The sequence below is a fragment of the Arvicanthis niloticus genome, chromosome 18, assembly GCF_011762505.2.
Source record: "Arvicanthis niloticus isolate mArvNil1 chromosome 18, mArvNil1.pat.X, whole genome shotgun sequence".
Lineage (NCBI taxonomy): Eukaryota > Metazoa > Chordata > Mammalia > Rodentia > Muridae > Arvicanthis > Arvicanthis niloticus.
The window spans coordinates 10110202-10182290 of NC_047675.1; the positions used below are offsets into that span (position 1 = coordinate 10110202).

Here is a 72089-nt window from a genome sequence, read left to right on the forward strand (position 1 = left end):
ACCGGCAATCCACTTGGTGGACTTAGAGTTGACTCTCACTGTGGATGCTGTGTTAAGTCTTCCCCCAGGAGCCTGCTAACCTACGGCATTGTGGCAGCCTGCCCAAGGCTTCAGAGAGCAAAGGAATTAGAGAAAGTGGATGCGTGTTAAAGGTCAAGCTAGTGCTTCATCTGAGACTTGTTTAGGTTTTGCTTGGCTGATACTATTATCTATTTTAAATATTTATTTAAAGAATGCCTTCTTTGTAAGGCTCAACCAGACCATTCTATGTCTAATCATGTCTTTTCCTGCACCAGGAACTCCTGGTCTTCAGTCTCCTACTCTCCTCTTTCATATGTCACTCATATGGGTCTGGCAAGCCCATACATTTAAAAATGCTATGTGGAATCTCTGGTCATCCTAGAATTGTGTCCTGACCCGGCTGTGTTCTAAGATGTCATCTTTTTATTTTTACCTATAACCATATTTGAAAGACAAATTTATTACCGTGGTGGGTAAGCAGGATCTTGGTTGAGAAATTTTATGCTGTGAAAAGTTTGTTTTCCCAAAACTGCTTTGGCATTGAGATAATTGTGTTCGTTAACCTCCAGGATGACTTAAATTGTAACTAGCAGATATGGCATTTAGAGAGAATGGGGAAGGGGATGTGGCATAATTAGATGAAGGACAAGGACTTGTAAACTGATCCTAAGGCAGTTGAGAGGGTGTGAGCATGGCACTGTAACCAATACGAGGGTGATTTATTAAATGCTCTCATCTAGCAGTAGCTCAGCTGAGGGTCAAGGTGGAATCGGATTTCAGGGCACAACTCTAGTGCTTGGATTAGATGTAAACACTACAGATTTATGCTTTGGTCTCTGAAAGTGTTAGTTTTTCTTGCCTCAGAGGTACTCCAGGAAGATGACCCTGTCTTGATTTAGCTTTGGAATTTGAAAGAGCTTTGACTGTAGGAGTCTGATACTCACAAATTTCTTGGAGTAAGGAGACTTTAAGCTGCAAACATATTAATCAAATTCCTAATATAACATGCTGATATAACATACTAAAAAACAAAAAAAGCCCCCAAAACCATACCGACTCCAGGCTATCAAAATTTCATCGTAGATGTAGAATAAAAAAAGGAGAATTCTGCTGCCAAAATACTAGAGGAGAAATAATGAGTTTCCAAGTTTACAGATGCCAAATTTGTAAAGACTATTGTGATCTTCCAAGAAGCTTTTGCTCTGCTTGGTGAGAAATACAAAATTGAACTCCTTACTCCAGGGAGGAGGGCATCCCAGCCACCCATGTCATGGACCTGGATGACTATAATCTAATATGTTCCTATGCAAAGCAGAGCAAAAACAGAGAGAAGGGGAGGGTTGGATAGAGAAATAAGACCTCTTTTGACTAAAGAGTATTCTGTTATAATCCACGTTTTAGAAGTGCAGGACAGAAAGAAACAGAGAAGAATTATTGGTCATTAATTAAGGTCACTCAACACAGAGGGAATGGAGTTCAGATGCAAACTCAGGGCTTCACAAACAAGGCCTACCACACCTATGCAGATGCAGTGAACAGCAGTGCTGCTCACAAACTCATTCTATTTGAAGTAGGCACATACATACGCTTGGAGACCAGTGTAGGTGGGTAAGTTTTTGCCTTAGTTCGTCCTGGAGAGTTTTCTGCTCAGACACGGCTCTATTTTATTTGTTTCACCACCAGAATACAGTGCTTAAGAAGCTTCTGAACACATCATTTTATTAAAAATAATAGGTGGTTATTGTAAAAGTAAAATGTAAAACGTGCTTGCTTTAAAAACAAACTTCTAAATGCATTTTGTAGTTACTATGTGTAAGTGCTTATATAACATCGGTAAACATAGATTGTCTTGTTGGATTTTTTGTTTGTTTGTCTTGATTCTGCTTTGTTTTGTTTTCTTTTTAAGCCAAGCAGAAATATTGTGATAACATACTACCATTTGAACAATTTCAGCTCATAGCCATGTTGGGGATAATTTCTAAGTTAATTTATTTATTTTAACTCATTTGTGAAATAATTGCATCAAATAATAAAACTAATTCAATAATTTTCCTTTCATAAAGTTTATTTTTAGTTATGTGTGGGTGTGTGTGGCTGTGTGAGTCCAATGACCTTTGAAGTCAGAAGAGGTTACTGAACCCTCTCCTCTGGAGATGGAGTAAGAGATTGTCAGCCACCCAACATGATGCTAGGAACCAAACTCTGGTCCTTGAGACAGCAAATGCACTTAACCACTGAGCCTAGTAAATGCTCTTAACCAAACCCCTGAGCCATCTCTCCATTCCCTAATCCAATCATTTGTGTTAATATATGCTAGAGAGTTTTTAACTTCTTATATATGCCTTCTTGCTCTATTGGTTTTCAAAACCTGTATTTTTATTGTTTTATTGTTTAAGATTACAATCTATAATGCCATTTCCCCTCCCTCTGAGCCCTCCTGTAGACTCCCCTTGCTCTTTGTCAAGTCCATAGTCCCTTTATATATTAATTGCTGTCATGTACATACATATATATTCCTAGATTCTAACCTGCTCAGTGTAAAATATTACTTGTATGAATGTTTTAAGGCTGACTCTGATACTGATAATAAATTGGTGTGCTCTTCCCCAAAGAAGACTCTTTTTTTTTTCACTCCCAGCATTCCTTAGTTGCCTGTGTTCTTTGTGTTGGGTTGAGGTCTTGTGGGCTTTCCTTGTCCACTTTGACATATCCATTGTTGTCTTTGTTCAGTTCATGTTTGGGCAGTCATTTTATTGATCCACTGTGGATGTAGTTGCTGGCATTACTAGGAATCACAGTATCACAGCAAGCATCCTGATCCTTTGAATCTTCCAGTCTTTCTTCTCTCTCTTCTACATTCCCTGAACCTTAGGTAAGGGACAGTTTTATAGACGTATCCATTAAAAATGGACTTGATGACTGCATTTTTATTAGTTGTGATTTTCTGTAATAGTCTTCATCTGTTGCAATATGAAGTTTCCTTGATGTAGGGTGAAAACTACACTTATTTGTGGGTATGAAGTCAACTGTTTATATTGTTCTTAGGGATTATACTGCCTTACTAAAGTGGTTGTGGTCAATTTTGTTCCAAACTCCTTGACTTTACTGGCACTAAGTTGTTATTTGCCTAGGCTCCCATTACCAGGCAGGATATTTCCTCTTATTGAACAGGTCTTACGTCCAATTACAGAGCCGTCTGTTACCTCCAACGTATGCACGCCACTACAGAATCCTTAGGATTAGGCCATGCTGGATGTCATTGTGGTTCATAGGCATCATAGCTATATAAAATGCTTGGTTGCTTTTCTCCTATGGAAAGGTGTCTGGTGCCTTCTTGTACATGACAGTTCTCAAGGAAGAGGCTTTCAGGTCAGGACCAGGTTGGAGCCTCTGGGCCATGTTTCTGAAAAGGATATTGTCTTCAGCAAACTACTATCTGTGTGTATGAGACTAGAACTCACAACGCCCTGCTTTGGATGCTCATGTATCCAACAGGAGCTGGTTTGCTCTGTGAAATGATAAAACCATTAATTTGATGCTACATATTTGCTTTTTTATTGTTATTTTTATGTTAGATACCTGTGATTGATTAGACATTACTTATGTCAATTAAATGACATGTTTTAAATTTTATTGTTAAGCTCACTGTCAAAATCATGTAATCAATATTTTATGTGAGTGCCCTGAACAGACTGAGTACTAGTGTTCCCTTCAGTTGTGCTCAGTGTAATGGGTTTCACTTTGATATACATTTTGCCACTTCCCCTACAATTGAGCTAATTTACTAAATACCTAAAATTACAGGCTTGTTTCTGCAATTTCTTACATTAACTATCCATCAGTTGGTCTATTTTTGTTTTTAACCATCTCTTTCATACAAAAGGACCCACTAAAGAACATTCAAAGTGGTGTTTCTGTTATCTCCATTTGAAAATAATTATTCTATTTTCCAAGCTTTAGCCTTTGCATTATCACTTTAAAAAAAATTTATTGGATATTTTATTTACATTTCAGATGCCATCCCCTTTCCCCATTTCCCCTTCCTAGAAAACCCCTATCCCATACCCCCTTCTCCTTTTTGCTTTTATACAATTTTTTTAATATCAACCAAAGGCTTTATAAGTTTGGTAATGCTCAATATCAATCAGAAGTGTAACCTAATACCCAATCTAGATATATCAACTATCTTTGACTGGCAGAGACATGTGAACATCTGCATCCATGTCTGGCTCCCCTCTCTCTTTCTCTCTCATCACCTAGCTCCTCCTCTCCTTCTCCTCCTCCTCTCCTTACTCCTCCTCTCTGTACTCCTCCCACCTTAGCTCCTCCTACATATCACCCTTCCTGTTAAAATAAAACTTTTCTCTCAAAATACAGTTAAAGCATAACTATACTAATTTATGTCAGTAAGGTGCAAGATAGACCTAATACCCAGTCCATCATTTTGTTGACTAAGCAGAACCTCTGTCATCTCTCCTAAATAAAAGACTTAGTTCTGAACCTGGCTTTTTTTTCTTGCCTTTAGAATGAATGTCAGCTGAAAACTATCCTCTCAAATGTTTTCTCTCAAAGTAAACAGCAAGGATTGGCTATGAGACTATAAGTTTTCAACCCCATCAGAAATCCAGAATGACTGAGTTAACTGAGATTATGTGAAGCACAAAGCATAGCTTCTAAAACATAGCCAATTTGTAGAGACCGCTGGACACCTGGACAGTCCCTATACTACAGAATGTTGGAGCATCTGATCTTCAGCCTTCTGGCCCAGGATCATCTGACAGACCTAGTGATGCAGAATTATTAAGGGCTGATTACTCTGTCTTGACAGATATAATCAGTCCACTATTCTGCAAGTGTGTCCTTTTCTGGATAGTATTTTGTCTGTAGATGTAAAGAGGCAATTCTTGCCGACTTGCTGTCTCACCACAATTGGAATAACTCCAAAGATGCTCAATTTCTTCTTGGAATCCAAGACAGAAAGCTGTCAGGAGCAGACAGGTCTCTAATCAAAATGAACATTAATACAGAAATGTTTGTAACATCAATTCTGTGGATTTCTGATGTTTTGAAAACCAACTATCCGTGTAAGGCTATCTCGGCTGTTGTCTGTTAACTCCTCTCAGCTATTTCTAAAGAAAATATAGAAAACTCCCTAACTATAAACTCAAAGCCATGAATTTGCTATAGGCCCTTAACTCACAGGCTAACCATCTCAAATAAGTTAAAAACGTTAAAGGACTGGGTCTAAGTCTTGTATTCCTAAATGTGCTATACAGGCACAATGCCTATGATAGTAACAATATTCATCTCACTTTTATAAGAAGCTTATACCAATGAAAACCTTAAATTTGAAATCAAAGTAAATTTTGTACCATTTAAGAAATTATAACTTCATCTTAATAACAATTATACATATTTCTACCAGTAAGTTATGGCTATGCAATAAATCCTAGCTAATCCTCTCTGTTCCACCGAAACTACTACTTTTCCCTAGAAAGACAGCCCAATATTAACTACCTCAGTCCCCAAGCCCAGGGAATAGGGGCGCCGACTCTTCATTAACTTCTTCAAGCTGATTATGAGTGTTGAGATATTAGAAGAGGGTTTGGGGGAAGAATAAATTGATAAGCCTCTGACACTGTGTCTTCACTGCATCTGGCTGGAATTCCAGGACATCAGAGGTTTGAGCAGGTGTGCTCAGTTTGCCTGATGAGTAGATACACCAAGGTGATGTATTCTGCAATGTACAATTCTCAAAACAAATTTTAGTATCAAGATAATTGTTTGTTTGAATTCTGGAATCTAGTCGTCTGGCTGCCTGCCTCTATCATATCTAATCCATATAATTCTGGGTGTTACTATGAAGGTATGCTCCCACCATCCTCCCATTTTCACTTCCCTGTTCTCAAATTTCTCAACACTAGGGAATCCAATCTTTAAGGCACCAAGGCCCTCCACTTCCACTGATGCCTAACCCCTTACCCACCTCTAATTACTTTGAGGGTGTGCTCCCACCATCCTCTCATTCCTGCCTGCCTGCTCTTGAAATTCCCCAACACTAGGGAATCCAAACTTTCAGGTACCAAAGCTGTCCACTTTCACTGATGCCTGGCAAGGCCACCCTCAACTACCTATACAGGTGGAGTCTTGAGTCCCTCCTTTTGTGTTCTCAGGCTGGAGATTTTAGAATGGCTACTCCAGCTTGTTTCTTAGGACCATTTGCTTGAAAATATTGTTTTCCAGCCTTTTACTCTAAGGTAGAGTCTGTCTTTGTACTGAGGTGGGTTTCCTGTATGCAGCAAAATTCTGGGTCCTGTTTATGTATCCAGTCCAGTAGCCTATGTCTTTTAATTTGGGAATTGAGTCCATTGATGTTAAGAGATATTAAGGAACAGTGACTGTTGTCTCCTGTTATTTTTGTTATTAGAGGTGAAGTTATCTTTGTGTGGCTATCTTCTTTTGGATTTGTTGGAAGAGGGTTACTTTCTTGCTCTTTCTAGGGTATAATTTCCCTCCTTGTATTGGAGCTTTCCTGCTATTATCCTTTGTAATGCTGGGTTTGTGAAAAGATATTGTGTAAATTTGGTTTTGTCGGGGAATATCTTGGTTTCTCCATCTATGGTAATTGAGAGTTTTGCTGGGTATAGTAGCCTGGGCTGGCATTTGTGTTCTCTTAGAGTCTGTATGACATCTGTCCAGCATCTTCTAGCTTTTATAGTATCTGGTGAGAAGTCTGGTGTAATTCTGATAGGTCTGCCTTTATATGTTACTTGGCCTTTTTCCCTTACTGCATTTAATATTCTTTTTTTGTTTTGTGCACTTGGTGTTTAGATTATTATGTGACAGGAGGTATTTCTTTTCTGGTCTAGTCTATTTGGTGTTCTATAGGCTTCTTGTATGTTTATGGGGATCTCGTTCTTTAGATTAAGGAAGTTTTCTTCTATAATTTTGTTGAAGATAATTATTGGCCCTTTAAGTTGGGAATTTTCACTCTCATCTATACCTATTATCCTTAGGTTTGCTCTTCTCATTGTATCCTGAATTTCCTGGATGTTTTGTGTTAAGAACTTTTTGCATTTTACATTTTCTTTGACAGTTGTGTCAATATTTTGTATATCTTCTGCACCTGAGATTCTCTCTTCTATCTCTTGTATTCTGTTGGTGATGCTTGTGTCAATGACACTTGATTTCTTTCCTAGGTTTTCTATCTCCAGGGTAGTCTCCCTTTGTGATTTCTTGATTGTTTCTACTTCCATTTTTATGTCCTGGATGGTTTTGTTCAATTCCTTCACCTGTTTGGTTGTGTTCTCCTGTAAGTCTTTAAGCGATTTTTGTGTTTCCACTTTAAGGGTTTCTACCTGTTTACCTGTGTTCTCCTCAAATTCTTTTGAGAGTGTTATTTATGTCCTTCTTGAAGTCCTCTATCATCATCATTAGAAGTGATTTTAAATCTGAATATTGCTTTCCTAGTGATATGGGAAACTCAGGACTTCCTTGTGTGGGAGAACTAGGTTCTAATGATGTCAAGTACCCTGGGTTACTGATGCTTATGTTCTTGTGCTTGTCTTTTGCCATCTGTATCTTCTTAGTGCTACCTGCCCTGTCCCTGACTGGAGCCTTTCTTTCCTATTTTCTTGGTTGTATCAGAATTTGTGGGGTGGGTGTTACTACTGGGGTAAGCACTGGGGCCCAAAATCTGCTCAGTGCTCAAGCTCAGACAGGATACTGCCTGTGTTACAGCACCTGGGATCCCCGCTTCCTCTGGGTTCTTAGAGATTGAGGCCAGAGCTGCCACCCAAGATATGCTCAGTGCTCTGGCCCAGACCAGAAGGAACCAGTGTTCCAGGCTGGGAGTTACTTCCTGGGTCCTTGTGGGTCCCAGTTACTTCCTGTTTAGGGCGGGCCTTGCTGTCTGCTTACCTAAGATACTGCCAGAGTTAGAGCGCCTGGGATCCCTGCTTCCTCTGGGTTCTTGGAGATTGGGGGCAGAGCTGCCACCCAAGATCTGCTCAGTGCTCTGGCCCAGACCGGAAGGAACCAGTGTTCCGGGCCAGGAGTTGCTTTATCACTTTTTTAATGTCACATTTCCTTAGTAATAAGTTTTGTTTCATAGTAGTCAAACTTGTCCATAGTTTTCTTTATGTCCTGAGTGTCTCGTCTTGTTTTAATTCTTGATGTAAATACATAAGAAAACTCAGCTTTTCAATTAAATCTTCAATTCATGTTTACTTTCCCATAGCATTTGCTCTGAAATAAGGATTGAATTGATTCTTCTAGATTTTTTAATAAATGAACAAGAGATGTCATATACTTAAACCATATACAGTCACTACTTCAGTCAACAGAGACATAAGATGAGGTTAAATATTAAACTTAAATAGAATGTTATAGATTATGATGCATGAACTTAAGAGTGTAGGTCCAATAGGCGTTACTAGGGAAACAAAGGTCACAAGAGTACATGAACAGTGAACATGCTGGAGAGCATTCAAATTTCACAGCCATTCAGTTCTAAGACAGAGCCTTTAAAATTCCTGGCTTCCTAGCACTCTGGGGAGATCTGCTGGTAAGATCTGACTTTTGTTATTCTGCTGGCTTCACATAACTCAGGAATCTCATCTAAGAGATTGAAAGGAAGGGAAACTTCACCAGGACAAATTCTGCTTTCACAAATGTCAATGTTGTAAAAGTCATTTTTGTTTTTATCTGATGCTGGAGGTGAGCTCTCAGAGACAAGATAGGTCCTACTGAGTTAATCTCACTTTGCTTCTAGTCTTAGCATGATTTTTCTTGCCGTAATTCATTGCCACTGGTGTATGAAGTAAGTTAACAAATGATTTTGGAAATTGGGGAAAGGTGGTATCTGCTTAGGGAAACTTGGACATATCTTATTCTGATGCCCCACCTAAAAATCCCTTTCCCTAAATGTGGGACTTTATAATTGTGGTACTATTCTTATTTTGGCACATGCATATTTAACTCTCAAATTGAATGTCATCTCCCCAAGGTTTATTCATATATAGTATATGTATATGTAATTTTCAAATGTGTCTGTATTTTTTCATCATAGAGAACAAAAGGTCATTAATACATGTGACCTTTTTCTCAACCCTGAAACTCTGTTTTAAGTTGCATGTTAGTATACTGCAGACACATGTGGAGATGCGTTTCTATTTGATGACTTCTTCCCATTTAAAAAAATGTTTTCTTATTTTTAAAATAACTATTAGATACATTTTTGTTTAAATCCACTCCTAACTAAAATCTATGACAAATTCAAAATCTAAAGCACAAGAAGTTGTTGAGTAGTCAGGCAATTTGGGAACAAAGGCAGAAAGTGGACCATTTCATTTAATGCAGAATCAGAAGGAAACATAACGGAGGTCCATCTTTCTCTGCTTCCTCATTTTTTAATAATTCAAATCCATTTAGGCATGCAAAGAGAATCAATAAATTAAAACGTTTCACTTTAATCTTAAAGATACATACTGCAACTGCAGGCAGCAAATATTCCAAATAGTTAACATTCTGAAAAGTTGAGAATTGTTTTTTTAACTTGTCTTTTTTTTTTTTTTTTTTGGAAGGTTGGTGGTTTTGTAAGGGGATGAAGAAAAATACAAAAATAATGAAAATTTAGTATATAAAGTACTCTAGTAGGAAGAGGAGGAATTTTCAGTGAGTAGAATCTTGTTGGGTATAGATCTTTGGTGCTTCCTGCCTGTGCCATCCTCCCTCTGGGGTCCAGACCCTTAAGAGCATTGTTTTAGACATAATCACATTCACAGTCACCAGCACCAGAGAACAGGCATGCATGAGCAGGGATGTCAATGCTGTTGTGTTACTGTGGGAGAGACAGAATGTTCTTGTTTCCTGTTGCATGGTGGTATACCTGTGGAACTTGTTCTGTTGAATATTTCAAAATAACTTAAATATGAGGTTTTGAATATTTTCCCCTCAAGTAAATGTTGCAAAGTTCAAAACTTTAATGCTTACACATTTATTCTATGAACTGTCATCAGGGAATAAAATAATTCGGGCAGGCTTCATTTTCACAGAAGTGCCTCGTGTTAAACAGTCTCTAGTGAAGCAAGTTTGACATTTCCCCTTCAAGCTGTGATTTCCTTTTGTGTTTCCTTTTAGTGAGTATTGATGTTTATGTTCAAGGCAAAACAGAAGAGCGAGTGGTTTATTTCCAGTAAGCCCTTGGTTTGTGGATCTCTGTCCGTAGGATGATCTACAGTGCATTGTGTTTTGATGGTACATCTTACAGTGTGATGATGAAATGAAGGCTGGAGCTTGATTATAGATCTGAAAGGACGTGGCACTCACAGGCAGAAAGGGGTGTAAATGTCTTCCTCGTGAAGACGCTGCTATTAGAAATTCAAACATATTTCTGTTTATGTTTATGGATACCAAATTGGTTTTTTTTAGTTTAAAATTTAATTATATTCAGTTATCATTATTATTATGCTGAAGATGGGTTCTTGGTGAGTTTTTTTTTCATATTTTTTATTGGATATTATTTTTACATTTCAGATTTTATCCCCTCACCTCATTCCCCTCACCACCCAGGAACCCCCTATTCCATCCCCCCTCCTGCCTCCACAAAGGTGTGCCCCCACCTACCCCCACTTCCCCCTCCCTACCCTCAAATTCCTCCCCACTCGGTGTTCAGCCTTCATGGGACCAAGGATCTCCTCTCCCACCCATGCCTGACAAGGCCATCCTCCCCTAAGTATACAGCTGAAGTCATGGGTCCCCCTCTTTGTGCTACCAGGCTGGTGATTTAAACCCTAAGGAGCTCTGGTTGGCTGGCACTGTTGCTCTCCTCTTGGGGACACCAACCCTTTCAGCTCCTTCAGTCCTCTAACTTCTTTATTGGGAACCCTTGATCAGATCAATGGGTAGCTGTGAGCATCCACCTCTGGATATGTCAGACTCTGGCAGACCTTCGAGGAGACAGCTGCATCAGGCTTCCTGCCATCCACATCAGTGTCTACCTTTGGTGACTGCACATGGGACAAATATCAAGGTAGAGTGGTCTCCCAATGGCCCCTCCTTGACTTTCTGTCCCACATTTTGTCACCATATTTGCTCTCTTGAGCATTCTATCACTCCTTCCAAGAAGGACCGAGGCATTCACACTTGGTCTTCCTTCTTCATGAGCCTCATGTGGTGAGTTGGTTGAATCTTGGCTATTTCAAGCTTTTGGGCTAATATCCGCTTATCAGTGAGTAAATACCATGTGTGTTCTTTTGTGATTGGGTTACCTCACTCAGGATGATATTTTCTAGTTCCATCCATTTACCTAAGAATTTCTCAAATTCATTATTTTTAATAGCTGAGTAGTACTCCATTGTGTAAATGTACCACATTTTTTAATCCATTCCTCTGTTGAAGGACATCTGGGTTCTTTCCAGCTTCTGGCTATTATAAATAAAGCTGCTATGAACATAGTGGAACATATGTCTTTGTTATATGTTGGAGCATCTTCTGGGTATATGCCCAGGAGTGGTATAGCTGGGTCCTCAGGTAGTGCTATGTCCAATTTTCTGAGGAACCTCCAGACTGATTTCTAGAGTGGTTGTACCAACTTGCAATCCCACCAACAATGGAGGAGTGTTCTTCTTTCTCCACATCCTAGCCAGCACCTACCATCACTTGAATTTTTTATCTTAGCCATTCTGACTGGTGTGAGATGCATACCAAATTGTTATATTATTCCATCTACACATTTTTTCCACTATGGAAAGCCAAGTTTGGTTTTACTAGACTGTCTTTGATTTTGTGTGTTTACTGTTTCTTGAATCTGTTGATTTTGCATGATTTCATTTTTAATCTACAAGCATAATTTTACTATTTCTTCCTTGTTTTGCCTCCTCTGTATTCCATGTTCTCTGGTAAGAATGAGAACAAACTTCAAGTTGTTTTGTTTTTATTTTAGATTATAACATATACTTTATTTATAAAATGGGGGAAAATTCTTAAATCTTGATAATATAGTCCGTTGACTGACATCATCTTTTAGGAAAGAAAGTACTAGAATCTTAAGACCCCAGACTGAAGATGGAGTGTGATGAGTAGGCACACTAAGTACATCTGGCACCCATGTGTCTATGCACACAAAGACTGTTGCTGATTCTTAGCTTAAATGTCCAGAGGTATAACTGCTTGATAAGGATACTGCCTTCGTCAACATGCACCATAAGCTAAGCCCACTCGTCCCAGACTGATCTGAGGAGTGACACCTGGTGCAGCCATGAGGGTTCTAATTATGGTGCAAATTACTTCAAAATTTTAGCTGGCAACTAGACTATGTGTAATAGAAATATTCAATCATACTTACTATATGATTAAGGATTTTCTACAGACAAAAATAGGGACACAACTAGACAAGTGTTCCAAAATATACTGATAAATCATTAAGGTGGGGAAGGGCAGACTGTAAGAAAAACTTCTTGAGAACAAGGGATTTTGATTGCTTTCTTCCAAAAGTATTGAGACATAATAAAGATTTTCCACTTATTAAGTTATTGCAGATTCTACAACATGTAGTACATTTCATTAGCAGTTTTAATTAACTGGGTTCATTTGAGCAAATATTCTTTCCTCTTATTTTTCCAAGGTACAGGTGCCTGGGACATCTCTATCCATTACAGTCCCTGGATATTGAGTAAACTCAGAAAACAAAGCCTTTCCCCCTAAGGGAATTTTGGTTTACCAATACTTATCAACAAAAAGCTACAATAGATTACAGAATATAATTGCAAACTTGATGAATCAGTGTTATAATCTATTATACAAACCTAACTATAAATTTTACTAGCTAAATTTATATATGTATGTAAGTATATCTGTTTGTATATTATAGGAACAGTAAGAAAACTGTTTTATAAAAGGCAGATACAGAGCCAGCAGAAGCGGTAAAGGCACATACCACCATTCCTGGCTACCTGGGTGTCAGTGTCCAGGAGTCACATGGCAGAAGGAGAGAATTGAGTCCCAGACATTGTTCTCTGACCTTCACATGTACACCATGGTATGGGCAGCCCCTGTCCCAATCAACAAATGCAAAGAAATATTTAAAAGGAAAAACATAAAATAACTTCAAAATATTCTTTGCATAATAAAATGCCCAATTTCTACACTTGTAAAACATACACTTTGTATCTTATGCCTTTCTTGGGTCTTTACATGCAGATTGGCTTAACTGTGCTTGATATCCATACTTATGTCCCTGGAACCTATGTTCAGGGTCACTGCAAACACATTTAGCGTGTATTACTTCCTCAGGCACTATTTCAAATATGTATAAGTCACTTAATACAATGCTTTAACTCTATTATGTGAGTTCAGGCACTATAGTATTTTAAAGTTATCCAGGAACCTTTCAATAGACATTTGACTGCTAGGCTCACACTTCGAAGCCAAGCAGAGTATATACCTGTAGCAGCCGTCTGCATAGTCCTTTGTTGAGATGAGTCATTTTGGCTAAGTTCCTCCTTCACCAGCTAATGTGAAGCAGGTTCCTGCTAAGAACCTGGCACATTTTAGGCACAATCACAACGTCAAAACAGTCCTGGCCCTGATTACCAGAAACCGTTAATTTATCACAACTCATTTCTTATTGCAAATTTTTGTTAGCCCTCCAAACAAATAAATAATACCTAGTTTCGTAGTTTAATCACTTCCCAGGGAGCTTCACCAAACCTGTATCTAATAACAGAGCTGTGCTGAACTGGTATCTCAACGTCCCTCCAACTTCCAGATGACTCTCCAGTTCTAGGGACAATTTATTCTAGCTATATGAAAGCCCAAAGCAAATGAAGGTTACTAATGATTATCATTCTTCAGTTTCAACTAAGCAAAACCCACTAAGACGGAGCCATTTCATGCCTCTGTGGAAGCTTTCATTTCAGAGGTGAAAGAGCCCAGAGCTGACATTCTGCTATTTGCAGTGCCTTTCCACTAGTGTCTGTACTTGGTTAGCTCTTTTCCTTAATCTTTTTATTATCTTAGTTACAACAAAGACACTGTGGCAAAACTTCAATGAAATTGCTGTATTTCTGAATGGGTGTGTACGTGTGTCTGCAATTTAAATTACACTAAGTAAATTCTTTTTTACTTGTTGAAGTCTTTCTGGAGAAGCTGGAAGCTCCTTTAATGATGTCCAGTGGAAAAGATCTCAAGGCATGCAGAGACAGGAAAGCACAGCACCCGCTGATTTGCAAACACGTTCTCGTTCTCATTGTTCTTGCTTGAATGACACTTAGGCTTCCAGAGCAAAGCCTTGGGATAGCCTCCTGCTATAAAGCCAGCTAGATGCTTCAGTGAGAAAAGTGCTGGCCCCAAGCCTAAGAGCTTGAATTTGATTCCTGAAACTACATTGTGGAAAGAGATGCACCCATATGCATGCAAGTGCACACACACACTCAAACACACACAGAGAGAAACACCCACACCCACATACATGCATTCACATTCACACAAACACCACATACAAATGCATGCAAGTAGACACAAACAATGCGTGCACATACACACATAAATAAACGTGATAAAAGGGTTTTGGCATTCCACTTCACATGCTACCCACGGACAGTAGAAGCGAAAGCCCTGAGCTTCAGTACCTTGCTGGCTTCACAGGACTGTACTACACAGCAATTAAATCTAACAGGCATGATTGATGTGCCATTTATTTACATGTCCTTAAGACTGCCATACTCCAAATTAGTTTCTCCTTGTATGTTGGTTCCTTTTTATTACTATAAGATGTCCATGCTGTTTATGAGCCTGTAAATTGTGACTCTATTTAGACTTCCAATTAAGGACCATTAAGGATTCATTTTTCCACTTCCCACTTTTTTCCATAACGTTTTTCCATTTTAGGTGTCTATGACTTACTCTTAATCAAATTTAACACAACGAAAGTTCATCAATGGCTTTCTTCTCATTTCATATTCCCCTCTTTATGCTGCTAAACTGTGGTGCCATTACAATTTGAAGAATAAGTAAAATATGAGAGAACCTTTTTAGAGAACCACGGGGGTGGGGAAATGTTGGGAGCCGACTTTAGCAGAAAGTGGCTAGATCAACTTTGCAGCCATCTGGAACCATATACCCTGACGAAAGATTTGGTTTTCAATAGCCTACAACAGCTGAAGCACACTCTGATATCCCACATATTTTGTGTTGCTGTTTACTGGCCCCAGCTGCAAGGTGCACGTGGTAGTCACGCCTGCAAGACATGCAGTTCACGTGCTGTCCACGTGCTATCTACGCCATACATGCTTATAAGGTGCACGTGCTATCCAAGCCTGCAAGGCATTGCAGTACACGTGCTGTCCACGCTATAGACGCCTGTAAGGCTTACGTCATATCAACACCTGCAAGGCACGTGGTATCCACGCGCCTACAAGGCACGTGGCAAAAGCCTATAAATAGCTCAGAATTCCCTTCAATAAACGAGACTTGATCAGAATCTCTGTCTTGTCTCCATTCTTCGAGTCTCTTCCTCTTTATCCTCTCTCTCTCTCTCTCTCTCTCTCTCTCTCTCTCTCTCTCTCTCTCTCGCTAGACCCTGACCCTCGGACCGGAACGGGCAGTACGGGCTGCAACAGTTTGGCGTCCAACATCGGGCTCCAGTAAGCCGCAACAGGGAAATCTCATAAACTTAAGAGCTTATAACATTTTACCAAGTGTCTCACTCTTCAATGGCAGAGGCCAGAGAACTCATAATTACCCTTTACTTCTTTAGAACTGAAGCCATATTCAGTAATGGCCAAAAATAGTAACTAATTATTAGTGAGTCACCTCTATAACCTGGTAGTTCAGTTATCTCCCAGTTTCTGGAAGGAGCTTGTTGCAGCCCAAGTCGTTGGTGTGAGAGCAGCAAGGTGGTCTCCTGTGCTGATGTTCACAAGGGAGTTTCATAAGCATTCACCTACCTGTTCCAGACAGTGCTGTGAAGTCCTTGGGTTAAGCAAGGTTACTACTATGAGAACAAACAGACCTTAAAATGTCTGAGTGACTTGCCAGAGGTCACATAATTCATAAACAGTGGTAAAACTTGACTCTACTGACAACAGTGTCCTCCACACAGCAAATGTGCTTCCTTTGGGGTATATTAACTGTTTCTATGTAAGTAATAAAATGGCTATGAGAACTCATTAATCTACTAATTACACTTGGATTTAGAAGCCTCTGACATTTGGGTTCAAATTATGACAAGTTCTGTGCAAATAAATTACAAGAAAAATTATACAGAAGGCAATGATTAGCAATAGTTAAGAAATAAATGCAGAAGTCAAGTGCACATTAATTTTATAGCAGGATGATAAAGCGTTATAGAGAACCTGTGTGCAACCTGCCTCCAAACTAAAAGGATGCACTGAGAAACTTAAACGGGGAGAAGAAAGGTGGATGTGGACTTACCGCACGTGTTTTAGGCAGATAGTACTTACTTACCTGTAATTTATTCATCAGATTTTGGAAGGCACCCTTTGCTCTTTAGAGATGGTAGATATTATGCCCTTGTTTCTTTCGAGTATTCACTGTCTCTCGTGTGAAAAGATCAGCAAAAGAGAGAAATGGACAATGGCATTTGTTTTCTAAAAAAAAAAAAATATCGTTTTTAAACAAAGCTATTAAGAAAGAAAGCCAGAAACGGCCCCAGGGATGAATCTCACTAGAGAGTACAATTTGGTACAGACTGCACCTGGTTATAAACAACCAAGGGAAGGCTGAGGACATGTATGGAAAAAAACCGAGAAGCGAGAGCAGAACATTCTGCCTCAGTGCCAGGTGAACATCCAGAGGTATCAGAAAGCAGAGAAGAGGTGCCTAGCCCCGCAGAGACTTGATGTGCCAGGGTGAGGGGATACTCAGGGAGGGGCTCGCTGACTCAGAGGAGAAGGGGAGGACAGACGGTGGGGGAAGTACCGTGGGAGGGGGAAGGGGTGACCAGGAGGGGGCAGTGAGCGGGATATAAAGTGAATAAGTAAAACGGACTTTAAAGACATCTTCAATAATTTCAACAACAGAGTTTCAATGTTCCCTGGAGTCAGGCAAGTCAGCAACATGCCAAAAACAGATCAACTTCTCCGAGATTTCCTCCTGGAAAACTGGGTGAAATTCTGCACAGTTGAAATGAACAGTGTAAGGATTGTGAGTTAACTTTCCAAACAGTAAGGAAAAGACGAGGGTGGGAGGTTTATTGACTGTGCTGCACAATAGCTGTGTGGAGTGAGCTCCTGAGCAGGAACCCCACCTGCTGATGGGAGGAGTCTTCTATTGTAGCTGAGGGGTGTGATTTAGTCCCATTGCAAGGGAGAGTCTATACCTGATGATTCCACCCGACTTCTTGGTGTCCATTTAAGTAGGAAACCTTACAGTTTGCTTGTCCCTCTCAGACTTGGCCATTTACAGCTCGGCATCATCAGGAATTAGACTCCAAATGTTTGTATAAGGCGTTTCAAGCCACGGGGTCAGGTCCAAGTTATCAGGATCAAATAGCTAAGGGGTAAGGAGTTTTGCTTCATTTTTTAGCCTTTATATCTCTATAGAAATGAAAAAAATGGTATCTTTGAGGATAGATATAAAAAATACATATATGAAATCCAAAATATTGATACAAGCTATTCTGAAAAATAAAACAAATCAAATGGAAGAGAAATCATATTCAATGCCAGTGTACAAAAGTATCTTTTCAGACAAAAACAATAAGACTCTTTAGGTGAAAAATAATAGGACATTTTGGCATGTAAATGCAATGATTGGTCTATTTTTCTTGAATATTGATTGTCAGCAGGGAATAGAACTCCATCCATAAAGATTTGACATAAAAAATTTGCAGAGACAGAAATGAAATCATTAAGGGTAATAACAGGAAACATTTCTAATATTAGTAACTCCAAAAATCTTACTGTCATGTACATATCATGAACAAAAAAGAAACAAAAGTTAAGCAAACTTTAGGGAACTCCTCCCCCCAGCAGAGACCTTACACCCTAAGCAGGTCAGCACAGCTGGACCTGCTTAAAACTGAAGGTTGAAACTGTGCAAATACAGATTTCATGTGCTTAGGAAATACTCATGCAAACACAAAATTAGTTGTCATTAAATTTTGATGTGTTTGAAAAAGTATGAAAATAGAGTTGATAAAGCAAGAGTAAAAAGTGGATGTGTGGATGTGTGTGTGGATGTGTGTGTTGTGTATGTGTAGTGTGTGTGAATGTATCTCTGTGTGTGTGAGTGTGTCTGTGTGAATGTGTATGGTGTTTCTGGGCATATGTATAAGAGAATTGTGTGGCAGGTGTGTGTGTGTGTGTGTGTGTGTGTGTGTGTGTGTGTGTGTGTACGAGAGAGAGAGAGAGAGAGAGAGAGAGAGAGAGAGAGAGAGAGAGAGGTGGGAATTGAGTATGTGTCCTGAGCCTCTAAGTTTGGAGTTGTCACACAGCAGCATATAACCAGTGCAATCCAGGATGGGCGGGAGGGTGGGAAAGCACAGCATTTTTTTAGACATAGTACTTGCAATAGTAACAACTGAGATTGGATAGAGGCAGTGACTGATGGGAAAATGGCTAACACTTTTCCAGAATAAAAGGAGTAGGTATATACTCAGCTTAAGGAAGCATGATCAACACTGAGACCAGCAAACACACATCCACAGGAGGTACATCTGGGGAAACCACAGAGCCTCAGGTACCTGGGGTTAAAGGCGGTCAAGGAACAGAGGCTGCCTTGAGAACATGATTTGCAGCCAACTTCTCTTCAGCAACAAAGGAAGCAGAGGAGACGAAGTCATATCTTCCAAAGTTGGGATGGGGAAGTGCTGACAACCTATAATTCTACATTCAGAGAAGCTACCAATCAGTATAAAGGAAGGTAGAAAAAGGGAAGAGTATGTTAGAAGTAAAGACAGAAAGTTTATCATTTATAAACCAAAGGATGCACTTCAGTCTCAGAGCCTTCACATAACTCCAAGGAACTGGAATCTTGACCAGTGCTGATCTGGGGACGGAGATGGTGGAAGGGACACAGTTGTAGTTCAGGGATGAACAGAGGAGGATGAGACAAAGGTTACACATCATTTGTGATAGCTCCCATACCACCATGGTTAGGGATGCCAGCCATGGAGACTGTGGTTACAGCCAGAGCACAGCTGGTGTGTAACTGGGTAGAACAGTTAGCTGGTCTCCTAAGTGGAAGGCTTGCTGAGTGTGGAAACCAAGAGGCTGCTGTTTTGAACTCATAGCAAGTCATGTCAGCAAGAACATTGTTCCTTCAGTCCAAGGGGCAGTGAAAGCAGGGAAAGATATTGTCAGATTTGGGGTGACTAGACCTTCTTCCTCCAGGTTTTACAGGATAACTCAAAATGATTTTTCCGTTACTAGAAGCCAGAATTGTCATAGATGCACAGGTTACAGGAAAAGGGGCAGAGGACAGGGCACAAAGGGATGGTCATAAACACTGACTTCCTTGCCATCCTATCGGGAGTGTTCAATGGTCCTACATATTCTGAGGAGGGTTTTAATGGAAGGTTTTGGGGGGAAGATGAGTGAAGAGCTTGGTTCATCTGCAGGAGTGGAGACAGACGTAAGCCACAAGGACTGTAAGTAAAACAGGAAAGCATATCATAGAACAGCAGCCCATACTGTGCGATTCTGAACTTGTATATCATTGGAAGTAGAACTGTCACTGTGATCTTTCTCAAGGCTCTGAGATTGACACCTCAGTCAATTGGCACACAGTTAAAGGGACTCATGAGTGCCCTTAGTCTTGCCCTCTGTTCTGTGACAGAAATCCTTGGGTGTCCAGCTTTTGTTGGTCCCCTGCATCCCGCGCATCAGAGATGTGTGACCCTCAGCACACAGCACAGATTCTGCAAGAAGAATGAGTTGCAGCAGGTTGAAGATGATGTTCTCACATGGTTAGTTGCTGCTTCGTGAGCCAACATTGTGGCCCCAGAGCAAAACGTAACTATCATCTCATTTTATTTCCTTTGGTGTAAATTTCTCCCTAATTCCTTCTCATAGCATTTATGTAAGTTTTCTAGGGAAGGAGTGGTTAATAAAAAGAGTTAATAATCTTTTTGTTTCTCTTAACATGCACAATGTCTTTCTAAATATATTTAATGACGTGTCTGCCTTCTTTAAGAATTCCAGTCATAACACTTAATCTTTTATGACCCCAAAAAGAAGCATCATACCTGTGAACAACCTTCATCTTGTGGGTGATTTCCCTGAAGCACCCCAGAGGCAGACAAAGGAAGGGACACAGAGAGACAAATGAGAAGGTACCATGACCACTTAGTGACTCATGACAGAAACAAAGTGTTTCTACATCTGTATGGCAAATATTAGTAAGTTTGACTTTTGCTGTTTAGAGAGACAGCTGCAAATAAGGCTTATACTACAGACTAAAGGTGACACCCCTCTTCATTTGTCAAGAACTTTTCCAATGGTAACAAAATAGCCTTAAGAAATAATGCAAGGAAAAATGGTTTGTTCTGGCTCACAACTTAAAGATACAGTCCATCACAGCAGGAAGACCCAAACATCATCAAGATGAGGTATCAGGAGGACTCACAGGCAGAGAGGCCCCTGTGAAGTAGGAGCTGACTTCCCATAGACAGTGCAAGACTCACACATTCTGGGCAAAGATTGTAATCACACATCGACACCTCCATATTAATGTAATTTAACTTATTTAATGAGTTCAGCATATATGTAGCTGGACCCAAGCTTTTGTCCCCAGAGTAAAGTCTTCACACTTAGAATCCTGCATCTGTGACCTCAGCATTCACAAGGGACTTCTCTTTTATTAACTGAGATATTCAATTAAAATTTTCTGATCTGTTAATATGTTTTATTCTATTGCCTTGGAATTTACTGAGTCAGTTTTGATACAATAGTTGTTTTCATTCTACAACTATTAGACACTGCCAGCAAGTATGTATCCTTGTCAGGGAAAGCTGTTAATTTAAGATTTCTACTGTTTCAATTAGATTTTTTGTCATCTTAATTCAAAGAATATAAGACACTTCGTTTTTACAGGGAATGCCATCGTGCTCAACAAACATTTGTTTTGTTTATAGTCACTGTGACTGAGATTTGCCTGTACCTTAGAATCTGAAAAGACTTTCTGGGGCTGGGAATTTGGCTCAATAATTAACGGCACCAGCAAACAAGCATGAGAACCCAGGTTCAAGCCCCCAGAGCCTGCCTAAAAAGCCATACAATAGCACCCATGTATAATCCCAGTAGCCCTAGTATGTCTATTGGAAGGTGGAAAAGGATAATCTCCAGAAGCTCATGCGCTAACAGCCTGATTTCCCCAATGGACAAACGAAAGAGACCCTGCTTATACAAGATAAAATGCAAGAACCAACATCAGAGGTTCTCTCTCTCTCTCTCTCTCTCTCTCTCTCTCTCTCTCTCTTCCTCTCTCTCTCACACACACACACACAGAGAGAGAGAGAGAGAGAGAGAGAGAGAGAGAGAGAGAGAGAGAGAGAGAAAGAGAGAGGTCATCCTGTTGTTCTTGCTGTACGTAAGAATTTGAAGATCATCCTGTGGTACACGAGACAGCCACTGACCATTCTCGCCCATTGATGTGGGCAGCCTCACATATTTTTCACATGATTTCATGATGAGAACACCTAGCATTCACCTTGTTAGCATTACTTAAGAATAAAGTATATTGTTATAAACTTGTGTACAACAGATTCCTACCACTTGTCAACCCCACTTCAATTTTGTTCCTTTAACACAAGTGCCCCCTTCCCAGCACCCCCAGACACTACTTTCCTATTTTACTTTCTAGTTCTATGATATCATTTTTTTTCTGGTAAATTCCACATATGAATAGGCTCATGTAGTGTTTTTCTTTTGTTCTTGAATAAATAAATATAACTCTGCCTTCTCAGATCAATGTTTCCCTTGGTTTCTTAAACTAGAAACTCTGTAAGTCTATCTTAATTACTAGGCAGATACTGAAATTTGGAAGCTCCAGATACACATGGGTGTAGCACTCAGAGTTCTAACTGGAGACCAAATGGAGGAAGCTATCAATCTGCCATTTAACTTGCTGTTATAAATACTTCCTGTAGCTGTCAATGAAACTAAGTTCCAAAAGATCGTGTCTCTCTACTGTGACTCTATCAGGAAGGGCCTCTTGAAATTGGTGACAGAAAGGAAATAAAAGGCTCCAACACTGGAAAGAAAAGGGAGAGAGAACTCAAGCCAAAGCAGCAATTTAAGTCTCAACAGGCCATTAAAGCACAGGTATTTATCACTACTGTAAGGGTTAGTGTGTTTCTATTGATTTCTGTTTTGTTTAGGTAAACTCCTGCATTGTGTGCTGGTAATATGCACTATCAGCCTGCCCAGTGACACACTCTGGCCCTCCCTTCTCCTCTGAGGCTGCTGACAACAAGTCCCTGAAGGCAAAGAGCTGAGTCAGGGAACAGGGTTCGGATGGCCCTGAGTGTGATGGATGCCCTCGGGAGACTACTGCAGTGAGACGAGTCTACTTTATTGTGTCAGGGGTAGGGTATTTTAGGGATTTTTTTTTTAGGGGTATAGGTAGAAATGTCTAATTGGTCATAGTATCAAGCGGATGCAAAGAGCTGATTGGTTATAATACAGCATTATTTATCAGATGGGGAGAAAGCCAGAGGGATATGTGTGCTGAGTTATGAGTCTTGCAGAGAGCTCTGTACAAGGTCACTTTTAAGACAAGGCCAACCAACTGTGTTCATGGACACTCTCCAGACAGTCAGGCAGAGACAGGGACGCTCCACTGACAAAGGGAGTCCTCCATTTTTTTTGCTGACCTCAGAAAGCATTCTGATCATAGGGCACTGTGACCTTAACAGCAGGATTCTCCAACAACAAACTATCAAAAATTCAAACTGTAAGGACATTTCTAGAGTTTAAACTCAGCATGTACCAGCTCTTCTCACTCAAAGTAGGTTTTGGGCAAATATTCATCATCAAGTTGAGTAAATAGACAAAATATAGTAATATTCCCGTAAGGCTTTATTTCATTAACTTGTGATGTGGTTTAAAAAGATGAGGTCTGTGATCAACATGTTTGAATTGTAAAACTCTGGCGTCCTTTGTATCTTTTGTCCTGTTCTCACGTATTCATAGAAAAGGAAGAAGAACAACTGAGCAAGGGATCCATAATCAAACAGGGAAATGGAATGTGGCTCGCTGAAGAAGAGGGGGAAGGTCACAGGTCTCAAAAAATGGAGGGCTCAGAAAATTTGGAGTTGGCCAGAAAAAAGACAGGAAGTGTCTAGTGAGTACAGAGAAAGAGAGCCACACAGCAATCTGGATCCATCTCAACAAAATGGATAACTCCACTTCAGCAAAGAGGGGGCATTGCTTCTCACTTTATAACATTGTATGACAGCTATGTAAGGGAAGGCTGCCTTCACGTAGCTCTGCAGAACTGATAAGTCACTGATTTCTTCATTATCATTACTATTAGTTCCCATGAAGTAACCTGACCTGAGAGAAATTCGTCATGGATGGAATAAAAGTAACTAATGTCCACCGCCAATGAGTATGACAGGCAATTTTAAAGCAAATAGTCAAAACTACAAGTTGAGATGTCTGTGGGCGTCTACTCGGGTGGCTGTAACAGTGTGTCCCAGACTGGGTGGCTTAAGCACTAGACATCTATCAGTTACAGTTCTTGAGCTGGGCGTGTAGGCTTCAGACAGTAGGATTGGTTTCCAGTGAGCTTCTGTTCCTAGCACAGAGACCACTACATGTTTGTTGTGCTCACACATGCTTTATCCCCTGTATCCTGTGATACAGAGAGGAGGGGAGAGGGAGGAAGGAAGGGTGAGACAGAGGAAGGGAGAGGAGGGAGGGAGGGAGAAATCTGCTGTCTCTCACTGTTCTGAGAACACTTTGGAAATCTTTATTTGACCTTAGTTAACTTTCTAAAGAATTTATGCTGTGCGACTTTTCAGGAGACATGCTCAAATGTCTGTTCATTCCAGATGAGGCACTGTTGAGAGATCAAAGAAGCAGTTACACCTGAGCACTGCTTAGTGACCCAGTGAAGTTATTGTGCTTGCTTACAAAAACATGGAAAGATGCCACTTATTGAGATAACACAGGTGATTCAAAGGCACAACACTGAAAACCCACTGAAACATGGCATGATACACAAGACTGTATCCTGGAGAACCCTTAACAACTTGCAAGTAGTTTAGTTTGTCTGTCTCTTTCAGAGACAGTTACTGCTCATTAACTTTGGGGATGGCCCTTACACATCTTTTTTTTACATTCCAGGCCTTCTTGAGTCCCATATGCTTTGTTACCAGGGTGATGGCAGTTGTCTAGAGGAGTTGAATGAACTGAATTCAGTTGAATAACAAAGAATTGAATGATCAGGAACAAGAGCAACAGAAGACCAAGCCACAAAGAAAAGAAATAATTTTATATATTTAATGGAAACTCACAGTCAGACCAAGCATCTGACTTATGAAGCAAGGGCATAACAGTCTGCAGAGTAGAGTTTCTGAAGTGCTAACATCTGAGTAAGGTTAACTAGCAGGCCAATCTTGTTGACTAGTCTCAACCAGACCTTCAGACTACCAATGGGTCAAGAAGTTGTGGTATGGGTCAGTCCCTTGCACTTCACAGCCTCCTAGCACAGGTGTGTTTGAGGCAATGTCAAATGCAAGTGACCTGTTCAAAGTGTCCCTGCCCCATCAGGTGCTTCATGCTATACATGTGAGAGGCTTCCAAACACCTGTGTGTTAGAGCAGCAGGAGGTGGGGAGGGCAAGAAAATGATGTTGGCAGGACTTTCTTGTGTCCTGAGCTGAGATCATCCCCAGAAGATGCAAATGTTCCACCTTATCAGTGGTTCTACCACAAACTCTTCTTGAACATCTAAATCTCCAATTACCAGATAGATTTCCCTCCTGTACCTGTCACTGCCTGTATTCTCAGGCATGATGAGAAACAAAAATCTCAATATTTATGTTAACCTAATGGAACAGATTTCCATTTTGTTTGTAAATATGCTGCCTACATTCTAAGGGTCAGCATGAGTGTTCTGGCACGTGGTGTATTCTTGCATGCAGTGTGTTCTTGCTCATGATTTGCTTTTATTTCGACTCTCCCCCAAGGATACCACAATTGTTGATGTCTTACATTTCCATGAGGCAGACACTCTCTTCCAAAGTCATTCATTCAGCTTCACATTTAGCGCTAGTGCTTTGGGGAATTTGGATTCATACAAACAGGTTTATTAACAGCACCTGGATTTTAGTAACATGGATATGGTTGAGCAGAGCAGAGACTCGCCATGACAACTGCTAACCAGGTAGGGTTAATATCCAGTGTGTTGTGAGTCCTTGTGTTTGCTCATTGTGCAGGTTGCAGGAAATGGGCTTTGTGTTATTATTATTTGTTTGCTTGTTGGGGGAGGGGAGATGGAGAGTGGGGATAACTTAATTAGACAAAAATGTGTTGTGGGAAAGACTGGATGGACCACAAACCCTGCATGGAAAAAAGGGGGAAAAAGGAGAGTAATGAGAGTGGATAATCATTGTTATAGTGTAACAACCAAAGTAAAAACTGTGGTTACATTATTTAAAGCTCCTGTTGATTTTTAACTAATATCTCATTTATTTAACCCTTTAAGATAATTTTTATTGGATATTTTATTTATTTACAGTACAGACATCATCCTCTTTCCCCATTTCCCCTCTCTAGAACCCCTTATCCTATACTCCCTCTTCCTTTATGCTTTTAAACCATTTTTATTACATGCATGTAATTAGGTCAGTTCTAGGTTGAGGGTCTAGCAATACAATAGATGCAAATAAGCAAGGAACAAGCAATACAATAAACACAAATAGTCAAAGAAAAAGCAAGGCATTAAACCCAGTTATGTGAACACTCCCATGACCACTGTTTCTAAAGGATTATCAGGATGACCAAAGTATCTGAGCCTACTTCCCTATCCTAGCCCAAGGTCATTCATTTTCACATCTGAAGCCTACTTCCTTGTTCTAGTCTAAAATTTAGAATCCTGTCTGAAATTACTTCTCTGTTCTGGCCTAATATTTAGATTCCTGACTGAGATTACTTCTTTATTGTAGCCTATGATTTAGACTCCTACCTGAAATTCTTTGTGCTAGTCTAATGTCAGATTTCTGCTTGAAGCCTACTTCCTTGTCCTTGGCCAATGTCAAATTCCTGTCAAGCAGCCCCTTTTCTTGTCCTTGGCCCATGTCAGCTTCTTGCCAAGCAGCCCCAAAGGCCCTCCACCTCACCACCTTTTTTATTTCGTTAACAAAACTGAGCATGTCTTAGGTCATTCTGACAAGAATGCCTTCCTTACCCATCACAGAATATGCATTGTCAAAGGCAATGCATTTATGTCTTAGGTTGGTAAGACTCTGTGTAGAATCTTACCCGTCCTTGGCTTGCCAGCCTGTTATTTTACTAACTTTGTCTAGGGGTCCATTTTCAGGTTTAAGCCATGTACTTTGGCTGACAACATGTTGATGTTGTTAAAGATAAGCTTTAACAAGATGGGCAGGAATACAAGTATTCCCAGGACAAGAAGGGCTAGACTAATCAAACTATATATGCTATTCCTGAGGTTTGTCCAAAATGGAAATACTAAGCTCAGGGCACAAATAATTTTATTAGCATTATCTGCAGCATCAAAGGTCAACAGAGCAGCATTCTTTAAATTTATAATCTCATTATGCAAAGTTAACACACCCAGAGAGGTGTTAGGATTATGCCAAATATCCTACAGGTGTCTTTAAACTTTTTTCTAATTATAATGACAATCATTGTTAATTTCAAAAGTAACACTACTCTAATAATATTTGTCATGATACTTGGGATGGCTCCTAACTCATGAACCCTGAACCTCCTTCAGATAATTTGAATGGGTTCCAGATACCTATATAAATCCTTTTGTATACTCAATACATTAGTAACATTTTTTTTTTTGCTAGATGGTTAACAAAAATGGTTGTCTTAACTCATTGTGTCAATGCTATTGCAGAAGCAGTGGTGCTAGCAATTAATGGAATTAAAGCTGTTATACCAGCAATAATCAAGCCTGCTACCCTCTTGTTCTGCTTAAAGCCCAACTCATTTATTCTAGCACTTTCAGGCTTTTTTCAAAGACTCAAGATTTTCTAATACTCAGGGCAGTAAGACAGAAGCTGGTTGATGGACCCCCATAACAGACATGCCAGGTTTCAACACACTAACATAATTGGAAATTATACACTCAGTGCAACTTACAATAAATGTTGTAAAAGAGACAAAACCAATTTTAGCTTGACAATTAAAAGAGTCTTAAAACATGCACTAACTCTTGTTTGGAATCCAGATCCAACATTATCTCTTGCTATCCTAACATCATAGCAAGCTACAGCTAGCTTCCAAATATGTTCCTGACAAAGTCCAGACCCAGTCTTCCAAAAGTAGACTGTTATTTCCCATATTGGATTGATTTCTAGACCAGTACATGAGTAGTAATACCTGGGCACCTTTAAGAAGAATACAAAAGACATAGTTTCTCTTTTTGATTCTCTATCACACAAGGTCTAAAAACTTGAGGCAAGGTAGCTTGTCCCATCTGGGATATAGTCAAGCAAAGGTGCGTCAGGAACATATGTCCAATACAGCTCCCCAGTATCCCATGTCAGGACACTCAGCAAGCTCACAGGTCAGTATCATTCTTTGTCTCAGCAACAGTCTCACCAATCTTTTTAAAGTTTCATTGGCCTCTTCCACAATGCCTTGTCCTTGAGGATTATACAAAATCCCCGTAATAAATTGTTGACAAAAAGTCTCAATTGCTCAACTACAATTTCCAGATCCATTATCTGTTTTTTTTAATTGGATATTTTATTTATTTACCTTTCAATGTTATCTCCTCTCCCATTGCCCCCAAAACTCCTTACCCCATTCCCCTTCCTCCTATTACTATGAGGGTCTGCTCCCACTATCCTCCCATTCCTGCCTCCCTGCTCTCAAAGTCCACAAAACTAGGGAATCCAAACTTTCAGGTACCAAGGCCATCCACTTCCACTTATGCCAGGCAAGGAAGGCCACCCTCAACTACCTATACAGGTGGAGCCATGAGTCCTTCCATTTGTGTTCTCAGGCTGGAGATTTTAGAGTGTCTATTCCAGCTTATTTCTAAGGACCATTTGCTTGAAAAACCGTTTTCCAGCCTTTTACTCTAAGGTAAAGTCTGTCTTTGTCACTGAGGTGGGTTTCCTGTATGCAGAAAAATGCTGGATCCTGTTTACATATCCAGTTCATTTGCCTATGTCTTTTAATTGGAGAATTGAGTTCATTGATGTTAAGAGATATTAAGGAACAGTGACTGTTGTCTCCTGTTATTTTTGTTATTAGAGGTGAAGTTATCTTTGTGTGGCTATCTTCTTTTGGATTTGTTGGAAGAGGGTTACTTTCTTGCTCTCTCTAGGGTATAATTGCCCTCCTTGTATTGGAGCTTTCCCACTATTATACTTTGTAGTGCTGGGCTTGTGGAAAGATATTGTCTAAATTTGGTTTTGTCGTGGAATATCTTGGTTTCTCCATCTATGGTAATTGAGAGTTTTGCTGGGTATAGTAGCCTGGGCTGGCATTTGTGTTCTCTTAGGGTCTGTATGATATTTGTCCAGGATCTTCTGGCTTTTAAAGTCTCTGGTCAGAAGTCTGGTGTAATTCTGATAGGTCTGCCTTTATATGTTACTTGGCCTTTCTCCTTCACTGCATTTAATATTTTTTCTTTGTTTTGTGCACTTGGTGTTTAGATTATTATGTGACAGGAGGTATTTCTTTTCTGGTCTAGTCTATTTGGTGTTCTATAGGCTTCTTGTATGTTTATGGGCATCTCATTCTTTAGGTTAGGGAAGTTTTCTTCTATAATTTTGTTGAAGATAATTATTGGCCCTTTAAGTTGGGAATCTTCACTCTTATCTAGACATATTATCCTTAGGTTTGGTCTTCTCATTGTGTCCTGAATTTCCTGGATGTTTTGTGTTAAGAATTTTTTTCATTTTGCATTTTCTTTGATAGTTGTGTCAATATTTTCTATATCTTCTGCACCTGAGATTCTCTCTTCTATCTCTTGTATTCTGTTGGTGATGTTTGCATCTATGACTCCTGATTTCTTTCCTAGGTTTTCTATCTCCAGGGTAGTCTCCCTTTGTGATTTCTTGATTGTCTCTACTTCCATTTTTATGTCCTGGATGGTTTTGTTCAATTCCTTCACCTGTTTGGTTGTGTTCTCTTGTAATTCTTTAAGGGATTTTTATGTTTCTACTTTAAGGGTTTCTACCTGTTTACCTGTGTTCTCCTCAAATTCTTTGAGAGTGTTATTTATGTCCTTCTTAAAGTCCTCTATCATCATCATTAGAAGTGATTTTAAATCTGAATCTTGCTTTTCTAGTAATATGGGGAATTTAGGACTTTCTTGTGTGGGAGAACTAGGTGCAAATGATGTTAAGTACCCTGGGTTGCTTGTGCTTATGTTCTTGCACTTGCCTTTTGCCATCTGAATCTCCTTAGTGCTACATGCCCTGTCTCTGACTGGAGCCTGTATTTCCTATTATCTTGGTTGTATCAGAACTGCGTGGGGTGGGTGTTACTACTGGGGTTAGAGCTGGAGCCCAAGATCTGCTCAGTGCTCAGGTACAGACAGGAAGGAACCAGTGCTCTGGGCCAGGAGTGGATTCCTGGGTCCTAGTGGGTCCCAGTTACTCCCTGTTTGGGGAGGGTGTTGCTGTCTCCTTACCTAAGATACTGCCCAGGTTAGAGCTCCTGGGAGACCTACTTCCTCTGAGTTTTGTGAGATTGGGTTCAGAATTGCTGCCTGGGTTCTGCTCTGTGCCCGGGTCCAGACGGGAAGGAAGATAAATTCTTTACCCAACTATAATAACAGGAAGCAAATATTCTGCTAATCACTTTACATGTAACTATCCTTTAATTCTTACAAATATTCCTAAAGTAAAAATGCAATCTGTTCTTTTCTTCTGCACTATCAACTTACTGTGCAAACGTTTTCTGGTATTTTTGGATAATTATCTGATATTGTTTGAATGAATGAAGACACTGATGCATGGAGAATTTGGTTTTACCCAAAAGCGTACATTGAATAGTTTGGTTGATAAGAATTCAAGGCCTGTTCCATCTTAATTAGTCTCAGAGACATAGGCATCTGGTTAATTAAAAAATAAGTAACAAGATGCCACACTTTACCTCCATCAACCACTACAGAACTTTACAAAACAAATTCCAGGGAACCACATTCTTTTTTAATTTAAATTTGTTATATTGTCCTTGAAGCAGTGTGTTTTTATTCAGTCATAATGGGAACACAGAAATCCTATATAGTAGTATTCACTATTTCAGAGACCCACAATACTTAAATTTGTTTTATATAAGGAATAAGTGTGCTCCAATAATTGTCTTCCTACAATAATATTATGATAAACTATTTCTTGTTCAACAACACTTTATGAAGAAAGTTTTCTCTTTTGAGAGAGATTATGATCACAACATTTCTTCCTCCCCTTTCCTTCCTCCAAACCCTCCCTCCTGTCCTCCCCATTCTCTTTGACAATCATTGGCCTCTTTTTTTTATTAATTGTTAGTATATGCATATATGTATATGTATATTCATATATATTCCTAAACATAATCTGCTCAGTCTGTATGTTAGCTGTATGTGTGTTTTCAGGGCTGATAGTTTGGCACTGGACAAATAACTGGTGTGCTCTTCTCTGAGGAAGACCACCTCTCACTCCCAGCTTTCCTCAATTGCCTACAGTTCTTTGTGTAGATTGAGGCATCATGAATTTCTCCCTGCCCACTTTGGCATGTCCCAGAAGAAGTCTGACTGTTCCTTATGTGAAAGTCTAACTCCATAGACCAAGACCAAATCCAGAGTTACTGGTACTGAAGTTAAAATAAAACTATATACAGAATGTTTGCTCACACCCCTGCCCAAAGTCATATGTTGCTCACATGCTGGCAATGTAGTGGCATCAGGTGTGCAGCCTTTGAGACTGTTGGCTTTATAAGAAAAATCTCAGGAAGCGCACAGTCTTTTCTACTGCATGAAGAGACAGGAAAAACACAGACATCTGTTAGTGTGTGCCCTTCAAAGAGGGAATTGGCAACACCACAGTCTTGAACTTTCCATCTGCAAAATTGAAAAGATCTTTGTAGGACAGCTGCTCCTAATGTTGGAGATTCTAATAATCTTACAACTGGCTTCCGGAGAGACTAACCTTTAGGGTAAGATTGAGCCACAAATGACAGCCTTATGAAGTAAAATATGAATAAATCTGTTCCTTCCCCCACCAAACATTAGAAGTGCAGAAAATTTACACTGGCACTAGGCAGATTGAGAAGGCTGTATATTAAAGAAATCATCTTGAGATGTAGCTCATACATCTACTTTGCACATTATTACACTTGGTTTTTATTTCTTTATCATCAGTATTTGCAAGAAACCAAAACTATAAATTTAGAGCTGTGCTGCTAATGGTGCCTTAAACACTTGAAAGAAAAAGCATGAAAATTACTACTAGACGAAGGATGAGCATCCAAAGCCTTGAGGAATTCCTGTAGATAATTTTCTTCAATGAGAGCGAGTAGTGTACAATTAACAGTAGCCAAACCATGCAAGGAAATGAACTGCCACAAGCAACAAGCACCATCAGCAGTGAGCAAAAGAATGGAAAGACCATAAATATTGCCATTATCAGACTTCTTAGCAAACACTGTATTGTGTTTGTAAATAAAAACAACAGAAGTCTGGAGGCCACATGTATCAGATAGGAAAGCATAAGAAGTGACACGGAAAATTTGGAAAAGAATTGGAGGAAACTGTAAAAACTGAAAGGGGAAAAAATGAGCCTGAAATTAAAATTCAGTGCCTAAGTGTGACAGTGAGCTGTATGAGGCAGAAAAGATAATGTTTAGTGAGCCAGGCTGTTGAGCAGAAAACACATTGAGAGTCATTAGAGGAGGGAGACAAGAAAAGAAAAAAGAAATGGAGCCTCAGGATCCTGAAAAATTTGACGAGTGCTGCAAGTTCATAAAGAAAAGAGCATTAGCATGGTGCTGTTAGAACAAGCAGTGTATGGCTGGGGAACAGGCAGGCCACCCTTCAGAGACATGGTCACCCTAGTGAAGCCTTCCATGGCCACCTTTGGTGAACAGAGGGCACACAAGACTTGCAAGGTTTTGACACATTTCATAAAAACCTGACAACATACCCCTTCCTGAATGTCCTTGTCATCAATTTTCTGATTGTATTTCTTGGGTCCTAAGTCAAATCTTTAGTTACACCCCACTTTTCAGAATCCAACTGCACTTAGTCATCTCTCAAACTGAATTCTTAGAGGCACCTATTCAAAAGTTCTTTCCATTGTAAAGATTTCTCTCCACCAGTGAGATCTCTTAGAAAAAGAGAATACATTGCACCTGTCTACTTTGGGGTTGTATTTTTAGATAATACAAAACAAAGTTTCTCCTTCTCAGTCTATGGACTGCAGGAGATTTCCCTATGATGCCATAGGTTCAGAAGATAATATGGAAAGAGTGTAGGTGCTATGGGCATTGTTGTCCTTTCCAATGTTTGGGGGTCAGGTATACCTGTCTATTGTAACTCATAATTATGGTTAAACATTCAGCTACCAGGGCAGTCATTATCCCAAATCTATATCTTAAGAGTACTTACTTATAGAAAAAATACCAGTGTTCTTGCTAAATTCTGGTGGCTTTGTACCATAACTCACTTCTGTCAAAAAGTCTATCTTTTAGATCTGCCAGGTCTGCAAGCATAGAAGACTACCATTAAGAGTGTCAGGAGTTGACCCTCTCATATGGGATGGGTCTCAAGTTGGGGCAGCCATTTTTGGCTGTTCCCTCAGCCTCTGCTCCTTTATCTCTGTCACATCTTGTAGGAAGACAAATTTGGCGTTAAAGGTTTTGTGGGTGGATTGATGTCCCCTTCCTTACTGTGGAAGTCCTGTCTCACTACAGGTGATGGCTACTTCACTGTTTATATCCCCCCTCTGGTAAGAATCTCAGCTAGAGTCACCCTCATAGACTCCTGGAGACTCCCCTGTTCCAGGCCTCTGGCTAGTCACCACAGATGGCCCCCACTGATTTCCATTCTCACTGGAAACCCTGCCCCCACAACTGGTCATTGTCTTCATTCCCCTTCTTGCCTGCTCTACTACCCAGGTCCCTCTCTCCATCTAATTCTTTAGTTTACCTTCTGAGTGAGATTTTTGCATCCTCCCTTGAGACTTTATTACCCAATTTCTTTGATTCTGTGGGATGTGGCATGGTTATCCTGCATTGTATGGTTAATGTCCACGTATAAGTGACGATACATACTGCATGTCTTTCTGTTTGTGGGTTACCTCACTCAGGATGATATTCCCAAGTTCCATCCATTTACCTACAAAATTCATGATGTCCACCATGTCGTATAAACTAAATGACCTAGCCGATGGTCTGTATAGTGCATTTATTGCAGGCCTATATCTGGTTTTGTTTCCTCTTAAAGATTGACAGCCTTTCAGGATGCTTGTAAAAAGCCTTCCACACTTTAATGAGGAATATATTGCCTCCAAAAGCAAAATAGATTAACAGGCCTCATATCTTGTTGGTGGAGAGGCCAGAAGCAACAACTTATTTTTCATCCCCTCTTCACTAAGAAGGGATATTTTGAATTGCTCCCAATTACTGGATGTTACTAAGATAGTAGATTTCTTTCCTTGCTTATGTCATTCAAAAATCTTATGAGTCAGTCTAAAGGTTTTGGTATTTCTGGTTCCGTAGGTTGCCATCAAGTTGATGGACAAATGTAGTATCTTGTGAGATGGAAAGATGATCATATCTATGTCGGACTAAATGATGTCCTAGGACTTATTAGTTAATATTTCCCTAATACAAAAATGAATTGATGGGCCTTTCTGATTAAAGAAAACTGCTCTTGTGGGTTCCACTTAAAAGAGGTAAATAATATAAATATATAGTATAAATACAATATACATGGAGGAAATAATTTTTATGTTAGTAGTCGTTTACTAGGCGGTGTCAGTTTTCTCATGATGAAGTTGGACCTGAAGTAGCATCTGTTATTGAAGTAAAATCATGGTTATATTTATGCTGTCATCCTCTCTGCTTTGTGAGGGCAAAAGGTAATTTGAATGTTGGGGTGGGAATCAATAGCCCTATTCCTTCGGATCAGAATTTCTGTAGTCTCTCTAGGAATGAAGAATTGCTTTTCGTCTACCATCTTTTTCTATTGTGGCAGATATGGTGGCCTCTATTTTACATCCCCTACTGTGACTGAGAATAACTCCTCCCCTCTTGGGTCATGGAAGTAATGTAAGAATTCTATTAGTCTCTGAGTACACCTGTTATGTATTTAGGAAAAGGTTGTACAAAGGCAATAATGAAACCTATCATTGTAAATTAAAAAAAATGTAAACTTTAAAAAATAATAAAAATTAATAATAAAAACATTGTTTACATCTTAAAAGATATATGTAAATGATGAGATCACACAATCATTTTTATATTTAAAAGTCCATACACCATTAAGAGAAACCAATTAACCAAGTGTGAACAGACTCTAGAGAATTGCCACATATATTTATATATGCATACCTTCATGCATATATATTAAATGTCTCAGTTCTTAAACATAGAAACAACTAAAATCTAAAATATAAAATAGATAATAGTGACCTAGACTATAGGAAATTTAATCCAAAGTTCTCAAAGGGGAATACCCATATGCTCTACAAAGTACCAAAGTTATTGAATTTGTTTATATTGAGAAAACATAAGTTTAAAGCACTGTAATTTACATAGATCTGCTAAATTAGCAAAAACAAAAAGAAAAAGATTACCATCACAGACATAAAGGCAGAGAGATGACGTCATCACAGAATGGTCGCGACCCATCTCATGAGCTCATCTTTGCTACCTTCAAATGAATGCTCTGGGAACAGTTGCTATGTCTGTGTCTCATTTGCTTTTCTAGAAGGCAGGAGTGCCTAGCTTAATTATATTTTAAAGTTATATTAATGTTCTTAGACTTTGACTTGTCTCTGATAAGTACTATTAACGAGCTTTTACATAACTTTATTTTTATAAAATAAACTATGATAAAACAGAAAGCTTAATACGTGGCCTGTATGTGTACAGATTGAAAAACTCTTTTTGAGAACAATCTTTATGATGAAAGATGTGTAGCCACAGTGATGCATAAATCCAGCTTCTAGGTTTGTAGCCTAGAGTATATACAGCACACACATTTATGTTTATAGAACCATTGCTTACTATTATAGAAGTATTAACAGTCAACAACAAAAGAATGGGTAAATAAATTGTAAGCAACACATGTAATAAAAACCCCATGCAGAATGAACAGACGTAAACTACGACAGTAAAGTTCAGCTCTACCCAAGAACATAGATAAATCTCAAAAAACATTATGTTCACTTAGAGACAGACACAAGGGAACACAGAGTACAAGTCTATTTCAATAAAATAGGATTCTATTTTTAAAATAGAACTTTTTAAGAAGCACTCAGGCTGCAGTACATTTGTAGCATTTAGTAACAATACAATTATCATATAAGAAAGGATACTGAGTAAAAATGTAAGGAGCGGGAATAAATTTAGGAGGGTAGGATTAGACTATGGGGTATTCAATGCATATACACATTCCTCTGAAGATAGTTATTTCATCACATACTGCAGCAAAGACGCAGATACATGTTTCATAGCATCCAAGTCCCAGTCCCAGTTTGCACATCTAGGATTGAAATTACTAGGTGACAGAGGTAAACAGCGATATATATATATATATATATATATATATATATATATATATATATATATATATATATGGTTTTCACACACCACTTCTTTAGTATTTATGTTCCATCCTATAGTGTAAACCTAGAATGGAGTGTGAGTAGTTGAAGGACCAAGTGCAAAATAATATAACAAAATTGAATAGTAAAGAAGAAGGATGAACATGAAGATGAAGATAGAAAGTGTGGGGGGGGTTACAACATGTCTTCCTGAGAAGACATATATTCACGGCTCTGTTTTCATAAAGAGAAAAAAGAGGGAGAATAAAGGAGGGACGGGGAATCAATTGAGCATGATTTTCTGAAAAGTGAGTGGACTGAGGAATCAGCTGTCCATGAGAGCCCATCCCCCCTGTACATCTCAGAAGCAGACACTGGTTGCCTTTGCCCCGGGCTGATCTTTTTCAGGATCACTTGAATGAGAATCGGCCCAAGTGAGAGATAGTGGCCCACTATGTAATGAAGGACAGGGTTGCTTTACTGCTCAGTGTATGAATCTAGTATCTCCCCCTATGGAAAACACCAGGCATCCCTCCTTCCTGTTGTAAAAGATTCCCATCCATACATTCTGGGTTTCTCTCTTTTTGAAAAATAATATTTTTTTCTTTGAAAAATATTAGACATTTAGAAAATGTATTTTAATTAAATATAATTACATCATACCCATTGCCTTCCATTTTCTCCCTCGAAGTTCTCCCATGTCCCCTACCTTGCTCTCTTTCCACTCATGACTCTTTTTTTCCATTGGTGTGTGTGTGTGTGTGTGTGTGTGTGTGTGTGTGTGTGACTATATTTGTGCAACATTCTCAGTTCAATTAGTGTTACCTTTTACTTTTATGCAAATGATCTCATGAGATAACCTATGAGGGAGGTTATCTCTGGGGAAGACTGTTTCTCCTGCACTCAGCATTCCTTAGCTGACTTTGTCCTTAGTTGTTCTTTGACTAGGGACAGGGCCAAGTGGGATTTGTTCATTCCCAACAATATATTCTGGAATTGTCTGTCCCTTTAGCATTACTCTGTAGAGACTAAAATCAGAATCTGAAAGAGTTGATGGGACTTTGAATGGCAAATGCTTCTCCTTTGCGTCTGATCCAAGTGCCTGTGCCATCTACCAGTTTGTGTAAAAGGATCACAGATCAGAGTATGGAGCCCAAACCTGAGCTTTGAGGATATCTACTCTTAGAGGAGGCATGCTACCACAATAAGGACTATGATTTTTTTTGTTGCCTATAGGCAGTATATTGTTTTATACAGATTGTATACTATTTAATCCTGATAAATTCCACTGGAATTCATAGGTCCAGATGAGCAACATGAAAGCAACTTGACCATGATTCAACATCTGTAAGTGTGGGAGACCTGGCTCCCTTTTGGAGAGTCCCATACTACAACTTCTGTGTGCTTGGTCAGAACTCCTCAAATAGTATTTATAGACTAAGGAGTCTTTATAAAGGATATAAAACAAGTGTCAAAAACTGAACAAAATTATATTCATGGTAACAAATGTGCACACATACACAACTAAGACTGCATAATAATACAAATGGCGAAATTTGAGATTATTTTTCATAGTCTTTTAGTCAAAAAAGAAGATGATTAATAACAAATAGTTTAAGGAAATAGCCTTTCTTGACAACATAATTGGGTGTCTATTATTTTTTTTAATTATAGAATCCATATCTCAGGAGCCATAGTTCATCTTCTAAGTGCCATTATCTCTTAAATGATGTCATAATCCCATTCATATCTGCTGAGTGATATAATCACTAATTTGGGGTGTGGGTATGCCTGAGTTTGTGGAGTACAGGCACAATTATGGTGGGTTGATTTTGGAAGAGCAACAGGGTATTCGTTTGTTATCTCTCTCCTGGTTGACTTTAAGATGTTTACTTTCTCAACAGCTGGAGAACCTGGTGGATGTTGGAGACTGAATGAATATTGTAATGTGAACAAATAGTTGTGTTAATGAATGCATTGATGAGCTTTGAGATTCTTTGATGACCTATAGACTTGGTGGTACATGGGGGTCACCATCAATCTCTCTTTCATGGAAAGAGACATAGTTGGGTTAGTGCACCACAGAACCACCATAATCCTTAAAGAAAAATAAGTTGGCTTCATCATGTGAAACAGAATTTAAAATCAATTGATTTATTCTTTACATAACCAACTTTTCAGTGACATATGGAGGTTCACAACTATCAAAAGTCAGAAGAAATACAGCTTGTGAAAGGAATTTCAGCATTCAGGAATGCTTGTTATTCTTCACAGCCTTTTCAAGACAACTCTGTGGGGTTTAAGTCTTTCAACTCTAGCCCATATGTCTCTCTTTGTGTCTCTCTCTTCACAAACATGCCTTTCCAATTTAGAATGGTATTATTCCTCTCATCCATGCATACAGGTCTCTCTCTTTCTACATTCCATGATTTTAAACTAAATTTCTTTCATGTAACTTTAGCAATTCTGTGTTCAAGATAACTATTTGGAATTTGGAGATGGAATTAGGAGCAGGTTATACTCCATTGAGCCAATGAGATGTGAGGGAAAAAAAAAGCATTTACTATCATTCCCATTTCCCATAATTCTCAATTTCTCCCCTTCCCATTTATACAATTTATTATCACACCAATTTTTTTCTTCAAGAATGATTGCATCTTGTTTTTATCAAAACCACCCTTCTCCAACTCCTCCCTGGTCCTACCCCCATATACTCTCTTCTTAGTCACTGCTCTATTGCTGTGAAGAGACACCATAACCATGGCAACTCTTATGAAAGAAAGCATTTAATGTAGTACTTACTCTTTCAGAGGCTTAGGTCATTATTATCATGGTGAGAAACATGGCAGCACACATGGCAGTAAAGCAATTAGATAGATAGATAGATAGATAGATAGATAGATGATAGATAGATAGATAGATAGATAGATAGATAGATAGATAGATAGATAGATAGAGACAGAGATATGGAGAGACTGAGAGACACAGAGAGTCACAAAGAGAGAGACAGAGACAGACAGACAGGCAGGCAGGCAAACAGACAGACAGACACACAGACACACAGACACACAGACACACAGACACACAGACACAGAGAAGATTGGTCCTGAAATTGTCTTTTGAAACCTCAAAACCCAACCCCAGTGTCATGCTTGACTAACAAGACCACACCTCTGAATCCTTCTCAAATAGTCCTAGTCCTTGGTTACTAAGCATTCAAATGTATGAGCTTATAGGAACCATTCCTATTCAAACCATCATACTCTCCCAACTCTATCACACACACAAACACACCTACTGAGTCCAATGAGTGTTGTTCATAAATATGTGAGCATAGAGCTGACCACATTACCCTGGGATCCCTATCAGAGGCCTCACCCCTAAAGAAAGCTGTTTTGCTCCCCTTGTACAACTATTTACTACTAGATTGCACATAGCTTCCAAACTTGTAGTGGGCCTTGTGACAGGAGTAGGCCTTGTGACCTCATCCATACTACACTGTTAACTAGATTGCCTGTCTCAAAGATCTATAGGAAAAAATACCTAATATATTATTAAACAAAGAGGGACTTTGGTGATCAAAATTCAATACCGAGTATTTTATAATTTTTTTCAGCACATACAGAAGGAACTAATCTATATTGCTCTCATTCATATGCAGGGATACAATGGTCCTTGATGAGCTGTAATGAATCTGTTCATTTAACTATATTACCATAACATATATTGATAGACCAGATTTCTTAGAAATTGTGTGACTGTGATACTTTAAACATGAACTGTATGAAATCCTAGAAAGAAATGTGCTAACATTAATTTCGTTTGGGCAGAAAGACATCCAAGATGATTGAGTGGGGACTTCACTTCAAATGACTGAGGTTGTGGAAACAATAGCTTCCCAGCACCTATCATGTGTGAGGCAATGTCCTACAGAGTTAATTCTCATAAAGAGCATGTTCACTGTCTTGTGGCTGTAGCTTCTATGGAGAAACAAAAAAAATCAGTTCACTTCACTGGGAAATAAATGATCCAAATTAAAAGCTCCTATAGGTTTCAAACAGCAGAAGCATCTAATTTTTAAAGGCCTCTGAGGAGACATTTCTCTTTCTGAATGGACAGGAAGTGTGAGTAATTATTAAAATCATAAACTAGTTATAATTGGGAAGATAGTTAAATCGATTAAATCTGTGTGGCTGAGCCCAATGCAGATATACAATGAAAGTAAGGCAGTTGTGAGCCAGTCTGTAGATGACAGGACAGATGGGACTAACCAGGAATGGTCTTCTGGGTCTTTCTTCTTATGGCTTCTCTTCACTTAGTTCACAGTTTCTCTTCATTTGCTTCATTTCCTTTTCTTACCAAAATTGATTATCCAAGTTCTCATAGTCCCAATTATACATATGGGTATGTTTTACTTGCCTGAATTACTGCCTTGCTTTTCAACCCAGATTTATTTAATAATAACTTTAGTGGGTAATATTTGACCCGACACTTGCCTATTGCTGCTTAAACATCCCTGTGAGTTGAGTTTTGACCCCTTCAAGCAAAAACATTGAGTTGAAACTCTAATTCTCAGTACCTCAGAATAGGGCACTATTTGTGAAGACAATCACATTAATATAATCAGTTGAAATGAGTCTTGCTGAGTAATGTAGACATATTGTTATTGTGCCCTGTGTAAATATTATCCTTGTATTATTCAAATGCTGAGTTCTGTGTCCCCATATCTGGTTGTAATCCTTATTATGACAATTTCCTGCCTTAATGTTGTGTAAACATTGCTCATCAATTTTTCCTTGATTGGTCAATAAAGCTAGCTGATCAACCAATGACTGAGCAGAGGAGAGAATAAGGCTGAACTTTCAGCCAGCCACAGGAGGGGGAAGGAGAGAGAAGTGGAGATTAGCCATGGGAAGTGAGTCCAAGAGACACCACAGAGAAAACACTTAACCAGATAAATAATAAAATACATGTATCTCATGGATTTGGGCTGGGAGGTAGCCAGGTTAGAATAGAGGATTAGAATAGAGTAGTAACTGCCCAATTATTGTGCCCTTAAAACTTGTTAAATGAATATAATAATCCGGTTTCAATTATTTATGAGCTAGCTGGGTAAGAGGAGAACTGTAACACACTTAGTAAAAAGCCACTAACAGAATAATGCTTCCTTCCTTCTATGTGATATTCAAGCTAAATATTCAAATAAATATTCAAATAAATATTCAAGCTAAATGCTATGAGAGAAGACAGACTCACACAAAAGGAAGATGACATGAGGATACACCAAATGCATGTGGAGATGAGGCAGAGATTGGTGTGATGCAGCTACAAACCAAGGAATGTAAAAGGTTCCTGGCCAATCACAGAAAGCTGCCAACAAAGCATGAACAAGATCCTCCTTCACAACCTCCATCGGAGTCTCAGATTCTCACTCATTGCTTCCAGAACTGTAAGGCAATAAATTTCTGCTATTATTATTCAACTAATTTATTACATTTTCTTATGACAGCCCTAGAAAATATAGACCTGGATTTTAGATTTTTTTTATTTTACTCTGTATTTTCTTAAAACTACAATGATGTGGAACCAGCATTCTTGATGCATAAATGTTAGTGACCCAACCTTGCAGTAACTGGACTAAGTCAGCCCTTTCTCATTAAGCTACATCTCAATTGCATTATTACACAAATATTCAGGTAATGGGAAGCCAAAAGTTGTTTGAATAGCTAATGTTTTTAGAACAAAAATAAAATGTTTACAGCTTATAAACTAGTAAGCTAAGGGTAATAAACAAAAACATATATCACTAATTTTATTCAAACTATACAGCAGCTTCACGTGAATGCTTGTAGTATGTATGTATGTATGTATGTATGTATGTATGTATGAATGTTACATGTATGTACATATGTGTATCATAGTTTGGCTTTATATTCATATGTGTGGAGTCACCTTTACCAGCAGAGAGTCTAGCACAAAAGCAGTGCTGTTTGAAGTTTGGGGATTCTAAACTTGAGGTATGGCTCAATGGGTAAAAGTACTTTGTAGACAATCATGAGGACTTGATTTTGAATTCCCACAATTCATGTAAAGCTGGGCATAATAATGAGTGTGGGTAACCCCAGCGCTTTTATGGGAGATAGAAAATGAAGACAGGAGAATCTTAAAAACTTGTGAGCCAACAACTGTGGAATACACAGTGTCAAAATAAGAAGACAGCCTGTCTCAGAGTGGAAGGTGAGATCCAATACCTGAAGTTGCCCTCTGGCCTCTGCATGCAGAGCATGGCAAATGCTCATGTGCTCACAAACACACACACACACACATGCACACACACATACATTCACACACACATACATGCACACATACATGCACACACATACATGCACACACATACATGCACACACATGTACACACATACAGAAAAATAGGAGAGTTTTTCTTTTCCTATTTATGTCTAGAAATATCTGCTGAATTGCATGTCCATCTTATCCCATGCCCATCTTGTCCAACTGTTTTGTAATAAATCATCTTTTTTTTTTCAAATGATCAAAGGCTTTCTACATCCTGAATAACAAAGCCATTGCCCATAGCACTTAACAAACCTTCTCAGTTACTTTCTTGTGGTTACCCATGTATTATTATATAATTCATAACCAGAGACTGATTAATCCTTCTCTGGGCTTTGAAGCTACACTGTGTTGAGGATGTTAAATTTAACCTCCAATGCCAAACCTAAGGTTAATCTTTGCTCTAAGCTAATCCAAAAGCATTGAAAGGTTGTATTTTGGAGACTGGAAAAAATAAGTCCAAGTTAAAAGTATGATTTACAACTGCATGACAAGAGTTCTGTTGCTCACAGCAACCTATAAATGTTTCAAATAATATCTTACAAAGGAATCACCAAGACAAGGGAGGTGTAGAATCAACTTATGTCCCTAACATGGGAAGATTACCACAGCCTAACTGACTCATTCAACTACATCTAAATGAGCATGGTGAGATTATTTGACATAGGCGTTACTTAATTTACAGAGTAATGGTGAACTAAAGTCATGATAACCCTTCCAGCCCCCTTACCAAGATCTTGCTTTTTATGGTTCTAAATGCACAGCAGAATTGATAGAAACCTGTGTTAATGGTCTTACTCAGTGATAAAGTAGTAAAAGTAGCTACCAGCTAAGCAGACAGAGGCCAGACAAAACCAGTTAGTGGAAACTGAATGTTTACACATCATTGAGCCTGCCCTTATTGGAGTGTCCTCTGAGGTGAGCAAACACTGTCCAACCCTAAGGAAAATAGCTTGTTGCTGTAGTCTGCCATACTGATGGTTTGCTGCAAGGTGGAACCAATCTGTGTAGGATTCTGAGGATCCCTCCATGTCATCTTGTGGAGAATGCAAATCTTGATTGCTGGTTGTTCTGGACACTAAATAACACTGAGTCATTCTGCATGTTGCCCTGCACAATCAATGGCTTAACCCCATTTTGTGGATGAAGAAATACGGTAATACCAAATTATTTATGAAAATTAGAAGTTAAAACAGGGGTCAACTGACCTTGTAGCCTCTGATATTCACTGAAAGGAAGCAACAATTTGCTTTGGAGTTCAGTCTAACAAGCTGGACAGCTTCAATAGTTTTCTGACCCAATCTGGATCCTACCTACTGTGCAAAGTTGATGTTCAGGACAGATCACGTTAGATTCATTATCATTATAAAATACATATATTGGGAGAGAAAATTAGCAGACATTACAATATTATGGAATGCAATGGTAATTATTGATCTCATTAAGATGAACTTCTATTGTTTCATTATTTGACTATCCATAGATATTCAGTAGAACCTGTAACTGTTATTCCATAAGCATGAGTTTTAGTTACATAATTAGAAATATTATATGTATTACAGGAATGAATCCATTTACTTCCTAAATCTTGGACATCGAAGAACAGCAGTGCAATATATTGAGGGTTTTAGGACAACAGGAAATTCTTCCCATTTTATTCAATAGTAATTTTTAAGTAAGAATATTTTCTGGAAATCTCAGTAGCAGTGTCTATGAGCTAACTCCTAACAGGTGTATGGTTTTGCAATAGTTACTTTAAGTCTCAGTAGACATCATTTGCTGCAAAAAAACTGGTCAAAATGCAGAACACACAACTATGTACTGCCCAGCCCATCAGAATCTCTATAATGTAACCTCCACACCCAAGACTCAGGGAACAAGGACTAGCAGGAATGTCAGAGCAAAAGAACCAGGACATCTGCTTCAATGCAGTGTCTTTCAAACTTGACATGGGTGCTATACCCAAGAAAGCTTAGGGATATGGTGGCCAAAACATGATGTTGCATAATGATCACACAAGTAGATATGCCAACATAGATAAGGATGGATTTCACAAGGCCCCACTCCTACATGCAGAGCTGTAGGCAATCAGTGGCTAGGGCAAGAGAGAATCCGTTTTGAGTGGCAAATCCTCCTGAGAGGTTAGTCAGTCTCAAGTAGTCAGCCCTACACATATGAGCACACGAAATATGAGCAACACAGAATGGGATTCGGTAGGTTGTATCAATAATTAAAGAAGAAAAGGTCTTAAGTTTGAGAGGGAGTGGCAGCGACACAGTAAGGAGGCGGGCATGGAAGAGTGCAAACTATGTAAATAAAGTGCTCATGGATGGAAGTCTCAAAAATAGAAAGAAATTTAAGAATTCTTCTATAAATAATATAAAATATCACTCCAAGTAAGATAATTCAAGTACAACTACATATGCTTTGGGTATAGCAACATCTGTGGCCCTTATTTTATTGATGAACTAAAGCAAAATTTGTTAGATGGTGCAGTCACTTAACACAACATACCTAGCCAATGTAACTTAAATATGAAGAATTCACAATCAGTAACTAATGGTGGCGTTCATGTCTCTGGTTATTACTCATTTGACCAAGAGGTAAAAAAAAAAAAGTTACTAAAGTTACAAACAAGCAGTCAGCTATGAAATGGTGGATAAGAGAATTCACACAGGTCTGTGAGGTAAATATTGATGAAAATAAGCTGGACCAGGATCTACCAAAGCAACACCATATTCAGATGCCAAGAACGCCTATGTAGCACCAGACACTGCTGATCCAGGCAACCTACTCAGTAAAACTGATGGTAGCCATGCCCTACAAACACATGGCTCTTGTAGAGGATCCAAAACAAATGTGGAAATTAAGATTCACCAAGAGCCAGCTGCCACAGAAACTGGATGGGTTTCACACAAACCAGTTAGACATGTTATGAAACTGTATTTACCAACCCCCAAGGAAAAAGTTCACAGTCAATAGTAGAGGGAGACAAAAGTTCCTTTGTGTGAATCTACACACACACACACACACACACACACACACACACACACATATACCTTACCTCTAGCTCTTATACTAACTTGGAGTGTGACCCTTGGGCTTTCACTTTTGAACACAGACTGTAGTTAACACGGCCACTTCTTACCAGTAACTTGGTATTTTGCTTTCTGCTTGAGAAAATTGTTTTAATATCTAGGTGTCTAGGTTTAAAACTGGTCAATGGCCCAATCTTATTAATCAGAATTTAATCTCCATTTATAGACCATTAATAATATATATGATGATGAAGAGATTTAAAACACCCAATGCAATCGATAACTTAAACTTAACAAATCTTTTTGTTTAAAAAACAATGTTGCTTGTTACTAGATGTGAGCCTTTCTCTCTGACCTCCTCCAGAGTGTCTTTTGATATTTTCCTGATATGAGATTCTTTGCCCTGTACTTTTGTAATCACAGTCAGGGAAAGGTTTCATTTAAAAAGTCCTTTTTACTGAGTGTTTGTTTAATTGACTGAAAGAATCTCTTCCTTTTTAATACTGTTCTTGGATACCAAAGAACAATGAGTTGGTTTCAGGAGAATACAGTAGACACTACTAAATAATAGAACCAGCTCATTTTAATTATCTTGATAAGAAGCATGATAATTTCTAAAATGTTTCATGTCTTCCAAGCTTTAATAAGTGAAGATGTGAGACCCACTGTATAGCAAGGAGCGTGCACCAGAAACACATAGTTGCTACAGAGGAAGAGACAAAGACTCATGGCACATTGTACAGCATCCATGTTAAGTGCAGAGGGGGCTTAGGATCAGATCACACTCACACCCTGACGCCTCTCCTATGTCTCCTGTGCCACATGGGCTTCTGTCTGGGAGACTGAGGTGTGAAACAATTGAGGGACCCGATGATCTGCTGATGCCGGAGGTCAGTGCTCCAGGTGCCCCCAGGAGAGTGCTCCAGGTTCCCTGTGCACATTTCATTCTGTAAGTCCACCAAGAATGCAGTTTCCAGTGAAAGACAGAAATAGACAGTGGTTTTCCTTCTTCCTAGAATCTAGTCTCAATTAGAAAATACACTGGAGGGAGTCTGTCACAGAAGAGGTATTCATGAGTTAGGAGAAAATTCTGAGGATTCGATTTTCTAAAAATGTGCCAGTTTCTCAAATCATCCATTGATGATTTCCATTATTTTATATTTTTGTTTCACCGCATTTCTACTTTTGATAAAATATTATGCTATCTACTTTTTTTTCATAAAATATAAACCACAAATAAATATTTGAGAAGATAAGCGTATTCAGATTTTAGCACTACAAATGTACCAATATGTCACATAATACCTTATAATTACATATATTTCATGTTTATCAAATTAAAATAGAAAACACATGGCTTGTTTTCATGAATATACTAAACAAAGATAGAAATATGCAATCTCTACACATAAAACACATTATCACTTGTCAGATATTATAGAATCATAAAAATAAATATAGCACTTGATATCCAAACTATTACACTTTAATGCCATGGTACTTAGGTTCATGCAATAAATGCAAATGGGAAGTTGAAGCTACTTGCAGAGAATCCACATGGTTTGTGAACATACATTTGATTGACCCTGCATCTGCACTCACTCATAACCCTGGACTGGAGATGGAACAGATCCTGCCTTCTGCTTGCCCAGTTTAACCAGCAAGTGAAAGAAAGTTTATGTCTCACATATAGAATGCCAACTTCTCTGCTTTTAGTGACTACACACGTGTAGAAATTTACCGGCTAATATGTTAAACATCTGAATCCTTCCCCACCTCTTTGGCTTATGCATTTTATCTGCTTCTTAACACTGACTGTTTTGGGACTCACTTTGCAGACCAGACCAAGCTTAAATAAGCCAAGCTAAGAGCTGGAGACAATTCTATTAGGTCTTGTAGTTAGTAAACAAAAGTCCTGGGATTTGAACTCAAGTTATCTTTTGTATTTAAACACATCCTTGTACAGCAGCTATCACATATACCACCTTAAAGAGTGAATGTGAATTCTACCAAGACAAGTGACAAAAATTGACACAAGCAAGGATCTATGAAAAGCCCTGCAACTTACCATAATGCACAAAACTTTGGTGAATTGTCATGCACTTTTGAATTCACTGCAAAGTGAAGTCTGGCTCTGGAAATGCAAGGCCAGTTTTCCCCATCTTAGATCCAAGCATTTTTCTCTAAAAGTGTCCTCCAAGATTCCTTATCCAGGGATGATCTGGACTCATAACTCTGTTAAAGGGATGGGAAAGAACAGAACACAGCCCAAGAGTTAAAACACATGCTCTAGAAATAAGCAAGGAAATACGACAACAGAGGCCACCACTGCTTATCCTGTGAGGCCAAAATGTCTGCAGTGGGAACAGGAAGTTTGTCTGTGAAGAGAATGTGCAATGGGGAACTCAAGTGGACTGCCTCCCCTTCCCCAGTCATCTGCTGCTTTGATGGTATATTTGTTTGATCTTGCATCCAAGCTGTTACAGTCATATCTAATGAATGCCATGGGCACATGGTTGATGTTTTGGTATCTACCTGATGCTTCTATCTACTGACTATTTTTTTTAACTTTTGTTTGCTGTGCACTTATTAAATTAACTCATTCAAAATTAATTAAAAGGATGGCTCTCAAATATCGTCCCCTGCACTGTAGAACACACTAGCAATACATCTGAATTCTCGAAGTCTTTGCTGAGCTTGGAAGAAGACAAAAGAAGTGCTCGATTATTCACACACACATACACACATGTACAAATGCACACATGCACACATGTACACATGAACACATGTACACATATACACATGCATGCAGCACTGTTCACCTGCTTAGATATGGGGCTACCACTATCCGGTTCTGATGCATGCTTGTCAGCTACCTTGGCATCAGAGCTATATCTTCTGGCCCTAAAATGGAATTCAATTACTGCAATGTAAACAGATGAAACTGCATTACATCCTTCCTTTTCACAATGATACAATGACTCCATTTCATCTGAGCCTCAAACATTTCCAATGTACTGAAAAGAAATTCCCTGCAGACCCTTTTCCCATAACATTTTAAATTCTACACATTATTTAGAAACAGCCAAGGGACATTCACCTCCCCCTGGTCACTGGAAAATTTTAAAATTATTGTTAGAGCACTGCTAAACTCTGCTAAATCCAGCAGTGTTACAATAAGTTTGTTTAAAACTATATTGTAGGTAAAAGCTTACAAGGTGCAGGCATATACAGAGTCCTAAGCCTTCCTGTCTTTCCAGATTATTTGGAAAAGGATAACTTCTTTTTTGGTTCTCTCTTTTCAAAGCCTGCTTTTCTTGACATTCTAGTCTTTCCCAGCAATATTCAACTTGTCTTATTCATTCTCAAAAGCTTCCTTCCCTGCCTTGTGGCTCTGTGGCCAGCTTAAATGGTGTGGCTGTTTCCCCTATCTCCTCTGGGTTGATGCTAAAACTTAAAGCAGCTTTCCTGCCTTGGGATTTTTCCTCTTCTAAGCTCTAATAAAGTGGCCTGTGTGGCTTCAGATAAAATAAAAATAATAAAATAAAATTATGTTGTAAGTGCTTCTTCTGCTGGTTCATTTCCCTATAAATAAGAAAAGACGCTGGATGGGGCAATTTGGTTTCCTAGTTATCAGCTATTTGACTCCCTTGATGCTTTGAAGAAAATGATTATCAGTTTAACAGCCAAGTAGACCACCCTCATAGCCAGCTACAGCCATGCTGAACTCTGCACTAAGACTTTAAGAAAACCATGGAAAGATTTCAGCCAATTATGTTGGCTCCTGAAGGCACAGCCCTTGAGAGGATTAAGCAAAACAGTTTGTTTTCAGTTATCACAAATATCAATGAACTGTCGATGACTCTGTAGTTACATCTACCTTGGGAGCAGTTGCCCTGGCAGAAGAACTATTGGAAACCCTGCTAAGAGGCAACTCTGTCATTCATCCAACACACAAGCCTGGATAACTGTGATTGATGCTAAGGCTTTGATTGGTTCAAATAAGTGACTGTGAATTGTTCAAAAATCGGGCTTAACCTTTATGAGCAGGCTCCCTCAGGCTTACTCACTGAGTTAGGAGATGGTCTCCTGTGCCGCCTCTTCTACTGTTACAGCATCAAACTCAAACTACCATTTAGCTTGAATCAAATTTTCTTGCCTAATTTGGTAGATTTGAATGAATGGAAAGCACAAACACAGAACGGAAGAGCTCAGTGGTGTTAGCAGACATGACCATTCTGACAGAAGCAGCATCAGTGGATTCTGGGCAGCTAAAGAGATGTTAGGAGCCTTGGAGGTGGTACCAGTGGCTCAAACTGGCTTCTAATCACCAGAATGTTTCCTTGCCTACTCAAGGTTTCTCTCCTTTTTGAAGTTTCATTTTGGTGTATGAGTGTGTGTGTGTGTGTGTGTGTGTGTGTGTGTGTGTATGTTATAGTGTATATGTACATGTGTGGAAGTAAGACAACATTTAGGAATATGATTTCTCCATCTACTGTAAGTTCTGGGTGTTGAACTATGCCATCCTACCATTCCATGCTCATCATTTGTATAAAGCAGAGGAACCCTTAGCCAGCTCATTGATGGCAACTTGACTTTCATACCTTTATTGAAAGGCTTTTCTGATAGTTTGATAAGTCACCATGACCATTGTTTTCCTCCTGGTTAAAAGCAGTACGTTCAGATTACTGCAGCTACAATGAGTAAAATATCTTTTCTGTAAATACATGGAGCCACTCTTAAAAGATCTAAGGCCATGGCCCTCTCATTCTTGGGTTGTCAGAACATTGCTGCATATAGCCACCACCACTTCCTCAGGGACCAAAGAACCAGCATCCCTTTGCTCAAAGGCCTAACTTACAACCAGGAACAGCCTCCGGCACTGGGGAGAAAAAAAGGCCATTAGGTGGCTCTAGTCACTGACTAGATACTTAATCATTTTAAGCAAGGACCATAAAAATAGGCAGAGAATGATGGAGATATTGCACCTCTCTTCAGCCAGCATGCTGCCAAAAACATTGTTATCAAAATAAATCATTGAAATATCATTCTATCTTAAATTATTTCTGCCTGGGCTCTCATCTATTTTCAAAGACTCATAGGACACTGCTTTAATTTATGTTTTCAAAAGAACATGGCCATATCATACAAATGTGATATTACTGGAAGATTGTATTTTAAGCAATATAGAAGCCAACGTCTGAAGTGCAGACAAATAATCAAGGCACAAGTCATTTCTCCTTCAGGTCCTTACACCTTCAATTTGTCACTCCCACCAGTTAAGAACATTTTTTTTCTATAGACAGTGGTCTCAAACCTGAGTCCCAGGCCCCGAAGGGAATGCAGAGATACACGAGCTGCTGTCACACACAAAGGAGGGCAGGCTTGCCTGACTGATGGAACCACAGATCAATTTGCTTCCGGTGGATTGCGTTTCACTTGAACCATCAATTTCTGTAGTTGAACGTCACAGGGCACTGAGTTATGCACGCTCACAGATGTTTCAGCCCTCCCTTACACCCCAAAAACACAGCAGGGACATCATTCACCTCACCTTAATGGAATAAAGCCAAGGTTAGGATGTACCAAATAATGGAGCCAAATGGAAGAACGTGAATTCAGACTTATACCTTCTAATACCCTGTAGAAAAATGTTGCCAGAAAGTGGTCCTCATTGTCTCATCACATGGAAGAAAAGATGAAAAAGATGATTCTTCAGTCAGCTGAGGTTTTACAACTGCTACCATATAAATCTGGGACGCCCTCCAAAGGCCTGTATGACAGGAATTTGGTCTCTAGACTAGCAGCAGTACGAGGAAGCGAAGAGGCTGGCCTAGTGCATAGGTTTCAGATCACTGTAATGGATGGATGGCGACCTTGAAGGAAATTCTGAGAGTACCAACTTTTCCTCTCTTTCTTCATCATTTCCCAAACAGGTGGCGACTCTTGCATCTCCACATATTTTTGCCTTAATGTAAAACTGCATTGTAGTAATTCATCAGTGACAACGTTGAATCGCAGGTGGAGAGGGTGAACATCACTTCCGGCGTATTCAGATCACTTCCGGCGTATCCAGTCCATGCAAAGCTCTCTTCACAATATCCAGAGACCTTCTTTCCCCCTCTCGTCAGGAAAACATCTCAGGTTCCTGACTAATTTTTACAGAAAGGACTAACGATGCTACTAACCACTTGAGCTGCTGCATTTCTTCACATACAATATAAACTTTGCATGGAAATAAGAGAGATATCTGTAGGACCATGAAAGGCAACCTGGTTTCCGGTCGAACACAGGCTGGAAATTGCCAGAGACCCCAGGTGATCCTAAGGAATGCCATGTATTTTGCCATGCTCCCAGACTCCAGGCTCCCGACACGAGGCCACAGCCCTCCATAGATTTGGACCTTTCAGTCACATAGGGAAAACAACTCCCAGCCCCTGTACAGGTAGAGGGTGTGACTACAGGCCATGGAGGCTCAAGACAGATCTCCATATTAATGAGGTACCTAAAGGCCAGAGGGGCATACCAATTAAACATTTCTTCCCAGACCCTCCTCCCTGCAAGAGATATTTAACCTCATGCCCACCCTGAGGAAACAGGAGTACAGTTTTCATCTATCTTCAGCCATGACAATAAAGATCTTATAACCGTGGACTCTTTCTCTTCTTCAGGATCCGCAGTAGGGAACAGTGGAGCAGGCCTTAGCCTACAGAGCCGCTGTCTAATCTCCTGTAGACCTCTCCATTCCCAACCACGGAGACCACCAACCCAAGCAAGCAAGCCAAGCCAGCCATGACCAAGCCAAGCGACCAAAACTCTCATTCCCGCGGTAACCAGCTGGAACACTTTCTCCCTTTCTCTCCCCATCAGCCATGGGCCAATCCAGCCCGTAGGCCCCCACTTCATTCTTGGCTTTGTCCTGCCTCCCCCCCCCAACAATGCCTTAGAGCCCAAGGACCTGAGAACCAGCCAGTCCCCAGCTGCCTTTTGGCCCGGGGACCACCAAGCCAAGAGCTCCGGCTTCCCTCGGGACCTCAGACTGAGCACCCCCACCCAGGAGCAGGGTCCCCCAGCTTCACATAGCCTGACACCCGCCCTAGTCCTGTGGTGAGACAGACGCAGGACCCACAGACCATCAACCCAACAACTTAACCCAGCAGATATCCTTGCATCTGAATTTCTCTAACACTGTTTGCTTAATGCAGTAGCAGCACTCATGACAACGGATTATTTCTTGTGCACTTGAAATTACTGCATTCCACTGACCCTCACAGGTTATTACTACACTTCATTAACTATGTTCATAAGTACAAATCAGACCCAGAGTATAAAGGTAAATATGAGTGATAATTTTGATTTTTCACTGTATGTTACTTTATCATTTAATATATACCACAGCCATGAAACAATAAATCTAACTATGTATTCTCTGGAACTTTCTGGCCCCAATGATTATGTATCTAAAACATGATTTCTTCTAGATTTATCTGCTCATGTATGTTCTACATAACACCACTCAATGGTCAAATAGGAGAAGATGTGTTGAGCCAAGAAAACTATCCTTCATTTGACATTTTCAAGTCTAGTCGCCTGAGTACATCACCAAAATACATCCCAAAGGAGAGAAGACACTAGTGAGAAGAATCCCTTGTGTTGCAGAAATCCCTTGTAAGCTGGAAAACACTTTGATGATTTGAGTATGAGAATCAGCAGAGAGCCTGCAAAAGGAATAGGATGAATACCCTGGTGCCATACACAGAACATAAATGCAGAGGCAAGGGATGTCTGTCGCCCTCCCTGCTGCTCTTGAGAGCTGGAAGCTTGGTGTGGGGTATATAAAGGGGGTAAACAACCCTAGGCATATGAATCAGACTTATGAGTAGGTACTCTAAGCAAGATCTACTCACATCTAAAACATCAGGGTAGTCCAGTACCATTGATCCCAAGAAAAGAATTTTCTGTACCACAAATTCTGGAATGACCCATTGTCCCAAGCCTAGAACTTTTTAGATACATAGTTGATGCTTGGCCAAAGATAAAAAGGGTGCTATGAGCTTCTGGAAGAAGAAAATGTCCATAGAACTTTGATCTGGCTTTGGGTAACAATTCTCAACAGCATCACCATTGCAATTACCCCAGTATCATACAAAAATTAAGAAAATGAATGTTTATGGAAGACACTTTGATAGGAAAGAATGCTCTGAAATGTGATTCTCCAGGTCCTAGGTCTAAGGGAAGTAATACCATGCAATTTGTTATTATTTCCAGACCAGCTTAAAAAAGCATTGCTTGCGTGGGAACTATGATGTTTTGTTATGACATATCATAGTCTTTACACACAAACTCATCTGTTTTGCTGGAGAGATCCAATACAGAGTCCCATAATCTCTATGATCCTACTTCCTTCTGTTCATCAACTCACAATTCTGGCTAAACAAGTTTTGGCCCTATCTTACATACTTGCATATTCATTTCTGCCTACCTGTTGTATCTTCAGTCATATCTGCGCCACTACTTTTCTTACTGTAACTCTGTGAATTTTGTACAGATCTTTAGAATGAGGCTCATCCTACATCTTCCTATATAAACATAAGAAAATACGTGTGTATGTGCCGCTTCTTTGAGCCTTAAGGACTTTGAATAATACATTCTGATTAATATTAGAAAACCATGTGACACCAAACCCAAAAGTGAGCCTGATTAATTTTTAGAATACATTATTTCTCTCATAGGATCTAGAGTAAAAGTAAGTAATTAAGAACATGGCAAGAGAGTACCCTATAAGGACACAACAGAATTTAGAGTGATGATGAACATGGCAAAGAGGACATCTTTGTACCTTTTCAAAGGTACATTTCATACAAAAGGCCCTTTGTTTCTCTCTGCAGAGGTCAGAAGCTCCATGCAATGAAACCTTTTAACTATGATTTCCTGGAGATGTCTGGTGTCAGAAAGCTCTTTTAACCAAAGAAAACAGGGTCAGATCTTTATTAAGTGTGTAAAAGGAAATGAATTGTAGACCAATGGGTTAATGATGGCCAAGCTGGATGTAAATACCACTTCTCCATCCATCCTTACTAAAGTCGCTGCATCTTCAGTCAAAGGCCAAAAGAGAAAATACATACTTTTATTTATAATTGATGATATCTTCATTTTGAGTGAAATTTTGAAACATTTAAAATATGAGAATAAGACAAGGGGAGTACATTTACCTCCCAGCCAAGCTGCTATTATTAACTCATGGTGGTTACTGCCTACCTTTCCACCTAAAACATTTTGAAGCAAGTTCCTGACACCATGTAATTTCATGTAAATGTTCCACTATGTATCTCTGAATAAAAACCTCTCCTTACAAAAACCCATAATATTTTATTAGGCAAATATGTATTACTCCTGTCAAATATTTAATCAACATTCACAGTTGAAGAAATTGTGTTATGTAAATTTTAACACTGTGTATTTAACGAAGAACTAGAAAAAAATACATGCATTGCACTGATTATTCTACCACATATGTCACTACAGAGGCTCTTTACTCTCTTAGATAAGGGTTTCTTTTCTCTTGGAATAAGGTCTATGTAAAACTGGGCATGTGGTGTGTATCTGTAATCTCAGCATTTGAGAGGTAGACCAGAAAGATCAATCAGAGGTTCAAGGTCATCCACAGCAAATACTGAGTTTGAGGACAGATTAGGTTATGAGTGTCTGTCTTCAAAGGAAAAATCTTACATGTCACACAAAGCTATACCATTTAACTTGTTCTAGCTTCTCTAGCCTATGTAGTTTAACAGATGTAAGTGCGTGAACTTTCAGGTATTTTTTGACAATATTATTTCATATTTGTTCCATCACACTTCCAACAGTAGCTGCCTAGCGACTCGTTGGTTCTCTCTGTAATCTTTGCCCCAGGAATCATCATGAGTTATATCAATTTATTGTTTAGGCTTAAAAATTCTTGTTTTCTAATTGGATTCTCCTCCACTTATTAAGTGGAATATTTATTAAGTAAAACTTTCCCCTCATCTACTATATCAAACTAATAAATGCAATAAAAAGAATAATACTATGTAATAATAAAGTATTATTTTTTTCTTTTTCTAGATGAGACATGAGTTAGAAACTACAATATAAATGTTATTCATGTGTAGTGCTTCAGAGTTTTCTTTGTTTATAGATATTAGTAGCAACAGGGCTAGGAGAGACAGATATATGTATGTAATACAAATAAATGTATAGCCATTTTATACTATAAATGCATGATTTTATATTTTTGTAACATGTGAGATCTTAATCTTATATTGTCAATGTATGATTTTACATTTTATAAAATTTGAGCTCTTAAATAGTCTTATTTGTTTAAGAAAGTATATCCAACTTAAAGAAACAGAAGTCTGCCATTCAAATTCCAGAATGCAGTTTTTGTACATCACTAATCTTGTATGCCTGTCATTTTTCTTCCAAGTCAAACACCTGAAGTCTGAGTTTGGTCAAGGTTTCTTGACCTGATATGTCACTCAGACACTTTGGTAACAGCAATACCAACACTATCACCAAAAAATGTGATCCCTGAAAGCATAGTTGTGATCGAAAACCTTATGTCTTATGGTTACAGGAGTAACTCCTGCCTGAGTAGTGGTTGTGTTGCCTGAATTCACATTTTTTTTATCTGTCTTACTTTGCTTTGTAACTTTTAAGGATTGCTTTTGAAATGTTAATTATCAAGATGTAATTATAATTACAGTTTCGAAAGACCAGTTGAAAAGAGTGTTCAGAAAACATATCACTTCTGTCTTAACTGTCTGATCTACTTCTCTTATAAGATGTTTTTAATGGCGTATGTTGCCATCCTAATGATAACCTATAAGAAAACAGACCTTCAACCATCCTGCTCTTTTCACTGTATGCTGGAGCCCCTAACTATAAATTAACATTCCCAACTCCATTGTCTTGGTCTCTCTTATTTCCCAAACAACCGCTGCTGGAAAGCACCACACTTGCTAAAATGAAATCCAGATGTAGAGCTTTGATGGGGTCACCAATGAAGAAACCAGGACATTAATCTCAGCCACTTGGCGACATCGTGTTTAGAGCCAACTTACTCCACTCTAGAAAAACAATACTCATCCTGCCTGAGATAGACAGCTGCATTAGTTTCAGTTTTATCAATGTGACAAGACACTGGAAAACAGCATGTGTATTATCACATGCTAAGAGGGAGCAGAAGGGTTCAGAGTCAGTGCTGGCTAGACCATGACTGCAAGAACCAGTGACACTGATTGTTCTTATATTGGAGTGGGAAGTGGAGAACTTACACCAGAACAAGAAGCATGCATGGATGTAAAGGCCTGCCCTTCTGCCTCACTTTTAGACAGGCTTTGAAGCCTCCTCAAACTATCTCACCAACCAGGAACAAACATGTGGGAGACACGTCATAGTTAAAACTTAAGAACAGGTGGCAAGATTGGGTTTAGCCTTTTCTCCTTTACTAGTTATGAACCACCTGAAGATGCTGATATGAGGTCCTGCTAAGTAGGACAATCAGACATAGTTTTCACTCACTGATGTATAGTCACAGAAAAAAATACTATAGTATGCCACACACTACATTGTACAAAACTATCACCATTCATCTGTCCTGATAGATTGGTTGATTGGATTTTTGAAAGTCTAGCCAAGGTACTATGCTCAGTATAAGGCCACATGAAGAAGGAAGCAAACTTGCAGCATGAGAATCATTATAAATTAATGCCATATCTGGCAGTTTGTCATCAGTATGACAGTCCAGATAGCAGGATGGAAGAAACAGACTAGAACATGCTCCCTACAACGCACGTGACTCACTTGAGGATTTTGTGAATCACCAAACCTAGAATTTTGCCTCTCCAAATTTTGAAGTCCTGGCTGTAAAAAACACAGACTACTTCCTTTAGGAGTGGCAGTGACATTCCTATAAGCAAGTGTATGTGTGCTCATATGAATATGTGTACACGTGCGTGTGCAGGTGTGCTGTGTGCATGTATATATGTATGTTTGTGAGTTTAAGTGCTTGTGCATATGCATGCAAGTGCATGTGTGTGCACATATGTGTGCACTGTGTGTGCATGTTCATATATGTGTGTTTGTGAATGTGTGACCATGGGCATTTGTGTGTCACCTTGGGCACCAGTCCTCACTTTCCTCATTATCTGCGGGAGGATCTCCCATTCATCATGGTGTACACCAAGATAACTGGCCTGAGACACTCTGAGGGATCTCTTACCTCCACCTACCATCTCACTGCAGGAGCACTGGAATTACAGACAAATGCTATAATACCCATGGGCTCCAGGGGCTGAGCTCAGTCCCTCACAGGTGCACAGTAAGCACTTTACTTCTGAGTCACCTCCACAGTATATATCCCCACTATTCTTAAGGCCTGACCACACTGAGTTCCTCTTACCAGGAAACTGTCAAATGAAGCATCATTTTACTGACAGTATCAAGTAAATATGATCATCATGGGGCTATTGAGTTACTGCAGGATAAGTATGAACAGATGAAGAAACTTGGGAGAAACAAAAAAAGGAATTAAGGCTTTGGGGGCATCATATGATAGTGGCCTTCTATTGTTTCAACCCTCACAAGCCTAGAGAATTCTAAGATCAAGGCTTTCTTTCTTGGGCTATTTATTGAGACTCTGACCTAAGAACAAATTCTATTTTTTTTTATTTCTAGGCCAATAGTCTACTACTGAATCAAAGAACCAGTGGGAATCTTTCTCTAGCTAAAACATCATCCAGTTAGCGTGGGAAGGTGTTTCCATCTTACAGTTAAATGAGCCTCTAAAGGTTGTATGCTGAAAGTTGAAACATGCCCGGTCCCACTACCACAGGAGACTTGCTTTCGTCACCTTAGCTCTCATTGCTACTTGCTGAATTCTAATCTCAAACTTCAGGTGTATTGAAAATATTTTTCTTGCTACTTCATAGAGATTGAGGGTTTCCCAAAGTAATTGTTTGTTATGATACCTCTTCTTTACAATGTGAAGTGCTGCAAAGCCATGCACAGACTTGTGTGTGGCTCTACAGAGGAAGAAATGGATGCTCCTAAAAAAAAACCAGAGGTGGCAGCCATGACAACTTGGACATGAAACTCTCTATCATGGATCAGAATCCAGACTAATCCGGAGACTGCTACAAGTAGAAAAGTCTGGGGTGAGGCACTGAGCCATGGGGGGCCATCGGGACTCTAGAACACAGGCTCTGGATGGCTGGAGTAAGATAGCAGTGGCTATAGAGAGCTGAACTCATGAAGCTTCTAGTCCTACTAAGGCAAAAACCACACAGGAATCAGTGGGAAAAAGGTCCTTCATCTCATGCATAAAATTAAACGAGTTAATAGCTAGTCAAACATGTTAGACAGATCATAAATAATGCATCACAGAAAAGATAGCAAAGCTATCCTCAATGCACCACACTACTTTCTATGGAGAAGACTGCTATCAACCAAAGCCTAATAAATAAAGAGTGCACTTATTAATTTTAAAATGAATGTGGGGAGGAAAGTCACTAAAACAAGCAGATTGATTAAGTCAAGAATATTATGAGTTCTATCAAGGAGTTTAAATTCTTTAGCCTGGAGCTCTCCATTGTTCTTTCAGTATATGTAAAATGGTAGAGAGTAGTAGATCTCCAAAGATTGCTGTCGAAGTCTGTAACCATGCAGAGAGGAAACCTTTGTTGCCACACAGCACCTTCCTTCTGCTGAAGTGGCAGAGCAGGGCCACAGGGACATGGCTCACTGAGCCCAGGTGTCTGCTGTGTGTGTCTGTGGAGGTTCTGATTCTTAACCAAGAACTTGAACATTAAGGACTCGCCTGGCATCAAAAGCTCTGAGCTGCCACCTCTTTTGCTCAATCAAGAACATTAGGCCGAAAGCAGAATAAAAACTTAATTGGATGAATTCAGGGACTATACAGTCTCAGAATAAACAATTGTTATTTGCAGTGAATTACAATAAGAATGGGCCACTCCTTGAGGCCTCTGTGTTTAGTTACATACTTACTTAGAAGACAGAATTCACATCTCTTGATTAGCCATGCCTCATTTTTACACCTCAAATTCTTACAAAGCTATAATTAAGTGGTGGAGCTTTGTCACCCAATGAGCAACTTTTTATCACTTCCATTTCTACAGAAAAAAAAAAGAAAACAGAAACTGATAGAATGTAAGTATGTACAGTGATATTTACCATAGGTTTAAGCTCACTTGATTTTAGGGGCTGAGAAGTCAGAAAACATGAGTTCTAAAGTTCGATGAAACATGAGTTTCAATGCTGAGAGTCATGAAATTAATATTGAAATGGATTCTCCAGCTGAGGAACCAAGAGAGAAACTCATCCTTCTCTGGGCTTTTATTCTTCTCAGGTTCTTGCCACACTTAGGTACGTGCTCCCTCTTGGAGACAACTGATCCACTGATTTCAAAGGCCGGTCATTTGCAACTGCACCACAAAAACATCCAGAAATAACGATTTGCCCAGGCTGGCTTCCCCTTAGCCCAAGCAGGCTAACACAGAACCATTGTCTTGTCCTACATAGACGCCTGCTCAAGAGACCGCCTGCTTTGTTATAAATTATTCTAGGAAAATATACATTCTGGAAATTTTATTCACTTCAACTGCACTGTGACTATTTCACATTAAGGCTTTAGAAAAATAAGGTTTTAGTAAAGTAGCATCATATACAGATATAGAGAAAATGTACTTTCTTAAGTTAAATTCTCATACTTTTATCATTTATGTCATGAGAACTGGGACGTTTTGGCTTTTCCCTGCTTGATTCACGTGTATAATGAGACAGTAAGATGAATGACCTACAAGAAGTGAACTGAATCAGTTGGAAGCTTCACCCCAACCATCCGTCAGAAAGTCAAGACAAATGCTCAAAGTGTCTGGTGCTAGTTTCTTACAAACTGATGTTTCAAAGACAAGAACAGTGCCCTGCTCATAGAGACAGAGAAGAAAGTCAAGAATAAGTAAAATTATTACTCTCCAGTAGTAAAATGGCCGTAAGTTCATTATGCTAACACCTGGTGACCATCATACAACATTGATTCTAAGCCCACAGGAGGCAACTAAACCTTCTGCTTATGAGTTGCAGCCAGAACCTATTATTACTGAGCTATTTTTTAGCTATTTATTTGTGAAATTCAGAAGTAAACTTTGTGGCAAAATGCCCTAGAATTTGCATTTTAAATTTATTTTGTTAAATGTCAAAGAGAGATTAGCACAGCATGAATGTGGAGGTCAGAGGAAAGTTTATGGGGGTCAGCTCTTCCCTTCTACTATGTGGGTTCTTTGGGGTTCAAACCCAGGTAGTTAGACTTGGTGGCAAAAGCTGCTGAATTACCTTGTCAGCCCTCCTTAATCCTGTACAAATCATTATTTAATTGTTTTATTAAGTCTACTCTAAGCCAGCTCAAGTCTTTTGGTGAAAACTAAATAGAGGATAAATAATAAATAGGCCAAAGAAATAAATTTCCTCTCTTTACCCAGCATGTGCAATGAATTTGAAGAATAAACAAAATAATAACTACTGCTCTTGATCAAGGAGTTGCCAATATTAGTGGGAAAATGAGAGCTGTATTTGGAAACCAACAAGAGAATATTTAAAACTAATTTTCCATTATCTCTTCTCTGATCCAGACCACAACTCTAGACATATGGGAATGTGTGCTTTAACACAAAGAGAATCTGTCAGAGAAAGCTTAACTTTAAAAACATTTCCAGCCAAGGTGTCCCCAGTCAGAGTGTCAATCAGACATTGGTCTTCTCTTCTTCACTCATGATACCTGTGCAGAGTCATGGGGGCATGAGGCAGAAGAAACAGCATCTGACTAGAATCAACAGTGTTTTACAAGCTTTTAACTAATTCCCAGTTTTACCCTAGGGAGGTATGTACGAGAGACACTAACATTTTCTTTGTGTGGAAGGCAGCTTCCAGCTTAGTCCTGGGAAAATGGAACAATTTTATGATCTTAATTTTATTTTGCTTATACCTGATTAAATTTAGTAAAATTTCTCTTAAACAATATTATCCTGAGTGAGGTAACCCAGTGACAAAAGAACACACATGATATATACTCATTGATAAGTGGATATTAGGAAAAAAGCTCAGAACACCCAAGATACAACAGACCATATGAAGCTTAAGAAGAAGACAAAAGTATGGATGCTTCAGCCCTACTTAGAAGGGGGAGCAAAATAATCACTGGAGGTAAAGGGAGGAAGGGACTTGGGAGGGAGAAAGAAGAGGGAGGGGAAAGAGGAGGGCAGGATCAGGTGTGGGAGGAGACAGAGGAGATGAATAGAGGGTCAGGAAATTGAACAGAGGTGTAGCACTGAGGGATCGGGAACTGGGAGTAGCCAACAGAAAGTCCTAGACACCAAGAAAGCAAGAGGCTCCCAGAACCCAACGGGGATGACATTGGCTCAACCTGTCCAGAGGGGAAAGAGAACCTGTCCAGAGGTTAGGCACACCCCCAGTTGAGGAATGGGGGCACCCACCCATCTCAAAAAATTTAACCCAGAATTACTCCTGTCTAAAGGAAATACAGAGACAAAGAGTAGAGCAAAGACTGAAGGAAAGGCCATCTTGAGACTGCCCCACCTGGGGATTAATCCAATAAGCAAACACCAAACCCAGACACTATTGCTGATGCCAAGAAGTGCTTGCTAACAGGAGCCTAATATAGCCATCCCCTGAGAGGCTCTGCCAGAGTCTGGCCAATACAGATGTGGATGCTTGTAGCCAATCATTGGACTGAGCTCAAGGATCCCAATGGAGGAGTTAGGGGAAGGACCAGACTGAAGGAGCTGAAGAGGTTTACCACCCCATAGGAAGAACAACAATATCAACCAATCAGACTCCCCAGAGCTCCCAAGGACTAAGTCACCAACCGAAGAGTACACATGGAAGGACCCATAGCTCTAGCTACATATGTAACAGAGGATGGCTTTATCTGGCAACAATGGGAGAGGAGGCCCTTGGTCCTGTGAAGACTTGATGCCCCAGTGTAGGGGAATGCTAAGGAGGTGAGGTAGTGGTGGGTGAGGGAGCACACTCATAGAAGCACAGGGGAGGGGAGATGGGATAAGGGGTTTGGGAAGGGGAAACCAGGAAGGGGGATAACATTTGAAATGTAAATAAATAAAATAACCAATAAAAAATAAATTCCTAATGAAATTTTAAAAATTAAAACAAAATGGAGCTAGTCTGAATCATCCCAGATGAGCTACTGGTTTTGCAAATAGTTTCCAAACATGTGGTTTCTTAAATTAAATCATTCACTGTCCTCTTTCCCTAGAAGCAAGTTTGGCAACTAACTAATATATTAGCTGACTCAGTACAAGTATTGAAAAACCCTTTGTTGGCTGCTTATTGTTTCCATAAACATAATTTCCTTCTCTCTAACTATTATAGGCAAGCTTACTTACATGATGGTTGCCATACCTAAGCATGTGTATACATATGAAGACTGTATAAGGACATATTTTGGGATAACATTTTGTGTCACTAAAGAACATGTGTTGCCAGCTGAACATTGGACAGTTTCGGGAGTCTTATGCAAGAGTTGGGGGAAGGAATGAGGGCCCTGAAGGGAACAGGAATGCCACAGAATGACCAACAAAATCAACTAATCTGGACCGTTGGGGACTCTTGGATACTGGACCACCAACCAAAAAGCATACATGTTCTGGAATTAGGTCTCCTGCACATATGTAGCAGATTGCAGCGTCATCTTCATGTAGATCCCCAAACCACTGGAGCAAGGGCTGTCCCTAAAGCAGTTGCCTGTCTGTGGAATCCATTCCCCTAACTGGGCTGCTTTGTCTTGCCTCCATGCAAGAGGATGAGCCTAACCCTGCAGAGACTTGTACGGGGTGTGGGGTAATCAGAATGGGACTCCACCCTCTTAGAGAAGAAGCGAGTGGAATTGGAGGGAGGCACTTGGTGAGGGAAGACTGGAAAGAGGGGAAGTATGTAAAATAAACAGATACATACATAGATAGATAGATAGATAGATAGATAGATAGATAGATAGATATAGAAAATAAATAAATAAATAAATAAATAAATAAATAAATAAATAAATAATAGAAAAAAAGAATATGTGTTGCTATGTTACCAATGTACTGCTACTTTACAATTTCTCCACTTGGCCCAAAATAATTCACATGATGAATTTCAAATTTTTCCCCTCATACCAATAGTTCCCATTGAATAATAATCACCATTGATTCATTAATAATCATTAGTACTAATCTAAATGAGACAGTGATAACCAAGGTAGAAAAATTCCATGTTTTTCTGCCCAATACAATATATAATATAATTAATATAATATAATATAATTGACAATAATTTAGAAAAATGCAAATAGAAATTTTTAAAAGTAAATTAAAAATTATTTTCAAAAATTAATCTGTCTACCAAAGCTTTTAATAGTAAATAAGAGACCTCTTAAGGCAATGAAAGGTCTCAGCTGGTAACTGTATTTGCTGCCAAACCTGATACCCTGAGTTTGATCCCCAGAAACCACCTAGTAGGAGAGAATGACTTCCACATTTTGACCTCTGACCGCCACCTGTGTGCCCTGACATTGCTCCTCCTTCATCCCCACCTGAAATAAATAAGTAAATATTTAGAAAGTGTCTCAAGACAAGAGACTACCATAAGTAACTTTCTAGAATGTTATTTGGATCCTAAGGCATGTAGCAAAGATCCTTGAAAAATCTGGAGTTTCCAGCTGAAGTTGGGTAATTCAGCCTTCCTTTGTTTCCCTTGTGAATGGTTCCAAGTTTTCTTTTCTTTGCCCATTTTAACATAAGTCTTCCATACCAAAAGATCCCAAAATGTTCTGTAATTGCCTCTAACTTTCTTTGAGTCAATTTTTACAGCCAATAGGAAACACCAGCTCCCACATATGCAATGTTTCTTATTCTTACAGCAGAGTCTAAGCAAGGAAATGGCAAGCATTACCTATAAGATCCAGATGTAGCTGTTAGGTTTTGCAGATATGTGAGTCCACACTGTAGGTTTTCAGCTTTGAAGCTACAGATACTGTACAAACAGTTATGCTCCCAGGAAACTTGAATTATGGCATTGATATTTGATTTTACATATTCTTATTGAATCACAAAATGCTAGTCTTGAATTCTTTCAGCCACTTAAGATGTTAAAACATTCATACATGGGCCATATGAAAAGAAGATGTTTGGCTCCATGGGTGTTGTGTACAGACTCCTGAACAGGATCATCCAGCTGAAGTTTGTAGCTTATAAAATCCCTGAGAAGGGATGGGAGGAGTTGTGAAAACAGTTAATCAAGAACTGCAAATGAAGCATTGTCTCTTGGCTATGTAAGCTAGCTCATGAATAAGCTATTATTCAAATGTATGTTTGTACAAGTGAAATTAGTAAAATAAGAGGTAATAAAATCTTCAGTATATTTAATAAGGTAGTACAAGTTCATTAAACAAAATTTAGTTCACCAGTTTCTGAAGTGTTGTTTGACACTATGTTCATTGTTGGTATAATTCTAAACTTGAGAACAGGATGAATCCATCAAAAGGGAAGGGGATAAAGGAAAGGTGAGGAGAAAGAAAAGAGGGCACCAGGTATGAACAACAGAAAACAAACAGAGAAAAAGAACATGCCACTGAATAAAAGTGGGCATATTTACTGATGAAAGAAAACAGAGACCAGAAAACTTCACACATATTTGATCACTGGGTAGCTACCAAGGATGCTAAGAATACCACAAGAAAATATTTCTTTATTAGTAATACTGAGAAAACTTATATTGTACAAAGAACCAAATTAGAATTCTTTCTGTTTCATCACAAAAAAAAAATAAATTTGAATGAATCAAAATTTTAACCTGAAACTATGAACATAGTGGAGCACGTGTTCTTGTGATATGGTGGAGTATCGTTTGGGTATGTGCCCAGGAGAAGTATAGCCAGGTCTTCAGGTAGAACTATTTCCAATTTTCTGAGGAACTGCCAGATTGATTTGATTTCTAGAGTGGTTGTACCAGTTTTATTCCCACCTGCAAGGGCGGAGTGTCTCCCTTGCTCTACATCCTTGCCAACATGTGCTATCACTTAAGTTTTTGATCTTAGACACAAGGACACTTACTCCAAAGTGTTCATAGCAACCTTATTCATAATAGCTGGAAACAACCCAGATGTACCTCAAACAAAGAATAGACACAGAAAATGTGGTTCATTTACATAGTGGAATACTATTCAGCCATTTAAAATGAGAACATCATGAATTTTGCAGGCAAATGGGTGAAACTAGAAAATATCATCCTGAGTGAGGTAACCCACACCCAAAAGGACATCACTGATAAGTGGATATTAGCTAAAAAGTAGAGAATACCCATGTTACAACCCACAAACTGTAAGAAGTTTAACAAGAAGGAAGGCCATAGTGAGTAAACTTCAATCCCACTTAGAAGGGAGAACAAAATACTCATGGGAGGAAGAGGAGAGGGAGGGACCTCAGTGAGGGAGGGGAGTGGGAATGGAAAAGGGAAGCATGGTCAAGTATATGGGAAGACAGGAGAGAAACCCAGAGGTCCAGGAGGATGAATGGAAGTATGCAGCTCTGGGGGCTGGGAAATAGGAAGAACCTCTAGAAAGTCCTAGAGAAAGACCTGGGATGTGAGAGGCTCACAGGACTCAATGGGGATGGCCTTAGCCAAAATGCCTAACACTGGGGAGATGGAACCTGAAGAGACCACCTCTAGGAGATAGACAGGGCTCTGAATAGAGGGATGGGGTCACCAACCTACCTTCCAAATTTTTGACCCAGAATTGTTCCTTTCTAAAAGAAATGCAGGGACAAAAATGGAGCAGAGATTGAAGGAAAGGCCATCCAGTGACTGGCTCAACTTGGGATACATCCCATGTGCAGGTACCAACCCCTGACACTGTTACTGATGCCATGCTGTGCTTTTAGACAGGAGCTTAGCATAGTAACACTCTGAGAAGCAGCTGACTGAGACAGATGCAGATACTTATAGCCAACCATTGGGTGGAGATCAGTGACCCCTATGGAAGTTATAGGAAGGATCAAAGGAGCTGAAGGGAATGACAACCCCAAAGGAAGACCAGAAGTATCAACTAACCTGAATCCCAGAGACTATGCCAAAAACCAGAGCATAGATGGACTCGTCTGTGACCCCTGGAACATATGTAGCAGAGGACTCCCTTGTCTGGCTTCAGTGGGAGAGGATTCACCTAATCCTGTAGAGACTTGATGGTCCAGGGAAGGGGGATTTGGGTGTGGAGGTGGAGAGGGTTGGAAGGTGGGGAGGGTGGAAAGTTGGAGGGGGGGAATGAAGAGTGTGGAGAGGCAGAGGGAGGGTGGGAAGGTGGAGAGGGGGAGGGGAGAGGTGGAGAAGTTAGGGAAGTGGAAAGGGTGGGAAGGTGGGAAGAGTGTGAAATGGGGAGGGAATGAGGGGAAGTGGAGAGGGTAGGGATGTGGGAAGGATGGGGAGGTAGGGAGGGTAGAGTGATGGGGAGGGAGTAGGGGGAGGTGGAGAGGGTGGGGAAGTGGAGGAGGGTAGGGAGATGGGGAGTCCGGGGAGGTAGAGAGAGTGGGGAGATAAGGAGCAAGTGTTAGAGGGTGGAGAGGTAGGGAAGGTGGAGATGTGGAAAGGGTGGAGGGGTAGGGTGAGTGGGGAGAGTGGGATGGTGGGAAGAGAGGGAAGGTAGGGAGGGTGGAGGGGTGGGGAGAAGACCCTCTCAGAAACAAAGGGGAGGGGGATGGAGTGAAAAACTATTGGTGGAGGGACTGGAAAGGGGGTCAATGTTTGAATGTAAATAAATAAAACAATATTTTAAAAAATAAATAAAATTTTTAAAAAGACTGGAAACTAACTAGAAGTCATAGAAGCAAACAATGTAAATGCTTTATGACATTGGTTTTGGCCACAATTTCACAGATACAACAGCAAAAACATGGGCCAAATAAACCAATCAGACAAGTAAGACTTTAGTTAGTAAGAAAATGTCTATAGAACAAAGAAAAAATCAGTAGAATAAAAGGACAGCTATAGGATGGGAGAAGATGTTTCCAAATAATTAACTTGCAACCTAGGTCATCTTTATGACATGTGGGTGGCTCCTACATCTCAGTATAAAAATTTATAGTAACAGTGGAGAAAAATGATCTGAATAAGCATCTCTCTAAAGTATAACATAACCAACACATAGATGAAAGTTTCTGAGCATAACTAATCTCCAGAAAAATATACACCCAAACTACCATGACATAAGTCATTACCTGGCAAGATGGCTTTTAAGTAAAATTCAAAAAATAAGTTTTGACTAAGATGTTAAGAAAAGGGATCCCTTATAAACTTCTTGGATGGGGGGTGTTGAAATTAGGCAGCCTTTGTAAAAAAAGAAATATGAAGGTTCATAACAAAATGAAATAAAACTACTGTGTGGTCCAGCCCATTCCTGAACATTTATTTTATTTTTTAGATTATTCAAAGGCTTATATATTTGGTAATAATCAGTAACAAGATGCCCATACAATCAGAAGTATACCCCAATATCCAACCTAGATGTACCAACTATCTTTGACTGATGGAGACACTTGAATATCCACCTTCAGGTTTGCCTCTCTCTCTCCTCTCATCTCACCCTTAGCTCCTCCTCTTCCTTCTCCTCTTCCTCCCTTACTCCTCCTCTTCCTCTCTTGACTCCTCCCATCTTAGTTCCTCCTACATATCACCCTTCCTGTTAAAATTAAAAAAAAACTTTCTCTCAAAATACAATTAGAGCATAACTATGCCAATTTGTATCAGTAAGGTACAAAATAGACCTAATACCCAGTCCACCATTTTGTTGACTAAACCGAACCTCTGTCATCTTTCCTAACTAAAAGACTTAGTTCTGAACCTAGCTTTTTTCTTGGCTTTAGAATGAATGTCAGCTGAAAACCATCCTCTCAAATCTTTTCTCTCAAAGTAAATAGCCAGGATTGGCTATGAGACTATAAGTCTTCAACCCTGTCAGAAATCCAGAATGACTGAATTAACTAAAATTATGGGAAGCACAAAGCATGGCTTCTAAAACTTAGCCAAATTATAGGGACTGCTGAATACCTGAACAGTCCCTAAACCTCAAAACTTTGGAGCATCTGGTCTTCAGCCTTCTGGCCCAGGATCATCTGACAGACCTAGTGATGCAGAATTATTAAGGGCTGATTACTCTGTCTTGGCAGATATAATCAGTTGACTATTCCACAAGTGTGTACTTTTCTGGACAGTAATTTGTCTATAGATGAGAAAAGGCAATTCTTGCCTAGTGGCTGTCTCACCACAACTGGAGTAACTCCAGAGATACTCAAAATAAAATAAAACTACTGTATGGTCCAGCCCATTCCTGAACATTTATTTTTTTTAAAATTGAAGTCACAATCTCAGCAATGGGCTGTCACTCACACAAACAGAAGGAGTGTTTGCACGATATGATAGGACTTCTCATGTTGAAAAGAACAACGCACAAGTGGACCATACTACAGTTTCTTATGGGAAGTTTCTAAAGTAATTAGCTTAGAGAAGTAAAAATTGCTTGATGTTTATCAGGAGCTAAAGAAAATATAACGAATTTGTATGAAATTTCAACTATGTAAGCTGAATGCTAGATATCTTATGGACAACATTGTACCTTTGAAAATAAATTACATAATAACCTTCAAATCAACTAATGGGGTAGATTCCACAATAAATGTTTTTTTTAAAAATAAAATAAAACAAGATTCAGGCTTTTTTTTTTTACTAAAAAGAAATATGATAGTTGGAATGGTTTTTGATCTCCTGTAACAAATGAAACCATTGGCAGCAAAGCAAGTAGATATTAGAGTTATAGATATGGTTAATTTCATATATAATAACTTGACCAAAAAATAATTATATATTAATTTCAGAATCAAGTATAGATCATTCCTTCATCTACAAATAAAACCCATAAGAGGACTGGGAATGCCTATCTTAATAATTGTAAACTTCTAAAAACATGCTAGAGATATGAGAGAGATGCTTTTATATTATCAACAAATAATACTTCTAGAACTCTTGGAAGTTCAAATAACTGCATGTAGCCTGGACTATAACCTCCATGTTAGATTTAGATTTCCACATGAACACACTCTTCTTACACAGCTACTCTTTAGTTTCTCATTCTAAGATTTTGCTATGTATATGTGAATGTATAAACAAGGGGTAGGGAGATGGCTCAGTGGACAAATTGCCTGCAATGCTTGTATGAGGACCTGAGTTAGGATTTACAACACCCACATAAAAGCCTGGTGTCATGGCACATGTGTGCAATACCTGGACTGGGAGATCAGAGAAGAGCACATCCTGGGGGCTCCAGCCAGCTGAGCAAAACAGTGCAGTGAAGGTTCTCTGCAAATATCCTATCTGAAAACCTAAGATGGAGAGCCAACAGAGGAAAATACTCAGTTGACGTCTAGCCTTCAAATATACAAGCACAGATGCCCTTCCTCCACACAACACACATACACACAAGCACATGCACATTCACACATGTGTGCACTCATATGTGTATACACCCATGCACACATGCATTCAAAAAGCATGCAGATAAAAGAATGAAATAGGCACAAGCCAATCAAACAGTGCATGTTTGTTCCTGACCACCAAGGCCCACAGGAGAAGGCAAACTAGATTTGTGCACAAATAGACTGCTTCCCTCTGCTTGGGTTTTCTTCTTTGCTTACTCAGATAGGGAAATGTAATAATGTTACATCCTGACTTTGGGGATATAAAGAGAAACTTGAAATTCCATTTAATAAGCACTGTAAATAATACATTTTCCTTGCTACCCTCTATGGCTAGTTTAGAGATCTGAATTTTGATTAAAGAAAGAAGGAAATGGAAAGATTATACAAAGAAACAAAATGAGAAAAATGAGAAGAGAGAGAGATGCACTTTGTCCCCAATCAATGGTGGCATGAGAGACAAATGTTGCATGGGAGCACAGAGAGAACCATTTCTCCACATGGATTCATCTGTGTGTTCACCTCGCCATTCATTTTAAAGTGATGTATGGCCCAACACGGTATAGTGTACAACGTTTCTCTGATTGATGCATTACACACATTACAGCAATGATAACCCCTGTGTATGTCTCTCTTTTCTATGGAACAAGTTTTGGGGGTTGTTGTGGTTTTGCATAGAAGTTGCCAGGAAATGAAGATTATAAATCAAACTGTAAGGGGTGTGTGTGTGTGTGTGTGTGTGTGTGTGTGTGTGTGTGTGTGTGTGTGAATTCACAGGCACACTTGCGCATGTGGAGGCAGAGATCAGTCTGACTTTGATTCCTCAAGAACCATCTGTTTGGTTAAATGGGGTCCCGCATCGCTCCATCACAGGGTTCCAGCCACTCAGGGAGGCAGAACGCTGGAGTTTTGACTGCACTTATCAACTGCATTTACCCTATGTTAGGGGGACACCATTCGGGGCGGGGCGGTGGGGAAGCACAGTCTGAGGTCCTGCAGGGAGGCTGGGGCATCTGGTTCGCAGGCTCTTGGGCACCCAGGTGCTGCTGGGAGCCGGCAGAATAGCTGAGAACGTAGTGGGGGCCCAGAAGCTGGATGTGGCCTGGGGCCGATGGGGAAAAGGAGAGAGCAGCTCCAGCTGGGTCTGGTGGGGATGAGTCCTTCACTTGGTCAGCAGGCAGCTGGCTTGGCTTGGCTTGGCTTGGTGGTCATGGCTGGGAGCACAGAGAGGCCTAGTACGGGAGACTAGACGGAGGCTCTGTAGGTGAAGGCCTTCTCCCCATGGCGGATCCCGGTTTAAAAAAAAAAAGGCAATCTATGACTTTAACCCATTTACTGTCATGGTGGAAAGTGGAGATGAGTAAAAACCGTGCCCCAGTTTCTCAGGGCAGGCCTGAAGTTAAAAAGCTTTTGCAGGGAGGAGTGTCTGGGAAGGGAAGTGTAATTGGCTAAGCCCTTCAGGCCTTTAGGTACCTCATTAAAATGGAGTTCTGTCTTGCTTGAGCTTATGTGACCACAGGTCGTGTCCCCTACCTGTAGAGGGACTTGGGGCATTGCCCTTAGGTGAACTGATGGGCACAAATCTATGAAAGGTTGCGGCCTCATGTCAGGAGCCTAGTGTCCAGGAACCAGGCAAAACACCTGCCACCCCTCAGGGTCACCAGGGTTTCTAGCCTTAGCTCAACCAGGAACCCAGACTGTCTTTCATGGTCCTACAGCCACCCAGAATTTTTTTTTTTTTTTTTTTTTTTTTTTTTTTTTTTTTTTAGCTGTAAGCTCTCACTGGGACCCAGAACTCATCAATTCTGCTAGATCTTCTCATCATTGAACCCCAGGACCCACTTGTCTCTACCTCCCCAGCCCCATGATTACAGGCATGGGCATGAGCCGTCATGTCCAGTATCCAAGGTGTTCATGCTTTCTAAGAAACCGTTTCACACCCTTTGTCTCCTCAGATCATGTGAGCATTGTTTGCTATGTCATTATATACTGCAAATTTTCCTTTCCTCAGCTCCTACAGGAATTTTAGTTTAAAGACACACAAAGAGTCTGTTGTTCACCTATAGACATTACCCTTCTAAGTGTTAGTGAGTATATAACAATTCCATCTCACGGTGAGAAATTAATCATAAGTAAATAATTTACTCCATTCTACCGTTCAG

The 72089-nt window shown here is 39.5% G+C and overlaps 1 long non-coding RNA gene across 2 annotated transcripts; it reads left to right on the plus strand.

The window, feature by feature from the left end:
* Positions 1-8473: 8473 nt before the first annotated feature.
* On the plus strand, positions 8474-56247 carry LOC143434920 (uncharacterized). Of its 2 annotated transcripts, XR_013104783.1 has the most exons (5): positions 8474-8587; positions 19822-19997; positions 41180-41401; positions 52012-52169; positions 52822-56247. It is a non-coding gene; the product is annotated as an uncharacterized LOC143434920 (long non-coding RNA). The 2 variants fall into 2 exon arrangements; XR_013104782.1 differs by lacking the exon at positions 52822-56247 and having other exon boundaries at positions 52012-52800.
* Positions 56248-72089: the final 15842 nt, after the last annotated feature.